General features: G+C 42.1%; 1 protein-coding gene across 1 annotated transcript; it reads right to left on the bottom strand.

The window, feature by feature from the left end:
* Window positions 1–24,410: 24,410 nt before the first annotated feature.
* On the bottom strand, window positions 24,411–49,400 carry PTCHD3 (patched domain containing 3). The gene is given in 6 exon segments (XM_033852536.2): window positions 24,411–27,420; window positions 27,422–27,752; window positions 27,755–28,213; window positions 30,687–30,832; window positions 47,006–47,127; window positions 48,204–49,400. Coding segments are annotated over 6 exon segments (2,823 nt in total). The 5' UTR covers window positions 49,263–49,400; the 3' UTR covers window positions 24,411–26,714.
* Between the last annotated feature and the right edge of the window lie 9,604 nt (window positions 49,401–59,004).

Here is a 59,004-nt window from a genome sequence, read left to right as displayed (position 1 = left end):
ACAGGGGTCTGGAGGTACTCAGTGATCCTGGAGGGAAATGATGCACACCCGAGGGGCCTAGGAATCCTGAAAAGGGTACTTCCTTTAAAATACAGCAGAACAGCGACTAAGGCCTAATGGAAACAGCTGCATGCCTGCTTTCTGCACGGATACTCAGGGCCTTTCCTCGAGACAAGTACTCATGTTGAGTTTCCCATTAGCTCTACAGCATGGCAGGCTGACCACCACCCCAGCCATGGAATCACCCGGTTTAGCTAGAGGAAACCTGTTTTTTTCCAAGTGCTATGCCTACAGTGGCTAGAGGACTGTCAATGGCAGTGAATTTCAGGTAGCTTCAACGAAGCATGAATGGAGATTTCAAAATGGGAAAGCATGGCTAGTTCCATCAGGCCCCATTTCCATGGGCACACGCAGCATACATCCCTGTGTTTTCTAACAAGTCAAAAAAGACACAAGTTACCCACTGGTTCCTTCCCTGAATCAACTTCTCGAAGCAGGATGTTCTGCATCTATTGAACTGCCTCAACCAAGGAACGCCCTAGCTAGTCCTTGGGCCTGTGGCTCTTCAAGAGCCTGCAGTGTTACACGAAGAACTGGGCTTTAGATGCAGTCGGAACGCAAGCCGACTTTCTCCTGGAGGCAGGGTGACTTCAGGCAAGAGCTCCTAGATAGAATGGGAAACCGAGTGTTTTTCTAAGTGCAGCTCAGACTAGGGCAATGAGTCAGACTTCCACGGCATGTTGGACGTGCTAAATCGGTGTTGGTGAACCTGTGGGAGTGCTGGGGAAATCAAGCTCTCCGAAAAAATAGTGCACTGTGTTGCCCTACAAGCAGCATACACAGACTGACTCCGAAGGGCTAAGGGCCTGGCAGTTGCTTAGCAGGCCCAGGGGGACCTGTGGGTACTCACTGTTCCTGCCGGGAATAGGGTGCCCACGCGAGGCTCCTAGGTGTCCTGAAAAACGTACTGCCGTTAAGATAATGCAGAGCAGCGACTACGGCGTCTTGGGAACTGCTGCACGCCTCCGCTTCTGCACGGCAATTCAGGGCCTTACCTTGAGGCAAGGTGCTCACGCTGAGTGCCCCGTTAGTGACACAGCATGGTAGGATGATGAATTTCTCCTAGAGCAGAGTGACTACAGGAAAAGTCTTCGAAGAATTCTAAGCGGAATGTTTTCTCATGGTAGCCTAGACGATGGCCATGACGAAGAGTTCCATGGCACGTTGGACTGGCTACTAATGTGGTCCTGCTACTGTTTGAGAGCTCTGGAAATGCAGCTCTCCTTAAGTAATGTGCAGTGTGTTGCCCATCACTCGTCATACACAGAGGACCTCCAAGGAACCTATGGGCCTTGATGTTGCTCAGCAGGCCCACAGACGTCTGGAGGTACTCACTGATCTTGGAAGGAAAATGAAGCACACCCGAGGGGCCTAGGAATCCTGAAAAGGGTACTTCTTTAAAATAAATCAGAACAGCCACTAAGACCTCATGGAAACAGCTGCATGCCTCCCTCTCTGCACGTATACTCAGGGCCTCAGGTCGAGGCAAGTGCTCACGCTGAGTGTCCCATTAGCGACACAGCATGGTAGGATGCTGACTTTCTCCTTGAGTAGAGTGACTTCAGGTACGAGGTCCTCGAAGAATTCTAAGCATAGTGTTTTCTCATGGCAGCTCAGACTAGGGCCATGACGAAAACTTCCATGGCATGTTGGTCTGGCTACTAATGTGGTCCTGATGCTGTTCGAGTGCTCTGGAAATGTAACACTAACCCTCACCCTCATTCACACCCTCACCCTCACCCTAAACCCTAATCCCTAAAACCTAAACCCTAAACCCTAACCCCACCCCAACCCTAAAACCCTAACCCTAACCCTAACCCTAGTCCTAACAAGGCCATGAACCTGTCCCTAACTCAGTCCCTGACACAATAGCTAACAAAGGCTCTGATTCTAGTCCTAACTAAGGCTCTGACACTGGTGCTAACTTAAGCCTTCACACTACTCTGAACTCAGGCCCTGACACTGTCCCTAACTCAGGCCCTGACACTGTCCCTAAGTAAGGCACTTAAACTATTCATAACTCAGGCCCTGATCATGTCTTCAACTAAGACCCTATTGCTGATCCAACAAAGGCCCTGATGCAGCTGCGACATCATGCCCTGACAGTGTCTCCAGCTAAGGGCCTGACGCTAGGCCTCACTCAGGCCCTGTGACTCTCCCCAAGTCAGCCTCTGATGCTGTCCCTAATTGAATCCTTGATACTGGTTCTAAGTAAGGCCCTGGTACTCTCAGTAACTAAGGTCTTGAAACTATCCCTAGATGTTAACCTGACCCTGTTCCTAGCTAAAGTCCTGCCTCTTATGCTACCTAAAGCCCTTATGCTGTGCCTAACTCAGGCCCTGAATTTAGTCCCAAGGCCATGACACTCCCTAACTAAGGCCTTGATGCTCGTCCTAAATCTGGCCCTGACGCCATTCCTAACTCAGGCCCTGACACTGTACCTAACAGAAGGCCCTGACACTACACCCGCCTCAGGCCCTGACACTACTCCTAACATAGGACCTCACACGATTCCTAGGAGGTTCTGGTGCTGGTCCTAACTAAGGCCCTGCTCTGTCAATATCTAAAGTCCTGAGACTATCCTGAGCATATATCCTGACCCATGTCTTACTAACATCCTGAAACTGTCCGTAAGGAAGCCCTGATGCTGTCCCTAAGTGAGGCCCTGAGGCTGTCCCCAACAGAGGCCCTGAGCATGTCTTTAACCAAGACCCTGATGCTGATCCTACAGAGGCCCTCATACTACTCCTAAGTCATGCCCTGACTGTCCCTAACTACTAGTCCCTAACACTACTCCTAGATCAAGGGCCTTAGTTAGTGACAGTGTCAGGGCCTGAGTTAGGAGTAGTGTCAAAGTCTTAGTTAGGGCCTGTTTCAGGGCCTTAGCTAGCAGCAGCATTAGAGCCTTTGTTAAGTACCGTGTCAGGGCCTTGGTTAGGAATAGTGTTAGGGTCTTAGTTAGGGACAGTATCAGCTGCTGAATTAGGACAAGCATCTAGGCCTTAGTTAGGACAGTGTCACGGGCTTGCGACTAAATTTAGGGCCTGAATTAGGCACAGCATCAGGGCTATAGTTGGCATAAGAGGCTCGACATTAGTTAAAGACAGGGTTCGGTTAAAGTCTAGGTATATGTCAGGAAATGACCTAGGGATAGTGTTAAGACCTTAGCTACTGAGAGTATCAGGGCCTCGTTTAGACACAGTGTCAGGTCTTCAGGTATGGACAGCGTCAGAGCGGGACTTAGGAAGGGCGACAGGGCCTGAGTGAGGCCTACTGTCAGGCCCTTAGCTAGGGACACTGTCAGGGCATGACTTAGGGGCGGCATCAGGGCCTTTGTAGGATCAGCATTAGGGTCTTAGTTAAAGACATGATCAGGGCCTCAGTTAGGGATAGCTTCAGGGCCTCTGTTAGGAACAGCCTCAGGGCTTTATTTAGGGACAGCGTCAGGGCTGACTTAGGGATAGTGTCAGGACCATGGTTAGAGATGGGTCAGTATATTAGCTCAGGATAGTGTCAGGCCATTAGATATTGCCGGCAGCAGGGCCTGCACTAGTGGCAGCTTCTGGGCCTTAGTTACAGACAGTGTCATGGCCTTAGTTAGGGACAGCATTAGGGCTTCAGGTAGGATAAGGGGCCGGGCATTAACTACAGACTGAGTCAGGTTACGGGCTAGCGATAAAGTCAGGAAAGGAGCGAGGGATAGTTTGAAGGCCTTAGTTATTGAGAGCACCTGGGCCTTCTTTAGGACCAGTGTCATGGCCTGCGGTAGGGACAGTGTCAGGGCATGACTTAGGAGTAGTATAAGGGCTTCTGTAGGATCAGCATCAGGGTCTTGGTTAAAGACATTATCAGGGCCTCTGTTAGGGACAGCCTCAGGGCCTCACTTAGGGACAGCGTCAAGCCTCACTTAGGGACAGTTTCAGGACCTAAGTAAGAGATGGGTCAGGATATAAGCTTCGGATGGTGTCAGGACTTTAGATATTGATGGCAGCAGGGCCTTTGTTAGGGACAGTGTCAGGGCCTCAGTTAGGAGTAGTGTTAGGCCTTATTTAGGGGCACTGACTAAGTGTCCTTACTAAATATCCTAAGTCCTAACTGTCCCTACTAAGGACAGTTGGCACTACTCCTAACTCAGGCCCTGACACAGTCCCTATCTAAGGCCCTGATGCTACACCAAACTCGGGCTCTGACACTGTCCCTAACTCAGGCCCTGACACTGTCCCTAACTAAGGCCCTGGCACTACACCTAACTCAGGCCCTGACACGATACCTAAAAAAAGCTCTGAAACAAGTCCTAACTAGGCTGTCCCTAACAGAGGCCCTGATAATATCTTTAATGGAAACCCTAATGCTGATCCTACAAAGGCCTTTATTCTGCTCCTACATCATGCCCTGGCACTGTCCCTATCTCAGGCCCTAAAGATAGGCCTTACTTAGGCCCTGTTGCTATACCTTAGTTAGGCTCTGACGCTGTCCCAGTATCAAGCCCTGACACTGGTCCTGATTAAAGCCTGACGCTGGTCCTAACTAAGACCCTGATGGTCTCAATAACTAAGGTCTTCACACTATCTCTAGCTCATTTCCTGACACTACCCGTGGCCTGGAAGCTGACTCTGTCCCGAGTTAATTTCCTGCCTTTTATCCTCACTGATGCCCTAATGCTCTCCCTAAGAAAGCCCTAAGAAAGCCCTGTTGCTTTCCCTAAGTGAAGACCTGAGGCTGTCCCTAACTCAGGCCCTGAAGCTATGCCTAACTGAGGCCTTGACACTGTGACTACCTCAGGCCCTGATCATGACTTTAACTAAGGCCCTATTGCTGACCCAACAAAGGCCCTGATGCGGCTCCTACATCATGCCCTGACAGTGTCCCCAGCTAAGGGCCTGACGCTAGGCCTCACTCGGGCCCTGTTGCTCTCCCTAAGTCAGGCACTGATGCTCTCCCTACCTGAAGCCTTGATACTGCTTCTAAATAAGGCCCTGATAGTCTCAGTGACTAATGTCTTGACACTATCCCTTGGTCATTTCCTGACACGATCCCTAAACTTTACCCTAACCCTGTCCCTAGCAAATGTCCTGCCTCTTATGCTAACTGAAGCTCTTACACTGTGCCTAACACAGACCCTGAATTTAGGCCCCAGTCCATGACACTGTCCCTAACTAAGGCCTAGATACTCATCCTAAATCCGGCCCAGAACTGTCCCTCACTAATACCCTAACACTATTCCTAACTCAGACCCTGACACGGTACCTAACAGAGGCTCTGATGCTAGTCCTAACGCAGGTCTGACACTGTGTCTAACTAAGGCCCTGCTGCCGTCAATATCTAAAGTCCTGATATTATCCTGAGCTAATATCCTCACCCATGTCTTACCAAGGTCCTGAAACTGTCCCAAAGTAAGCCCTGACGCTGTCCCTAAGTGAGGCCCTGAGGCTGTCCCTAAAAGAGGCCTTGAGCATGTCTTTAACCAAGACCCTGATGCTGATCCTACAGAGGCCCTCATACTACTCCTAAGTCATGCCCTGAAACTGTCCCTCACTCAGTCCCTAAAGATAGGCCTGACTTAGGCCCTGTTGCCGAACCTCTGTTAGGTTCTGACGCTGTCCCGGTATCAAGCCCTGACGTTGGTCCTGATTAAAGCCCTGATGGTCTCAATAACTAAGGTCTTCACACTATCCCTAGCTCATTTCCTGACACTGCCCCTGGCCTGGAAGCTGACTCTGTCCCGAGTTAATTTCCTGCCTCTTATCCTCACTGATACCCTAATGCTCTCCCTAACTAAGGCCCTGACACTGGCTCTAACTAAGGCCGTGACACTGGCTCTAACTAAGGCCCGGAATCTGTCCCTAATATAGGGCCTGCTTCTGGCAAACACTAAAATCCGGACACTATCCTGAGCTAATATCCTGACCCATTTCAAACCAAGGTCCTGACACAAGGTCATTTCCCTAAGTGAAGACCTGAGGCTGTCCCTAACTCAGGCCCTGAAGCTATGCCTAACTGAGGGCTTGACGCTGTCACTACCTCAGGCCCTGATCACGTCTTTAACTAAGACCCTATTGCTGATCCAACAAAGGCCCTGATGCGGCTCCTACATCAGGCCCTGACACTGTCCCCAGCTAAGGGCCTGACGCTAGGCCTCACTCAGGCCCTGGGGCTCTACCTCACTCAGGCTCTGATGCTGTCTCTACCTGAAGCCCTGACACTGCTCCCAAATAAGGCCCTGATACTGTCAGTTACTAAGGTCTTGACACTATCATTAAGTCATTTCCTGACACGACCCCTAAACTTTACCTTAACCCTATCCCTAGCAAATGTCCTAAAAACGCCCCGAAAAAGGCTTTAGCAAAGCCCCTGAGGCTGATCCTACTGAGCCCCTTATGTTACTCCTAAGTCGTGCCCTGACACTGTCCCTAGCTAAGGCCCTGATGCTAGGACTCATTCAAGCCCTGTCACTCTCCCTAAGTCCGGCTCTGACAGTGTCCCTACCTGAAGCCCTAACACTGATCCTAAATTAGGCCCTGATGCTCTAAGTAACTAAGGTCTTGGCACTATCCCTAGGTCATGTCTTGACACTATCCCTAGACCTTAACCTAACCATGTCTTTAACTAATGTTGAGCCTCTTATGCTAAATAAATCCCTGATGCTGTCCCTAACTAAGGCCCTGAAATTAGTCCCCGAGGGCCGTGACCCTGTCCCTAACTCAGGCCTGGAGGCTCGTCCTAATTCAGGCCCTGACACAACACCTAACTCAGTCCCTGACACTGTACCTAACAAAGGCTCTGATGCTCGTCCTAAGTCAAGCCCTGACACTGTCTCTAAGACCGTGCTGCCGTCAATATCTAATGTCCTGACATTATCCTGAGCTAATATCCTCACGCATGTCTTACCAAGGTCCTGAAACTGTCCCAAAGTAAGCCCTGACGCTGTCCCTAAGTGAGGCCCTGAGGCTGTCCCTAAAAGAGGCCCTGAGCATGTCTTTAACCAAGACCCTGATGCTGATCCTACAGAGGCCCTCATACTACTCCTAGGTCATGCGCTGACACTGTCCCTCACTCAGGCCCTAAAGATAGGCCTGACTTAGGCCCTGTTGCCGAACCTCAGTTAGGCTCTGACGCTGTCCCGGTATCAAGCCCTGACACTGGTCCTGATTACAGCCCTGATGCTCGTCCTGATTAAAGCCCTGACGCTGGTCCTAACTCAGGCCCTGATGCTCTCAGTAACTAAGGTCTTCACACTACCCCTAGCTCATTTCCTGACACTACCCCTGGCCTGGAAGCTGACTCTGTCCCGAGTTAATTTCCTGCCTCTTATCCTCACTGATACCCTAATGCTCTCCCTAACTAAGGCCCTGACTAGTCTTAACTAATGCCCTGACACTGGCTCTAACTAAGGCCCGGAATCTGTCCCTAATATAGGCCCTGCTGCCGGCAAAAACTAAAATCCGGACACTATCCTGAGCTAATATCCTGACCCATTTCTAACCAAGGTCCTGACACTGTCCCTAAGAAAGCCCTGTTGCTTTCCCTAAGCGAAGGCGTTAGGATGTGCCTAACTCAGGCCCTGAAGCTATGCCTAACTGAGGCCTTGATGCTGTGACTACCTCAGGCCCTGATCGTGTCTTTAACTAAGACCCTATTGCTGATCCAACAAAGGCCATGATGCGGCTCCTACATCACGCCCTGACATTGTCCCCAGCTAAGGGCCTGACGCTAGGCTCACTCAGGCTCTGTTGCTCTCCCTCAGTCAGGCTTTGATGCTCTCCCTACCTGAAGCCCTGACACTGGTCCTAAAAAAGGGCCTGATACTGTCAGTTACTAAGGTCTTGACACTATCCCTAAGTCATTTCCTGACACGACCCCTAAACTTTACCTTAACCCTATCCCTAGCAAATGTCCTGAAAAAGCCCTGAAAATGGCTTTTGCAAAGCCCCTGAGGCTGATGCTACTGAGCCCCTTATGTTACTCCTAAGTCATGCCCTGACACTGTCCCTAGTTAAGGCCCTGATGCTAGGCCTCCCTCAAGTCCTGTCGCCCTAGCTATGTCCGGCTCTGACGGTGTCCCTATCTGAAGCCCTAACACTGAGGTTAAATTAGGCCTTGATGCTCTAAGTAACTAAGGTCTTGGCACTATCCCTAGGTCATGCCTTGACACTACCCCTAGACCTTAACATAAACATGTCTTTTAACGAAGGTCGAGCCTCTTATGCTAACTAAATCCCTGATGCTGTCCCTAACTAAGGCCCTGAAATTAGTCCCGAGGCCGTGACCCTGTCCCTAACTCAGGCCTGGAGGCTCGTCCTAACTCAGGCCCTGACACAACACCTAACTCAGTCCCTGACACTGTACCTAACAAAGGCTCTGATGCTCGTCCTAAGTCAGGCCCTGACACTGTCTCTAAGGCCCTGCTACCATCAATATCTATTCTCTCCAAGGCCCTGCTGCCGTCAATCTAAAGTCCTGACATTATCCTGAGCTAATATCCTGACCTATGTCTTACCAAGGTCCTGAAACTGTCCCAAAGTAAGCCCTGATGCTGTCCCTAAAAGAGGCCCTGAGCATGTCTTTAACCAAGACCCTGATGCTGATTCTACAGAGGCCATCATACTACTCCTAGGTCATGCCCTGACACTGTCCCTAACTCAGGCCCCAAAGATAGGCCTCAATTAGGCCCTGTTGCCGAACCTCAGTTAGGCTCTGACACTGTCCCGGTATCAAGCCCTGAAACTGGTCCTGATTAAAGCCCTGATGCTCTCAATAACTAAGGTCTTCACACTATCCCTAGCTCATTTCCTGACACTACCCGTGGCCTGGAAACTAAGTCTGTCCTGAGTTAATTTCCTGCCTCTTATCCTCACTGATACCCTAATGCTCTCCCTAACTAAGGCCCTGACTAGTCTTAACTAAGGCCCTGACACTGGTTCTAACTAAGGCCCGGAATCTGTCCCTAATATAGGCCCTGCTGCCGGCAAAAACTAAAATCCGGACACTATTCTGAGCTAATATCCTGACCCATTTCTAACCAAGGTCCTGACACTGTCCCTAAGAAAGCCCTGTCGCTGTCCATAAGTGAAGGTGAGAGGCAGTGTCTAACTCAGGCCCTGAAGCTATGCCTAACTGAGGCCTTGACACTGTGACTACCTCAGGCCCTGATCATGACTTTAACTAAGGCCCTATTGCTGACCCAACAAAGGCCCTGATGCGGCTCCTACATCATGCCCTGACAGTGTCCCCAGCTAAGGGCCTGACGCTAGGCCTCACTCGGGCCCTGTTGCTCTCCCTAAGACAGGCACTGATGCTCTCCCTACCTGAAGCCTTGATACTGCTTCTAAATAAGGCCCTGATAGTCTCAGTGACTAATGTCTTGACACTATCCCTTGGTCATTTCCTGACACGATCCCTAAACTTTACCCTAACCCTGTCCCTAGCAAATGTCCTGCCTCTTATGCTAACTGAAGCTCTTACACTGTGCCTAACACAGACCCTGAATTTAGGCCCCCGTCCATGACACTGTCCCTAACTAAAGCCTAGATACTCATCCTAAATCCGGCCCAGAACTGTCCCTCACTAATACCCTAACACTATTCCTAACTCGGCCCCTGACACGGTACCTAACAGAGGCTCTGATGCTCGTACTAACGCAGGGCTGATACTGTGTGTAACTAAAGCCCTGCTGCCGTGAATATCTAAAGTCATGACATAATCCTGAGCTAATATCCTGACCGACGTCTTACCAAGGTCCCGAAACTGTCCCAAAGTAAGCTCTGACGCTATCCCTAAGTGAGGCCCTGAGGCTGTCCCTAACAGAGTCCCTGAGAATATCTTTAACCAAGACCCTAATGCTGATCCTACAGAGGCCCTTATGCTACTCCTAAGTCATGCCCTGACACTGTCCCTAACTCAGGCCCCAGAGATAGGCCTCACTTAGGCCCTGTTGCGGTACGTCAGTTAGCCTCTGACGCTGTCCCTACATCAAGCCCTGACGCTGGTCCTGATTAAGACCCTGACACTGGTCCGAACTAAGGCCTTGATACTCTCAATCACTAAGGTCTTCACGCTATCCCTAGCTCATTTCCTCACACTACACCTGGCCTGGAAGCTGACTCTGTTCCGAGCTAATGTCCTGCCTCTTATTCTCACTGAAGCTCTAATGCTCTCTCTACCAAAGGCCCAGACTAGTCCTAACTAAGGCCCTGACACTGTCTCTAACTGAGACCCGGAATCTGAACCTAATATAGGCCCTGCTGCCGGCAATAACTGAAATCCTCACACTATCCTGAGCTAATATTCTGACACATTTCTAACCAAGATCCTGACACTGTCCCTAAGAAAGCCCTGTTGCTTTCCCTAAGTGAAGGCGTTAGGATGTGCCTAACTCAGGCCCTGAAGCTATGCCTAACTGAGGCCTTGATGCTGTGACTAGCTCAGGCCCTGATCGTGTCTTTAACTAAGACCCTATTGCTGATCCAACAAAGGCCCTGATGCGGCTCCTACATCATGCCCTGACAGTGTCCCCAGCTAAGGGCCTGACGCTAGGCCTCACTCAGGCCCTGAGGCTCTCCCTCAGTCAGGCACTGACGATCTCACTACGTCAGGCACTGATGCTGTCCCTACCTGAAGCCATGATACTGGTTCTAAATAAGGCCCGGATACTCTCAGTGACGAAGGTCTTGACACTATCTCTAGGTCATTTCCTGACACGATCCCTAAACTTTACTCTAACCCTGTCCCTAGCAACTGTCCTGCCTCTTATGCTAACTGAAGCCCTTATGCTGTGAATACCTCAGGCCCTGAATTTAGTCCCAAGGCCGTGACACTGTCCCTAACTAAGGCCTTGATGCTCGTCCTAAATCTGGCTCTGACACTGTCCCTAACTCAGTCCCTGACACTATTCTAAACTCAGGCCCTACCACTGTACCTAAAAGAGGCCCAGATGCTTGTCCTAACTAAGGCCTTAACAGTGTCCCTAACTAAGGCCCTCCTGCCGTCAATATCTAATGTCCTGACACTACCCTCAGCTCATTTCCTCACCCATCTCTTACCAAGGTCCTGAAACTGTCCCTAAGTAAGCCCTGACACTGTCCCTAAATGAGGCCATGAGGCTATCCCTAACAAAGGCCCTGAAAATGCCTTTAGCAAAGCCCCTGAGGCTGATCTTACCGAGGCCCTTCTGCGACTCCTAAGTCCTGCCCTGACACTGTCCCTAGTTAAGGCCCTGATGCTAGGACTCATTCAAGCCCTGTCACTCTCCCTAAGTCCGGCTCTGACAGTGTCCCTACCTGAAGCCCTAACACTGATCCTAAATTAGGCCCTGATGCTCTAAGTAACTAAGGTCTTGGCACTATCCCTAGGTCATGTCTTGACACTATCCCTAGACCTTAACCTAACCATGTCTTTAACTAATGTTGAGCCTCTTATGCTAAATAAATCCCTGATGCTGTCCCTAACTAAGGCCCTGAAATTAGTCCCGAGGCCGTGACCCTGTCCCTAACTCAGGCCTGGAGGCTCGTCCTAATTCAGGCCCTGACACAACACCTAACTCAGTCCCTGACACTGTACCTAACAAAGGCTCTGATGCTCGTCCTAAGTCAGGCCCTGACACTGTCTCTAAGACCGTGCTGCCGTCAATATCTAATGTCCTGACATTATCCTGAGCTAATATCCTCACGCATGTCTTACCAAGGTCCTGAAACTGTCCCAAAGTAAGCCCTGACGCTGTCCCTAAGTGAGGCCCTGAGGCTGTCCCTAAAAGAGGCCCTGAGCATGTCTTTAACCAAGACCCTGATGCTGATCCTACAGAGGCCCTCATACTACTCCTAGGTCATGCGCTGACACTGTCCCTCACTCAGGCCCTAAAGATAGGCCTGACTTAGGCCCTGTTGCCGAACCTCAGTTAGGCTCTGACGCTGTCCCGGTATCAAGCCCTGACACTGGTCCTGATTACAGCCCTGATGCTCGTCCTGATTAAAGCCCTGACGCTGGTCCTAACTCAGGCCCTGATGCTCTCAGTAACTAAGGTCTTCACACTACCCCTAGCTCATTTCCTGACACTACCCCTGGCCTGGAAGCTGACTCTGTCCCGAGTTAATTTCCTGCCTCTTACCCTCACTGATACCCTAATGCTCTCCCTAACTAACGCCCTGACTAGTCCTAAGTAAGGCCCTGACACTGTCTCTAACTAAGGCCCGGAATCTGTCCCTAATATAGGCCCTGCTACCGGCAATAACTAAAATCCGGACACTATCCTGAGCTAATATCCTGACCCATTTCTAACCAAGGTCCTGACACTATCCCTAAGAAAGTCCTGTCGCTGTCCCTAAGTGAAGGCATTAGGATGTGCCGAACTCAGGCCCAGAAGCTATGGCTAACTGAGGCCCTTACACTGTGCCTAACAAAGACCCTGATTTTAGGCCCAAGTCCATGACACTGTCCCTAACTAAGGCCTAGATGCTCATCCTAAATGCGGCCCAGAACTGTCCCTAACTGATGACCTAACACTATTCCTAACTCAGGCCCTGACACGGTACCTAACAGAGCTTCTGATGCTAGTCCTAACTAAGGCGTTGACAGTGTCCCTAACTAAGGCCCTGCTGTTGAGTGGAGACCCATTGAATGTGTAGCATGCAGTATTGCTTCAAAGCATCTCTATTTGCTCCCCGAACCTCATCAGTCCTCTCAGCCCCAAGTGTCCAGCCTTATGTCTCACCCAGCTGTGTGTGTAGATAATGTCCTGACACTATCCTGAACTAATTTCCTCACCCATTTCTTACCAAGGTCCTGAAACTGTCCCCAAGTAAGCCATGACGCTGTCTGTGAGGCCCTGACGTTGTCCCTAACAGAGGCCCTGATATTGGCTTTAGCAAAGCCCCTGAGGCTGATCCTACCGAGGCCCTTATGTTACTCCTAAGTCATGCCCTGACACTGTCCCTAGCTAAGGCCCTGACGCTAGGGCTCACTAAAGCCCTGTCGCTTTCCCTAAGTCCAGCTCTGACACTGTCCCTACCTGAAGCCCTAACACTGATCCTAAATTAGGCCCTGATGCTCTAAGTAACTAAGATCTTGGCACTATCCCTAGGTCATGTCTTGACACTATCCCTAGACCTTAACCTAACCATGTCTTTAACTAATGTCGAGCCTCTTATGCTAACTAAATCACTGATGCTGTCCCTAACTAAGGCCCTGAAATTAGTCCCGAGGCCGTGACCCTGTCCCTAACTCAGGCCTGGAGGCTCGTCCTAATTCAGGACCTGACACAACACCTAACTCAGTCCCTGACACTGTACCTAACAAAGGCTCTGATGCTCGTCCTAAGTCAGGCCCTGACACTGTCTCTAAGGCCGTGCTGCCGTCAATATCTAATGTCCTGACATTATCCTGAGCTAATACCCTCACCCATGTCTTACTAAGGTCCTGAAACTGTCCCAAAGTAAGCCCTGATGCTGTCCCTAAGTGAGGCCTTGAGGCTGTCCCTAAAAGAGGACCTGATCATGTCTTTAACTAAGACCCTATTGCTGACCCAACAAAGGCCCTGATGCGGCTCCTACATCATGCCGTGACAGTGTCCCCAGCTAAGGGCCTGACACTAGGCCTCACTCAGGCCCTGTTGCTCTCCCTCAGTCAGGCGCTGATGCTCTCCCTACCTGAATCCTTGATACTGGTTCTAATTAAGGCCCTGATATTCTCAGTGACTAAGGTCTTGACACTATCCCTAGCTCATTTCCTGACACGATCCCTAAACTTTACCCTAACCCTGTCCCTAGCAAATGTCCTGCCTCTTATGCTAACTGAAGCTCTTACACTGTGCCTAACACAGACCCTGAATTTAGTCCCAAGTCCATGACACTGTCCCTAACTAAGGCCTAGATGCTCGTCCTAAATCCGGCTCAGAACTGTCCCTAAGGCCCAGATTAGTCCTAACTAAGACCCTGACACTGTCTCTAACTAAGGCCCGGAATCTGTCCCTAATATAGGCCCCACTACCAGCAATATCTAAAATCTGTACACTATCCTAAGCTAATATCCTGACCCATTTCTAATCAAGGTCCTGACACTGTCCCTAAGAAAGCCCTGTTGCTGTCCCTAAGTGAAGACCTGAGGCTGTCCCTAACTCAGGCCTTGGAGCTATGCCTAACTGAGGTCTTGACGCTGTGACTACCTCAGGCCCTGATCATGTCTTTAACTAAGACCCTATTGCTGATCCAACAAAGGCCCTGATGCGACTCCTACATCATGCCCTGACAGTGTCCCCAGCTAAGGGCCTGACCCTAGGCCTCACTCAGGCCCTGTAGCTCTCCCTAAGTCAGGCACTGATGCTGTCCCTACCTGAATCCTTGATACTGGTTCTAAATAAGGCCGTGATACTATCAGTTACTAAGGTTTTGACACTATCGCTAGGTCATTTCCTGACACGATCCCTCAACTTTCCCCTAACCCTGTCCCTAGCAACTGTCCTGACTCTATGCTAACTGAAGCTCTTATGCTGTGCCTAACTCAGGCCCTGAATTTATTCCCAAGGCCATGACACTGTCCCTAACTAAGGCCTAGATGCTCTTCCTAAATCCGGCCCAGAAGTGTCCCTAACTAATGCCCTAACACTATTCCTAACTCAGGCCCTGACATTCCTAACAGAGGCCCAGATGCTAGTCCTAACACAGGCCTGACACTGTGTCTAACTAAGGCCCTGTTGTCATCAATATCTAAAGTCCTGACATTATCCTGAGCTAATATCTGCATCCATGTCTTACTAAGGTCCTGAAACTGTTGCAAAGTAAGCCCTGATGCTGTCCCTAACTAAGGCCCTGAAATTACTCCCGAGGCCGTGACCCTGTCCCTAACTGAGGCCTGGAGGCTTGTCCTAACTCGGGCCCTGACAATACACCTAACTCAGTCCCTGACACTGTACCTAACAAATGCTCTGATGCTCGTCCTAAGTCAGGCCCTGACACTGGCTCTAAGGCCCTGCGGCCGTCAATATCTAATGTCCTGACATTATCCTGAGCTAATATCCTCACCCATGTCCTACCAAGTTTCTGAAACTGTCCTAACCCTGAAGTCTGACTGAGCCCCTCTCTGTGCTGCCCAGCCTCCCACTATTGCACACAAGTCCTGGCAAAAATGTATTCATGGCATTCACCTGGCAACCTCAGTCCCTCTAGCACAGTAAGCATGACCACAATGAGGTACTTGCCCCGAAAGTGGGACAGGTGTGCCACCTTACCATCAAGGCGCCCAAGAAATCTACACACAAGGACATACCATCACAGTGGTGACACAAGGGGTTTGCTGGGAATAGGAAACAGCACTGCTTGATTTTCAGCACCTGAGGGGCAACATGGACAACTCCAGAGGCACCACAGAGAGTAGGTGACACATGCTCACACACCAAGGAGGCATGCAGCAGAGCGGTGGGATGGGTCTTGCAAGTGGCCCTCCGTGCCCTGGGGAGAGCCATCCCACCAGTCTGCTGCATGCCTCCTAAGATAAAAAAAGCATCTCCTAAGATAAAAAAACCACAGCCACACTGATGCCCTGAAGCAAAGGACAAGAGACTAAGGTCGGGATAGAGTCACCACTCCTGAGTTCCACACACCACGCAGGGGGAAAGAGGTAAGGGCCCCAAGGGCAGGACCAGAGTGGCCCCATTTGCTTTGAACTTCCAGCCCTCATCTTGTTCAACTTAGCCCCAGCCCTGGAGAGCATGACATAACCACCAATCCATGTGCATGGAATCCCCAAAGGGGAGACCCAGGGAGCCCGTCACCAGCAGGGCCTGCTTCAGCCTCACCAGCGACCTCTTCTCAGGTGACAGTGCCCAACAATTTTGGGAATATTACATCTCACGCGTGACAGGACACCTGTGAGATGAGGTTATCACAGCCACATGAGAGTAGAGGACCCACACTGCATGGCCTCAATGCCCTCGGGCTGCCAGGGGCCAGAGATGGAGTATGATGTAGGATTGGGTCAGCTGGACACACACCTAAGAGCCGATGCACACGCCCAGCAGGCAGCTCAAGAAGCAAGGGGAGAGCCAGGTGCAAAGTTGTTGTCAAACCCACAGCACTATGCACGTCCAGAAGCCCAATGTCCCTGGCAACACACACTGAAGAAAACCACACTTCTCTAGCAGCAAAAAGAACGCCAACATTAGGTGAAAAACTTCCCACACCCAGCAATGGGGGCTGGCTGTTCACAAATTACAGGGGTCCCCCAGCAGCTCAGTCCAGCCACCGGTCCCCAGCACTACCCCATCACTGCCAGCCCCTGAGCTCTCACGGCCATCTCAGGGTAGCGTGGCAGCAAAGGGGGGCGGGGGGGAGGAGTGCCAGGAATGAGGGGCAGAGTGGGCGGGGCATGCCCTCTCCAGTTCGCCCAAGTTGGCAGGTACCGGTCCATCAATGTCTCTCGACGGCGACTCGGGGAAAATTCTGCAGACGCACCTCCGACGACTGGGCCCTAAGAGGGACAACACCCACACCCGTGCCACCCTACCCAGGTTACCTCTCATGGCCCGGGGCGGTCCCCACCTCCTGCGTGCGACTCCGAAAACTCTTATCAGAAAGAATCCAACCACTGGGACTCAAGCGTGCCCGCCACTGCGTCCATTCCACACTCCACGGGCCTCAGCACGTACCGGTCGGCCTTCTCCTCAGGAGCAGGAAGTGTAGAGGGAGTGGGGAAATTAATAAGGTCGGCAAAGAACACCCGCGCCACAGGGGTCTGCGTGGGTGCACGACGCCCTCCCTTTCCTCCCCGCAGCGCCGGGCCATCGCGGGGTGGCTGATGCAGCCCAAGGGGCGCTGGTGGGTACCGGTACGCCGGGCCAGGCGGCTGCACGTCCGGGCGGAAGCGCGGCGCGACCACCCCCAGTGAGCCTGCGCGCCCAGAACGCGGCGAGCGAATGTCGCGCCCACGCCCCTGCGTGACCCGGAGAGGTGCCGCCAGCTTCGCCGGGCGCCCGGGACTCCGCTTCACGCTCGGAGGCCGCGTCCCATCCATCGCCAAGGGCGCCAGAGCTCCAGACGGAAGAGGCGATATAAAAGAGGCCGCCAGAGGGCGGCCGACAACCGGCGCGAGCGTAAGCGGGACAGACCCCGAGCGCCCGGGAGCGAGGACGCAGCGCTGGCCGCCCCAAAGCCAGAGCTTGTCCGGGGGCGGGTGGAGGGCGTCCGCCCCGGCCCTGAGGCATCCTCGTGGCACTTAGCTCCCGGTTTCGCATGGCATAGCACAGCACGACCGACCCCGGCAGCAGACAGGGGGAGCGGGGGTGGGGAGAGGAGGCTGGGAAGATACTGGCGGGCATCTGCCGCCTTGGAGACACACTAGCCACGCGATTTCCACGTGGTTAAAATTCCATGGAGACGCCGGCGGGGCCTGGTGGCCAGCAAGGGCTGCCCAGAGTGCAAGAGCGAGATCCTGGCTCCTGCGAAGGAGGGAAGCCGTGGACTGGCAAACGGAAACCAAGCAAGTGCTCAAAGAACAACAATGCATGCGTCGGTTTTCATTCCATACTTTCGAACGGAGGAGGTCTTTCGAATGTACAGGGAAAGCCCAGAAGCTGGAAAGGAAAGGCTGATACGCTCAAACCCATACAAGTGGAAATAAAAATCTATCTCTCCATAGACCGTGACAAAGTCCAAAGACAACAAATTGGTGTATGGGGGACACTGTGGAAAATGCACTTGCGGTCACGATGACATGGATTTCAGTGTGACTTACCACAATAACAGGGGGGAAAGAAGTGTGTGTGTCGATAGCTACCCACTATACACCAAGTTCCAGTACATCTATACAATGCAACACTGTGTGTTGTGTGTGTTTGAAATATGTTAAATGATGATGATAAACTGTAGTCCAATAAAAAAAATAAATAAAACAACCACCCAAAACTCAAAGATGTAGAACTTCCAATGTCAGGCATTAAAAAATAAATTTTAAGAAATGGGAAAAAAAGTATGTGTATATATATATATATATATATATATATATATACACACACACACACATATATATATATATATATATATATATATATGATAAGGGGTTCCTATCCTATTCCTAACCCTAACCCTAACCCTAACCCTAACCCCTAACCCTAACCACAACACTGTGAGATTAGAAATCAACTACAGGAAGAATAAAACAAAACACTGTAAAAAACACAAACACATGTAGGCTAAACATTATGCTGCTAATAACCAAGAGATCACTGCAGAAATCAAAGAGGAAATTTAAAAAATACATAGAAATAAATGACAATGAAACCACAGTGACCCAAAACTTATGGGATGCAGCAAAAGCAGTTCTAAGAGGGAAGTTTATAGCAATTCAGTCTCACCTCAAGAAACAAGAAAAATCTCAAAGAATCTAAGTGTACACCTAAAGCAACTAGACAAAGAAGAACAAAAAGTCCCCAAAGTTAGTAGAAGGAAAGAAATCATAAAGATCAGAGCAGAAATAAATGAAATAGAAATGAAGAAAACAATAGCAGAGATCAATAAAACTAAACGTTGGTTCTTTGAGAAGATAAACAAAATTGATAAACCTTTAGCCAGACTCATCAAGAAAAAAAGGGAGAGGATTCAAATCAATAAAATTAGAAATGAAGGGCTTCCCTGGTGGCGCAGTGGTTGAGAGTCCGCCTGCCGATGCAGGGGACTCAGGTTCATGCCCCAGTCCAGGAGGATCCCACATGCTGCGGAGTGGCTGGGCCTGTGAGCCATGGCCACTGGGCCTGCACGTCTGGAGCCTGTGCTCCACAGCGGGAGAGGCCGCAGCGGTGAGAGGCCTGTGTACCGCAAAAAAAAAAAAAAAGAAAAAAAAGAAAATTACAATCCAATATCACTGATGAACATAGAAAAATCCTCAACAAAATACTAGCAAACAGAATCCAGCAACACATTAAAATGATCATACACAGTGATCAAGTAGGACTTCTCCCAGGGATGCAAGGATTCTTTAATATACATAAATCAATCAATGTGATACACCTGGGGTCCTCAACCCAGGGCCATGGACCAGTACCGCACAGCACGAGGTGAGAGGCTGGCAAGTGAGCGAAGCTCCATCTGTATTTACAGCCGCTCCCCATCACTTGCGTCACCGCCTGAGCTCCACCTCCTGTCAGGTCAGTGGCATTAGATTCTGTGTCCCCTGCACTGGCAAGCAGACTCTTAACCACTGTGCCATCAGGAAAGTCCCTTTTTTTATATTTAAATATTGAGCCATCTGGAAATTTATTTTAGTGAAATGTAAACAGGTTAAGAAACAATGACATCGAGTGCTTTCTTCAATCAAAAATTGTGCTACCTTCCCATAATACAGAATTTAACTGAAACATGGCTGCCCAATCAAGGACTACATTTTCTAATTCCTTTGATTTATACGTGTGGCCCTGTAACCAGTAGAATATGGTCAAAATATGCATGGAAGTGATGTGTTTCATCTATAGGCCAAGACCTTTAAGAAGTTCTCTGTCCCATCTGCCATCTAGACACAGGCAACAAAAGAGGCCATTTGGACTGTGACACCGTAAGTTGGCAGGAACCTGGGTCCCTGAATCACCATGGTCAGGATAGGTACTCACTCACCAGGAACATGTACAGTGACTGTTACATGAGTGAGAAACACACTTTCATTGTGGTAAACCACTAAAATGTTGGGACTTACTTATTAAAGTGGCCAGTTTTGCTTCACCACTAAAGAATCCAGTGAGGAGATAGCTGTCCCTAAGCACTTGTGTCTGAGCACACTTCATTTTATTCAGCAAGCACTCTGCCCACTGCCCATGTATTTCCTGAGCCCTAGGGGATCAAGAACTTCTAGAGTTAAGTCTCCTCAAAAAAGAAGCACACAGAAGAGGAGAAACGCTAAAAGGAACCAAGGAAGACAAAAGCGATTGACCCCCCTCATGAAGTACATGATGGGGTGATTGGGAGAGGGCAACCTAGATGAGTTTATCCGAGTCAAGGAGGTGAAAATGGGCAAGCTTTAGCTAAACAATGAACGGTCTGATAATTCAGTAACTCATTGACTTCATATTTCTGCCTATGCTAGACCTTCCACATCAAGATGAGAGGACTATGTTAGAAAACAAATATCTGAGCCCCAAATCAAGGGAAATTACAATAGTCCTTTGGTATCCAAGGAAGATTGGTTCCAGTACCCCCTGCAGATACCAAACTCCGTGGATGTTCAAGTCTTTTATATGACCTAGCCAGTACAGTCGACCCTCCACATCCTCGGTTCTGCATCGTTCGAGTCAACCGACTGAGGATCGAAAATCGGTTGGTGGAATAGAAGATCTCACCCACGGATATGAATTGTAATCAAGGGAAAGCACTCAGTCCTAGCAAACAGGGCTGGTTTACAGGTTTTTCAAGAAGGAAAGGGATCAATGCAAGGGTCAGGATAAGAAGTATAAACCTAAGGGAATTTTCCTGAAAAGAGACAGGGAAATGTAGCCACTGAAATGTTGGGGCTTATTTATTAAAGTGGCCAGTATGGCTTCACCAATAAAGAATCCAATGAGGAGATAGCTGTCCCTAAGCACTTGAGTCTGAGCACACTTCATTTTATTCATTGAACACTCTGCTCACTGCCAATGAAAGGGAAATGTTAGTTACATAGTATTTGTAAACGATCTGGAAGGGAGGCAGTTTATCAGTGGATGACTTTCACAGTTAACTACATGTTAAAGTGAAAATTCTATTCAGGGCACTTGTGTCATCCACATCACTAGCCTAGACCATGGAAGAATCTGAAAGTAAAAAGCAGAGGTATATCAAACCAATCCAGGCTTATTTCAATTCATCTCTTAATAATAATACTTCATTTAAAACAAGACGTCCAGGACAAACTTAAAATAGGTGGTATACCAGAACAGCAGTAGAAACCAGTTTTAGCTACTAGACACAGAATTAACAATTGCATATGGATTTATCAATGACCTGAGCAAAATAGGCTTCATTTGTAAATGTGAATGGGTAACCAAAGATTCCTCCAGAGGGATACATGAAGAAGGAGGCGATGAGCTAATAAAATACCTAAAGTTAGTGAACAATTATTTGCCATTTAAGTTGAGGTTGAATTAAAAATATTCAAGCATTACAGTACACACTTGTCCCTCTTAGCTGCCCAATATTACACAGATTTTACAAATGTTTGATTCTTTGAGGAGCTACTTTGAAAAGCAATCTAGTGCCCTACAAAGTTATTCAACTAGTTTGTGAACTAGTCTTCTATTATTTTTTGTTGCAATTTGCTCAAAATCACTTGTGAATCTTTAATCAAAGTGTTCAGTGAGTGGAACTTAAAGTTTTGAAGCCTTTAGCAAATTGGAATTCTCGAAAACATGGTGTATAAATAGGAAGGCATTGAATCTGTCACTACAAAAGTGAGGAAGGAAAAGACCAAATCAAATAAGGGAGTTCAAACTGTGTACCTGACGGACATTTTATAATTATGCTTTGTAATCTCATAACTTGTGAGAAAAAGTTTTGGCTGAGCTTCCATTTGGGGGATAAATTTACATTCTGGAATGAATAGAAAAATTGAAAAGCTCTATTATTTTGTGATATCTCTATTTTGTTTGGCAAAATATTCAAGATAATTAGAAATAGAGACAACATAGTTGATGAGTTTTGTGTTAAAAAATATTTGTCTAAGAATGACAGTCTCAATGAAATAAAAATGGACAGTACGATGAAAATATTTGGACCAAAATATTTAAATATTTCCATACATAAAAGCATAATTAAGTACATTTACTGAGCAGAATTTTCCTGAGCTTACCAAGAATCTCACCGTAAGTAGAAAGAGTATTTTTCCAACAAAATATGGGCTACAGAGAAGAGTTTATCAAAGGTATCAATAAATTTCAATTTATTAATAATAAAATGCAACCTTGGAGACAATTACAATTTTAAGAACCAACTAAAAATCATGAGAACATATTTGTAATTAAAGTCGCTGAAGGAGAGGGGAAAGACAATGTGGCAGGAAAATATTTGAAGAAATAAATGCTAAAATATTTCCAAATATGACAGAAACTATCAAGCCACAGGTCCTCAGTGCTTAAAGATACCTAAGAAGATTGAATAGAAAAAACACCATATACAATCTCATCATAGTCAAATGACTGAAAACCAATAATAAAAAAAGCTTAAATGAAGCTAGAAGAAAAAAAGGCACATTCCATAAAGAAGATCAATATAACAGTGAAGGGGAGAAAATATTTGCAAATGAAGCAACTAACAAAGGATTAATCTCCAAAACATACAAACAGCTCATGAAGCTCAATATCAGAAAAAAACAACCCAATCCAAAAATGGATGAAAGACCTAGATAGACATTTCTCCAAAGAATACACACAGAGTGCCAACAAACACATGAAAGGATGCTCAGCATCACTAATCATTAGAGAAATGCAAATCAGAACTACGGTGAGGTATCACCTCACACTGGTCAGAATGGCCATAATTAAAAAAAATGTACAAAAATGCTGGAGAGGGTGTGGAGAAAAGGGAACCCTCTTGCACTGTTTGTGGGAATGTAAATTGATACAGCCACTATGGAGAACAGTATGGAGGTTCCTTAAAAAACTAAAAATAGAACTACCATATGACCCAGCAATCCCGTTGCTGGGCATTTACCCAGAGAAAACCGTAATTCAAAAAGACGCATGTACCGCAATGTTCATTGCAGCACTATTTACAATAGCCAAGACATGGAAGCAACCTAAGTGTCTATCAACAGAGGAATGGAAAAAGAAATTGTGGTACATATATACAGTGGACTATTACTCAGCCATAAAAAGGAATGAAGTTGGGTCATTTGTAGAGACATGGATGGACCTAGAGATTGTCATACAAAGTGAAGTTAAGTCAGAAAGAGAACAACAAATACTGTATGTTAACAGACATATGTGGAATCTAGAAAAATGGTGTCGATGATCTTATTTGCAAAACAGAAATAGAGACACGGACATAGAGAACAAACATATGGACACCAAACAGGGAAGGGGGTGGGATGAATTGGAGATTGGGATTGACATATATACACCACTGATACTATGTATAAAATACATAACTAATGAGAAGCTATTGTATAGCTCAGGGAACTCTACTCAGTTCTCTGTGGTGACCTAAATGGGAAGGAAATCCAAAAAAGAGGGGATACATGTATACATATAGCTGATTCACTTTGCTGTACAGTAGAAACTAACACAACATTGTAAAGCAACTATACTCCAATAAAAATTAATTAAAAAAAATAACAGTGAAGGATGAATTCTAATCAAAGCATTGCATCAAGAAGACAATGCAATGACATTTTTAAAGGGCTGAAAGAAAAACATCTTCTCAACCTAGAATTCTATATCCAGTTAAACCAGGGGTCCCCAATGCCCGGGCCACAGACCAGTACAGGTCCGTGGCCTGTTAGGAACTGGGCCACACAGCAGGAGGTCAGCAGCGGGTGAGCGAGTGAAGCTTCATCTGTGTTTACAGCCACTCCCCATTGCTCCCATTACCGCCCGAGCTCCACCTTCTGTCAGATCAACAGTGGCATTAGATGCTCATAGAAGCGCGAGCCCTACTGTGAACTGCACATGCAAGGGATCTAGGTTGCGTGCTCCTTATGAGAATCTAATGCCTGATGACCTGACGTGGAGCTGAGGTGGTGATGCTAGCGCTGGGGAGCGGCTGCAGATACAGGTCATCATTAGCAGAGAGGTTTGACTGCACAGAGACCATCATAAATCAATTGCTTGCAGACTCGTATCAAAACCCTATCGGTGAGTGGCAAGTGAAAACAAGCTCAGGGCTCCCATTGATTCTGCATTATGGTGAGTTGTATAATTATTTCATGATATATCACAATGTAATAATAATAGAAATAAAGTGCACAATAAATGTAATTTGCCTGAATCATCCCAAAACCATCCCCCACCCTCCCTGGCCCATGGAAAATTTGTCTCCCATGAAATTGGTCCCTGGTGCCAAAAAGGTTGGGGACCGCTTAGTTAAACTATTCTTAAATGATGAAGAGAAAATAAAGGTATTGTTTGATTCATGGTCAAAGAAGAAATCACAAGGAAAACACGAGCTTATTTCGAAATGAACGATAATGAACACCCCTCATATAGAAATTTGTGGATAGTTAAAAGACTAGTTAGAAGGAAATTTATCACATTAAAAGCTTTCTTAGAAAAGAATAAATGTTAAAATCAGTGACTTATCCTACCACCTTAAAAAGCTAGAAAATGAAGAGAAAGTTAAACTCAAAGAATGAATAAAGAGTGTGGCAATCAAGTCGCAAATAGAGAAATAAAAGAAATCAATAAAGCCAAAAGCTGGTTCTTGGAAAAATTTAATAAAATTGATAATCCCTTGATCAAGAAATATAAGGTACATAATACAAATTACCAATATCAAGAACTGTACATGGGACATCACTAGACATTAAAATGGTAAGAAAATAATCAATTAGCCAATTAGCAAAATGGGCAAATTCCTTATAAAACCAAACATACCAAAATTGACCCTAGAAGAAAAAGAACATCTGAATGTCCTTCTATTTGTTAAAGAAAGTGAATCTGAAATAAAAATCCTTCCCAGAAAAGCTCCATGCCCAGAAGACTTCACTGGTGAATTCTACTGAACATTTAAGTAAGAAATGAAAGAATTATATCAACCATACATCATATATTTCAGAAAAGAGAAGAGGAGGAATATATATTTACTGGCTTGTTTCCTGAGGGCAGCATAACCCTGATATAAAGACCTGAGAAAGGCATCACAAAAAAGGGAATTGTAGACCAATATGCCTCATGAACACAGGAACATATACCATTGACAAAATATTAACAAAACAAAGACAGCAATATATGAAAATAATAACATGCCACGACTAAGTGTGAGTCATCCTAGGAAGGCAAGGTTGGTATAATATTAGAAAATCACTCAATATAAATTGTCACATTCACAGATTAAGATAGAAAAATAGACATGATAATCTCAGTCAATGGACAGAAATTATTTGACAAAATTTAATACCCATTCATGTTAAAACATCCCAGAAAACTATATGTAGAAAAGAGCTTCCACAATCTGACAGAAGATGGCTATGAAAAACTTCCAGGTAATAATCATACTGCCTGAGATATTAACCACGTTCCTTACAAAGTTGAGAACAAGGCAATGATGTCTGCTTTCAGTACATTTTCCCACATTTTACTGGACATTTTAAGCCAGTGCAATAAGATAAGTACAAGATAAAGTTTATGTAGGGAGAAACACAATTGTCTTTATGTGACCTTTACATAATTGCATAGATAAAAACTATTAGAGAAACTAAAAAACTCTACATGAACTAAAAAATGAACCTAAAAAGATTACACAATATAAGGTAGGTATACCAAAACCAATTTTATTTTTATGTACTAGTAAAAAAAATGGAAAGGGGATTTAAAATATTTACAATGATATAATAAATTAATGTTCTTAGAAGTAAATCCATGTAAATCTATAAGACATGCCTGAGAGAAATTAAAGAAGATATAAAAAATGGAGAGATAAACCATGCTCACAGATTGGAAGATTCCATACTGCTAAGATATCTATTTTCCCCAAATTGATCTGTAGATTCACCATAACCCAATCACGATCCCAATCAAAAATCCCAGATTTTTTTTTTGATGAATTGACAAATGATTCTAAAATTAGTATCTAAATGCAAAGAAACTAGAATAGCCAAAACAATTTGGAAAAGAGGAAAAATGTTGGATACCTTACCTAATTTCAATAATTAATAGAAAGCTTCAGTAATCAATGCAGTGTGGTATGACAGAAAAACAGATCAATGCACAAAAACAGAGCCACACATAAACTGTCAATTGATTCTCTGACAGAGGTGCCAAATTAATCCCTATGGTGAAAGGACAGTCTTTTCACTAATGCTGCTGGGACAACTGGATAACTATAATGGGAAGACAATGAACCTCTATCCATACTTCCCAACAAACATGGGTCTATGAATTATAGACCTAAATGTAAAAATAAAACTACTAGCTTTGAGAAGAAAACATAGATGAATTTTTTGTAATCTTGGATTAGGCAAAAATTTCTTAGAGAGGACACAGAAAACACTAACCATTAAAAAAATGATAAATTGGATTCCAAAACTTAAAAACTTCAGTTCAGCAAAATACAGCACTAAGAACATGCATAGAAAAACCCCAGACTAGGAGAATAAATAATAATCAGTTGCACTTTTACATAATAATGCATATGGGAAGTACAATGAAAATAATATTCCATTTATAGCATAATACATAAAATATCTGAATTCCAGGCATAAACTACTAATGATGAAATAAAAGGAAAAAATAACTGGAAAGTTATACTTATGCTTGATTGTATAGACCATAATAAAGATGACAACACTTCCTAATTTAGCAAAGATATTTTAATGTAAGACTAATTAATTTTTCTCAGGATATTTTAAATAACATTTTAAAATGGGATCTCCACACCAAGGAAACATCCCTTTGTTTTTAGTTTATTGACTATTCTTAATAGCACATTTTTATCAGATTGGATTGGGGCAATCAGGAATTCTATAATTGGTCTTTGATTGGTTAGTGACTAGTCAAACTTTCAAAAAAAGGTTAAGAATACCGGAATAAAAATTAGGCCATGAGCAACTCCAAATACCATAACAAGAAACATAATCTTAAAAAATGTCCTGAAGATGTATGCTTTAGCTGCAGATAAGACACACACTCCTATTATTGTTGAAATTGCACTTTGCAACACAGGGTAGCCTAGCAGATACAACGCCTCGATGGTTTTTTGGTTTACTGAGGGCTTTGAACTGGAAACAAATACATAGGAAATGTGGGCAGAAAAATCAAAAGAAAACCCTATACAAATGACGAGATTAATCATGGATATGGAATCAAGATTGATGTTCCAGAATGCCATGAAACCCGTTACTCCCAAAATCACAGAAGCGATAGCAAAAGTTACCCACAAAGAACACAGCAGGTGAGGGATTAACAGTAAGGAAACAATGAACATAGGTGTTGAGGCAACAATTACATTTCAAACAGTGTTTTCTACTATTGCAGAATACTGATCAAAATATATGAACGCCTGGTTATACACCATTAGGGGAATTTCACACTTTTCGGCCATGTCTCGGAACTGGAGTAACATCAGCTTCTTATTGGTTGAAGAAGAAACACCCATGGTCTGAATGAAGGCCAGGGAACAGATGATTTCCTGTGATGATGTAATGTTAATATCATACATAAAAAGTGGAGAATCTATTACAAAATTGGGAATATTTTTTACAAAAGTTATCATTTACATCGTGATGGTGGTTTTCCATATATTTCACATATTCTCGTAATCTAAACTCTGTAAGATTTTAATCTACATAGTCACTGTTTTCAAAATCTACAAGACATTTTTCCAATTTTTGCCTAGCATCTCCTTCCCAACAGTCAAGAGCTTCAGTAACAATAAGCATAACCCTGGGACCATAAGTTGAAAAATGTTCTTCTTCTACATTAAAATACGGTGTGATGTAGGAGTCATCACTTGCCAAATTTCAGAGGTCTAAACCTTTCTGCACTTGGAAACACCCATATATACTACTTATGATGTACAAAATGTATATAAGCACTACGAAAACTTGGACTCAGTGCTTGTGAGAAAAGGACCAAAATAGTCTCTAAAGAACAAATTCATTGGGCGGATATCAGCTTTATGTTTGTCTCGGAGAGAATTACATGGGAGGCCGCAGGGCTTTTTTAACGAGGAACATTTTTGGTCAGGAGTTTCTGGTTTCTTCAACCAGCATAGACAAACTACTTCTCTATTACCATCCAGGGCCATAAATGCTCCAAAACAGGTGATGTTATAAAAATAACAAAAGAGAAGGGTTGTTCCTGTATAGATGCAGAAGTATTGTACGGACCTGAAAGAGGTCATAATTCCTGTATAGAAGGCCAGGATGTTGGTGATGGTGCTGATTGTAATGGACACTGCCACTTTTGAATAGACATTGGACATCCGTTCTTTTATGCTATCCATGAGGTTGGTCTTCTGCCAGGCAGAAATCATGATAAACATGTCATCGACCCCAACGCCTGTTAAAAAAAGAAACAGAATCTTCATACATATGAACATCCATTAAACATTAAACAGATCAGTTCACACCATTTCTTTGTCCATCTCTTAAGGTCTTATTTATCTTGCTCAATCTGTGTTTTGATACTTCTTTCTGTGATGCTTTCTCTGGTTGCCTCTGAATCCACAACAGAACTTATCGCTCCTTGCTCTGTAGTAGCTCTGTGCTTTGCACGTACTCCTATTTGCACAGAGCACAGTATACTCCACTCCTAGTCATCATTTAGGGTGTTTCAATGATGAGTCAGGAAACCTGGCTGCTGGGTGTTAGGTGAAGTGGGATTAGCAATGTATCCTTGACTCCATTAGAATACCTGAGAGATCATTTTCTCCCATAAACCATTTTATTCTAGTGCACTAATGTTGAGCCAACATACTGTTGCTTAAAATATGAGCTGGATTTATCTGTTCTACAGTTAGCATCTAGCTATCAATGTGCTGATTGTAGAGGCACCCCATAGTTTATAGACACACACACACACACACACACACACACACAAATGCAGTTTTCCTGCTACTCTGTTTTTGATACCCAGAAGGCTATCATTCAAACTTCACTTGCCCAGGTTAAGGCATTATCACAATAAAATGCAGGCTCTCTTGAGATCAGAAATATGCACCAAAGTAAATATTAAGAATCCTTTACATATTAAATGCCTACTAAGGTAATCAGTCTTTTCCACAATGACGTTTCCTGACTGGTTTGGAATAAAGAGGACAGGAGAACATCTGAGGACTTTGAAACCATCAATGAAGGCTAGGAGAGGAGGACCACAGAGAAGAAATGGGATTACAAAGGACAGCATGAGCATGTTGCAGACAAATTTCGTCTGCCTCAAGCTTTCTACTGCTTTCATTCATGTACACCTCTGTTCCTGTGTACATTGATACAAAATCAGTACTTGGAACTAACATGCGGTACGAGGGCCTACACTGACACAGGTTTACGTAGTGTGTCATAAACTGCATCCCGACACTCCCCCTGCTGCCAGCTTTGTGGATTTCAGTTGTATGCAGCTGAACAAAAGGGAAGAATCAGAGGTACTAAGGACGATGAATAAACTCATTGATATTTATTAGGTATTTAAAAACCAGTTTTTTCTTTATAGAACCTTGTTCAAAAATTGTCCTCGTATATTTCTTGAGTTACTGAAATCACAACCCCCCCCCCACACACACTCATACACACACACACCCCTACACTCATACTTCACTGTATACACAGACAGTATGAAGATGCTTTATATTAAATCGGTTGCATAGATTTTAACTATAGTTATGTATGACTGTGGGAACACTGAGAGCTTTCTTATATTTTAAGTGTGAGTGTGTACTAGGAAGGTTTCCTCCACTGTCTCCCCTAAGAAATCAAATATTATTTCTTCCAAGTTGCCTACTTTCCAAAATATAAACATATTTATCTTCTCATGCTTATTGTAAAATAAATCCTGAAAGTACAGGAAAATGCAAAGAAAAAATTTAAACAACTGTAATTCCACCCTTCGGGGATAATCCTTGCTAATATTTTAAGTATAGCCATCCAGAATTTGCTCTATACAAATATACACATATATTTGTATATCTATTTTAAACATCTTGTTTCATAGCTAGCATTTTTCATTTAACACTTTATATCTACCTCTTTTTAAAGAGTGAATAGGATTCCAAAACTTTAATATGCTATGTTTGAGTGGACCGATCCCATGTCGATATGGGATTAGGTTGTTCTTGTTTTTTCCTATTCTAAATCACACTGAAATGAAATACACGTTCTACTTTGTGAGCACTTGTCCAATAATTAGGACAAACTCCTAGAAGTGGAGTTGGCAGGTCAAAGGTATTCCCTTTTAAATTTTTAACTCTTTTGATCTGTTGCAAAGTTGTATTTTAAAACTGCACCAATTTACAAACTTCCCCCAGCAGAACATGAGTGTTCATTTGCATACAACATTCCCCAAACCTTTAATCTTGCTAATATTCATTAATAAGAAAAGAAAACAAAGGTGTCTCACTTTTGTTTTAACTTGTATCCCTTGATTTACTGAAAGGTCAAATATTTTTTCTTATATTTTCAGTGACTAGTATTTTGGATTTTGTGTGTTTGGGTGTGTGTGTGTGTGTGTGTGTGTGTGTGTGTGTGTGTGTGTGTGTGTGTGTGTGTGTGTGTGTGTGTGTGTGTGTGTGTGTGTGTGTGTGTGTGTGTGTGTGTGTGTGTGTGTGTACTGCCTGTTCATGTCCCTGGTCTGTGTTTTTCCATTTGGGGTACTAGATTTTTCTAACTCTAAAGACTCAGAATTCCATCTGATTTTCTTCTTTCCTGATGCCCCATTTTGGACTTGTAGAGCCACCTAAATATACTTATTCTGCTTAATGTAACACAATCCCCTTCCATTATCCACCCCACACCCCCACACACACAATGTGCAGCCTCACCTAGAATAAGAAATGGTGAATTTGCAACTATGATCACAAATGGCACCCCAATGTACAACATCAGGCCAAAGCCACTCACCACTGCCAAGGCAGCAGAAATCACTCCAAAGGCTGCAACCCACATTTTGTTTCGTATACAGTCACACCTGTAAATTTGGAGGGAAAAATCATGGAACTTGTAGTGGTAGCTTCCATACTGAAATTCCAGCAATTCATAACATTCTTGAATTGGACACCTATACAGAGCCCTCTTGGGCAATAATTCTCATACCTGTCTGCTGGAGAAGTTTAATTTCCAGGCACTAGCCCAGACCAGCTGAAAAAAAAAAAGGGAGTTTGGAGACAGAAAATTTGGGAATCTGTACTTTTATCAAACTATACTGGTTGATTCTTACACATCTAGCCAAGCACAAATCCACTGACTGGCATTTCAGGACCACAAAGATATACTAAAACACTGCAGATGGTTAATTCCACTCTGATCTTCAAAGGAGTGTGAATGGAACGCAACAGCAAATGGAAGTACCTATATCCAGTTGTCTTCTCACCCACCTGTGACTCCAGTTAGCCCTAAACATGATCCTAAATAGCTCCTGTATTTCAAAGCTGGTTCAATACGTATCTGGCTAACAAAAAGTATGAAAGCCTCCTTCTAGAAGCAAAAAGAACTACAGCCTGTGGAACAAAAACCACATTCACAGAAAGATAGACAAGATGAAAAGGCAGAGGGCTATGTACCAGATGAAGGAACAAGATAAAACCCCAGAAAAACAACTAAATGAAGTGGGGGTAGGCAACCTTCCAGAAAAAGAATTCAGAATAATGATAGTGAAGATGATCCAGGACCTTGGAAAAACAACGGAGGCAAACATCAAGAAGATGCAAGAGGGCTTCCCTGGTGGCGCAGTGGTTGAGAATCTACCTGCCAATGCAGGGGACACGGGTTCGAGCCCTGCTCTGGGAAGATCCCACATGCCGCGGAGCAACTAGGTCCGTGAGCCACGATTACTGAGCCTGCGCGTCTGGAGCCTGTGCTCTGCAACAAGAGAGGCCGCGATAGTCAGAGGCCCGCACACCGCGATGAAGAGTGGCCCCCGCTTGCCGCAACTAGAGAAAGCCCTCGCACAGAAACGAAGACCCAACACATCCATAAATAAATAAATAAATAAAATTAAAAAAAAATAAATAAAAAAAAAAAAAAAAAAAAAGAAGATGCAAGAAATGTTTAACAAAGACCTAGAATAATTAAACAACAAACAAACAGAGATGAACAATACAATAACTGAAATGAAAACTACACCAGAAGGAATCAATAGCAGAATAACTGAGGCAGAAGAACGGATAAGTGACCTGGAAGACAGAATGGTGGAATTCACTGCCACAGAACAGAATAAAGAAAAAAGAATGAAAAGAAATGAAGACAGCTTAAGAGACCTTTGGGAAAACATTAAACGCAACAACATTCGCATTATAAGGGTCCCAGAAGGAGAAGAGAGAGAGAAACGACTCAAGAAAATATTTGAAGGGATTATACTCGAAAACGTCCCTAACATGGGAAATGAAATACCACCCAAGTCCAGGAAGTGCAGCAAGTCCCATACAGGATAAACCCAAGGAGAAACACTGTGAGACACATACTAATCAAATTGGCAAAAATTAAAGACAAAGAAAAATTATTGAAAGCAGCAAGGGAAAAATGACAAATAATATACAAGGGAACCCCCATAAGGTTAACAGCTGATTTCCCAGCAGAAACTCTACAACCAGAAGGGAGTGGCATGATATACTTAAAGTGATGAAAGGGAAGAATCTACAGCCAAGATGACTCTACCCAGCAAGGATCTCATTCAGATTCGATGGAAAATTAAAACCTTTACACACAAGCAAAAGTTAAAAGAATTCAGCACCACCAAACCAGCTTTATAACAAATGCTAAAGGAACTTCTCTAGGCAGGAAACACAAGAGAAGGAAAAGACCTACAATAACAAACCCAAAACAATTAAGAAAATGTTAATAGGAATATACGTATCGATAATTACCTTAAACGTCAATGGATTAAATGCTCCAACCAAAAGACACAGACTGGCTGAATGGATACAAAAACAAGACCCATATACATGCTGTCGACAAGAGACCCACTTCAGACCTAGGGACACATACAGACTGAAAGTGAGGGGATGGAAAAAGATAGTCCATGCAAATGGAAATCAAAAAAAGCTGGAGTAGCAATATGCATATCAGATAAAATCGACTTTAAAATAAAGACTGTTACAGGAGACAAGGAAGGACACTACATAATGATCAAGGGATCAATCCAAGAAGAAGATATAACAATTATAAATATATATGCACCCAACATAGGAGCACCTCAATGCATAAGGCACCTGTTAACAGCTCTAAAAGAAGATATCGACACTAACACAATAATAGTGGGGGACTTTAACACCTCACTTACACCAATGGACAGATCATCCAAGATGAAAATTAATAAGGAAACACAAGCTTTAAATGACACAACAGACCAGATAGATTTAATTGATATTTATAGGACATTCCATCCAAAAACATCAGATTACACTTTCTTCTCAAGTGTGCACGGAACACTCTCCAGGATAGATCACATCTTGGGTCACAAATCAAGTCTCAGTAAATTTAAGAAAATTGAAATCATATCAAGCATCTTTTCTGACCACAATGCTATGAGATTAGAAATGAATTACAGGGGAAAAATGTAAAAAACACAAATGCATGGAGGCTAAACACTATGTTACTAAATAACCAAGAGATCACTGAAGAAATCAAAAAATACCTAGACACAAATGACAATGAAAACATGACAATTCAAAAGCTATGGGATACAGCAAAAGCAGTTCTAAGAGGGAAGTTTATACCTATACAAGCCTACCTCAAGAAATAAGAAAAATCTCAAATAATCTAACCTTACACATAAAGGAACTAGAGAAAGAAGAACAAACAAAACCCAAAGTTAGCAGAAGGAAAGAAATCATAAAGATCAGAGCAGAAATAAATGAAATAGAAACAAAGAAAACAATAGCAAGGATCAATAAAACTAAAAGCTGGTTCTTTGAGAAGGTAAATAAAATTGATAAACCATTAGCCAGACTCATCAAGAAAAAGAGGGAGAGGACTCAAATCAATAAAATTAGAAATGAAAAAGGAGAAGTTACAACAGACACTGCAGAAATACAAAGCATCCTAAGAGACTACTACAAGCAACTCTATGTCAATAAAATGGACAACCTGGAAGAAATGGACAAATTCTTAGAAAGGTATAACCTTCCAAGACTGAACCAGGAACAAATAGAAAATATGAACAGACCAATCACAAGTAATGAAATTGAAACTGTGATTAAAAACCTTCCAACAGGGGCTTCCCTGGTGGCGCAGTGGTTGAGAGTCCGCCTGCCGATGCAGGGGACATGGGTTCGTGCCCCGGTCTAGGAAGATCCCACATGCCACGGAGCAGCTGGGCCCGTGAGCCATGGCCGCTGAGCCTGCGCGTCCGGAGCCTGTGCTCCACAATGGGAGAGGCCACAACAGTGAGAGGTCCGTGTACTGCAAAAAAAAAAAAAAAAAAAAAATCTTCCAACAAACAAAAGTACAGGACCAGATGGCTTTACAGGTGAATTGTATCAAACATTTAGAGGAGAGCTAACACCCATCCTTCTCAAACTCTTCCAAAAAATTGCAGAGGAAGGAACACTCCCAAACTCATTCTATGAGGCCACCATCACCCTGATACCAAAACCAGACAAAGATACTACAAAAAAAGAAAATTACAGGCCAATATCACTCATGAATATAGATGCAAAAATCCTCAACAAAATACTCGCAAACAGAATCCAACAACACATTAAAAGGAGCATACACCATGATCAAGTGGGATTTATCCCAGGGATGCAAGGATTCTTCAATATATGCAAATCAATCAATGTGATACACCATATTAACAAATTGAAGAAGAAAAACCATATGATCATCTCAATAGATGCAGAAAAAGCTTTTGACAAAATCCAACACCCATTTATGATAAAAACTCTCCAGAAAGTTGGCATAGAGGGAACCTACCTCAACATAATAAAGGCCACAGCAAACATCATTCTCAATGGTGAAAAACTGAAAGCATTTCCTCTAAGATCAGGAGCAAGACAAGGATGTCCACTCTCACCACTATTATTCAACATAGTTTTGGAAGTCCTAGCCACAGCAATCAAAGAAGAAAAAGAAATAAAAGGAATACAAATTGGAAAAGAAGAAGTAAAACTCTCACTGTTTGCAGATGACATAATACTATACATAGAGAATCCTAAAGATGCCACCAGAAAATTACTAGAGCTAAGCAATGAATTTGGTAAAGTTGCAGGATACAAAATTAATGCACAGAAATCTATTGCATTCCTATACACTAATGATGAAAAATCTGAAAGAGAAATTAAGGAAACACTCCCATTTACCAATGCAACAAAAAGAATAAAATACCTAGGAATAAACCTACCTAGGGAGACAAAAGACTGGTATGCAGAAAACTATAAGACACTGGTAAAGAAATTAAAGATAAAACAAACAGATGGAGAGATATGCCATGTTCTTGGATTGGAAGAATCAATATACTGAAAATGACTCTACTACCCAAAGCGATCTACAGATTCAATGCAATCCCTATCAAATTACCAATGGCAATTTTTACAGAACTAGCACAAAAAATCTTAAAATTTGTATGGAGACACAAAAGACCCCAAATAGCCAAAGCAATCTTGAGGGAAAAAAACGAGGCTGGAGGTATCAGGCTCTCAGACTTCAGACTATACTACAAAGCTACAGTAATCAAGACAATACGGTACTGGCACAAAAACAGAAAGATAGATCAATGGAACAGGATAGAAAGCCCAGAGATAAACCCACACACATACAATCACCTTATCTTTGATAACGGAGGCAGGAATGTACAGTGGAGAAAGGACAGCCTCTTCAATAAGTGGTGCTGGGAAAACTGGACAGGTACATTTAAAAGTATGAGATTAGATCACTCCCTAACACCACACACAAAAATAAGCTCAAAATGGATTAAAGACCTGGATGTAAGGCCAGACACTATCAAACTCTTAGAGGAAAACAAAGGCAGAACACTCTATGACATAAATCAAAGCAAGATCCTTTTTGACCCACCTCCTAGAGAAATGGAAATAAAAATAAAAATAAACAAATGGGACCTAATGAAACTTAAAAGCTTTTGCACAGCAAAGGAAACCATAAACAAGACGAAAAGACAACCCTCAGAATGGGAGAAAATATTCACAAACGAATCAACGGACAAAGGATTAATCTCCAAAATATATAAACAGCTCATGCAGCTCGATACTAAAGAAACAAACCACCCAATCCAAAAATGGGCAGAAGACCTAAATAGACATTTCTCCCAAGAAGACATACAGATGGCCAAGAGGCACATGAAAAGCTGCTCAACATCACTAATTATTAGAGAAATACAACTCAAAACTACAATGAGGTATCACCTCACACCAGTTAGAATGGGCGTCATCAGAAAATCTACAAACAACATATGTTGGAGAGGGTGTGGAGAAAAGGGAACCCTCTTGCACTGTTGGTGGGAATGTAAACTGATACAGCCACTACGGAGAACAGTATGGAGGTTCCTTAAAAAACTAAAAATAGAATTACCATATGATCCAGCAATCCCACTACTGGGCATATACCCAGAGAAAACTACAATTCAAAATGACACATGCACCGCAATGTTCATTGCAGCACTATTTACAATAGCCAGGTCACGGAAGCAACCTAAATGCCTATCAACAGATGAATGGATAAAGAAGATGTGGTACATATATACATTGGCATATTACTCAGCCATAAAAAGAATGAAATCAAGTCATTTGTAGAGATGTGGATGGACCTAGAGATTGGCATACAGAGTGAAGTAAGTCAGAAAGAGAAAAATAAACACCGTATATTAATGCATATATGTGGAACCTAGAAAAATGGTACAGATGATCCAGTTTGCAGGGCAGAAATAGAGACACAAATGTAGAGAACAAACGTATGGACACCAAGGGGAGAAAGCAGTGGGGTGGTGGTGGTGGTGGTGTGATGAATTGGGAGATTGGGACTGACATGTATACACTGATGTGTGTAAAACTGATGACTAATAAGAACCTGCTGTTTAAAAAAAATAAAAATTAAAAAAAAAAGTAAAGCCTCCTTCTAAAAGATTTTCATACTCTCCTCTGATGGAGAAGTGGGCTCTAGAGAAGTGGCTACTAATTGCAAAAAATATGTGATATGTACTCCATTTTGAGTAACACAAGCTATGCCTGTTTCTTGGTTGGACCAACAGAAATGGGAATACATACACAGCAATTAAGGAATGGGTTTAACACTTTTCCTCCCAATACTCATGACTTTACATTTTAAAATACTGACAACAGCCTCTGGTTTTCTACTTTACTCATTTGCTAACTGCTCCAAAACAAATGACTGATACCTGCCTCTAGATATTTTTAGCAGGAGAGAGAAACTAAGTCTGGTTTGAAAACTGGGAGAGTCAACTAAGCCAATGGAGCTACTGATTCCAAAACAGCAAGAATATAACTAAAGACCTTATTCAGGCAGGACCACATTAAAATAGCTAAACTTTCTTATTACTACCAAAAAAAAAAAAAAAAAAAGAACCTACACTGTGCCTGTGTCTCACTTTTTCTCAAGCTGCTGATGCTGTCAGTGAGGGTCAGGCCCAAAGATCACACACACACACACTCACACTCACTCACACAGTCCCACTCCAGAGCGAAAGTAAATGTCTTCGTTACGACAAACACTTCTTAAAGTAACAATACTGGTTTATAGGCGTTTAAGATAAGAAAGCAACACAGATGAACTGTGAAATCAGAAAGATTAATGAGGATGAAAGCTACAGGTGACATGTTTATCCCCATTCCCTCTTTCAGGTTTCTGGGTTTTGTTGGTGTACATTTTTCAGAGGATGGGGGAGTGAGGTATTTTATTGGCCAGAGTGACTTGACTTTGACTAGTTGCTGTGTTGACTTTTTCTAAATGACCTTTATTTTAATGTTCAATAGGCAATGGAGGGAAGATGTGAATGTAGAGCACTGTTTGGTGAACACACTTGCAGATTTTCTAGTCCCCAAGAAGGACCTTGGTTAAGCAGTTTATCAGAATGACTTAGGAGAGTCTTAGAACTTTAGATTCCTACAGTCCTGGAACACAGCTCTGCAGATTCTGATCTATAGGTTTGTAGAGAAGCTGCAGAATCCAAGTGTCTAAAAATGTCTTCATATGATTCCAATGCTCAGGCAGTTAGGCATCACTGGCAGCAAAATGGCCAATTTTCTGAATTTTCTATTCATTTAAGGGGAGGCTAAATTAGAAATCATCCCACTTAGAATACAATCTATGTATACGCTTGGTGAGGGATCCACATCTTCCTTGAAAGATAATGATGTCTATCAAGACTAAAGAATAGTTTACAGTGTATTTGAATCCGAAAGATTCTCCGGATTTTTTTCTGAAATTGATCTCACATTTGGTGTAAGTTTTGTCGTTTCCAAAATGTCAGACAATTTTGAAATAGTCTGGAAGCTCAACATACCAGTACTTACTATAGAATGAAGTTCAATTTGGAGTATACCTTTTGAGAAAGTCTTACTACTGTTTAAATGACTTCACTGCAAGACAGTAAATATGGAACCACAAAATGTGTTTGAATAATGGTTCTGTATGAGGTAAATGCATGTAGGCAAGGAATAACTTTCATATATAAGTGTGTGAGACAGGCAGGATGGGGATATCTTAGGGACTGTCTAGGAGGCCGCACCCAGAACAGAGATAAGATTCTCAGTGATAACAGAGAACTGGGAGTGAGAGATGTCAAGGAACTTACAAAAGCTCTCACAGGAAAATCAGTTGTATATTCAAACCCAGAAAAAGCATCTATTAGACCATCACTCAGCATGTATGGCTTGAGAATCTTCCTCTTCCCTTTCCTCTTCTCCTTGGGCATGTTCCAACCCAGGAACTAGTACAGCAAGATAAGAAGTGATAGAAGAGGGCAGGGAAGCCCTTTTTTCCCCATAAAAGGCTTTCCCATGCAGTGTGCTCCAGCTAAGAGAGGGGGAAACCTCAGCTTCAAATCAAGTTACCACTTTTTGTTTATTACATGGACATGGACATTTTAATTCTGATTGGAGGACTCTGTCTTACCTAAGAATGACAATGAAAGTCACAGGGCCTGCCTCAGTTTTTATGGGGCAGAGGAAGAACTTGCTCTACCTACAAAACTTAAAGGGAACAGAGGGAGATGAAAATAAAGTTGCTTTATGTTTACACCTCATGTGTCCTGTGTGTCCAATATGTTGGTTATAAAAAGTCTTCAAAGACAAATGTAGGTCATTTTCTAATTGCCTTCAGTATAAGATTTTCTGCATTACTGTTCACAATTATTTGCTACAGATAAGCAAGAATTGACATAACTTTGTATATTCAGAACCAACTATCCAGTAGAAGACTTCTGTCAAACTAGTTCTTGGTACCTTATAGATTCCGTACTAATTTAAAAAATTATTTATCCTACTAACTTTAACACGGCTGAATTTTGCTTTCTTTCCTCCCCCCTCCCTCCCTTCCTCCCTTCCTTCTTTCCCTTCTTCCTCCTTTTTTCTTCCTTCCTTCTTTTTTCATTTCTTTATTTTCTAAGGGATGTGATCTTCCTCTCCAGAATAACAAAGTAATAAATTAGCTTACTGACTCTACAGATGCACCCGGTGTGGTTACGTCCCTTTACCTATTGGAGCCTCACATCTTTCTCCACCTTAAACTAGAGAGTTAAATTATATCATTTTCCCCCAAACTTATGTACTTATGAGAATAAGTTGGAGAAATTTTTGAAATATAGATTTTCAGACTTAGCCTCCAGATACTTGATTCAATAGGGCAGGGCCTCAGAATATGTGGTTTCAGGGCTCTCTCTGTGACTCTGATGTGAGAATCATTAGAATAATATTATTTGTGAGGTTCTTTCTACATCTAAATTCTACTTTGTTTTTGGCTTATATTTTTCATATTTTAGCTTTCCGGCCATAAGAGCTCAAACTAACCCTAATGCCTAGATAACAAGTGCTTAACAAAGTAAACTCCACACCAGAACAATGGAGATGCCCATGTCAATTAAATTAGAGCTTACTTTTTTGTATAGTTAAAAGTACTAGTTCAAATTTATAATAGAAATAAAGACTTGTTTCTTAGCTCTATCAGCATATCTGCCTCCAAATGACACAACTAATCATAACTGGCAAACATGTAAGGTAATAAACATATACGAAACAAACAAAACCAGCCAAAAGTTCTTGTTACTATTCCATTTGATTGCATACTATTGCTAATGGGCAAAATTTGTTTTAAGTCATTAGGTTTAAAAAATAAGAGTTTACTGCTAGACATCAGAAAAATGTAGAGTAAGAATTTTCCACTTCTTGCCTCCCAACCGATACATAGAAAAACAAGCAGAAGTTGTCAGAACCAACCCTGTGATCTCTGGAAAACAGTCAAAAGTTTACAGAGGGCTGAAAAAAAAAAAAGGCAGGGGGCCTTTAAAACAGTAGGAAAGTTTGTAGTGAGTTTATATGCCCTACTTCACCTCCCTCTCTGGTGGGATAGAAGTTTTAAAGTGGCAGTGACAATAAAGTGGCAGATGTGTTAAACTGGCCATAGTCTTAAAGTGACAAGAGTCTTAAAGCAACAGCAGTCTTAAAGCATCAACAGCCCATGTTACCAGTGTGGGACTATGTCCTTATTTCTGGAAGGAGCAGAGCAGACCTTATTCACGTAATATTTTATATATCAGTTCTAAACTGCCTAGGGACTACCTGAAGGACTGATGCAAGGCACTCCTCTGTTTTGTCTAACACAAAACTCAGGTTGAGAAAGGTGGAAACACCACAAACTGAATAAACAAACTTCACATGCATAGGGCAAAAGATTACAGCCCAAACATACAAAAGACTGCCTAAGGCAGAAGCTGGGGAGCATTTCTCTGGGAGTTTAGAATATTCACAAGTGCCTGTGTATACTGGGGAATTTAGAAAGTCACCCAGGGCAAGATATAATGCTCAAAAAGGACTTAAGACACTAAGCTTTTCACCTATGGCTAATCCCCAGTCATGGCATAACCCTGGGTAAGTGTTGAAGGAGAGTCCAGGCACACAACCATTTTGAAAAGACTGCGAGAGCTCCTGGAATGCAAGGAAATTTCTGTCAAAACACTAGCTGAACACAAGCTAAGGAACGGGACTTCAGTGACAACATAAACAAGGAATACAATCTTTGCAATAATAGTTTGGGAAAGTCACTAAGAAGATCAACTACTACAGTATTAAACAAACAAGCAAACAAACATCAGGAAACCCTGGGGAGGTAGGAAATCTGATTTCCAGTTACCACATTATAATAGTCAAATGCCAAGTTTTCAACAACAACAACAACAACAAAATCCCAAGGCAAACAAATAAATAGGAAAGTATTGATCAGGCAAAGGAACAAAATAAATTGACAGGAAAGACAGAGACAGGACCTAGTAGATAAAGACTATAAAATGCTGTCCTAAATAAGCTTAGAGAACTAAAGGTGAGCACTGACAAGGATATAAGGAAAATAATGTATGAACAAAGTGATCATTTAAATAAAGAGATAGAAAAAAAACTTAAAAGGAACTAAAATTCTAGAGCTGAAAAGTACAACTGAAATAAAAAACAAAACACTAGAGATGTTCAATAACAGATTTAGCAGGCATAATAAAGAACCAGTGAACTTGAAGATAGGTCAATTGAAATTACTGAGTCTGAGAGGCTGAAAGAAATAAGAAGTGAAAAGTACCTCACTGACCTGTTAGATTCCAGCAAGCAAACCCACATACATATAATGGGTGTCCCTGAAAAAGAAGAGAGGGGAAAAAAGGCAGAAAGACTATTTAAAGAAAAATGACTGAAAACGTCCCAAATTTGATAGAAGACATGAAGCTACAAATCCAAGAAACTTAACAAATTCCAAGTAGGATAAACTCAAAATGATCCACACCAAGAGACACTATAATCAAACTATTGAAAGATGAAGACAAAGACAGTCTTGGAAGCAGCAAGAAAGAAGCAACTGATCACGTACAAAGGATACTTAATAAGTATCAAGGTTGATTTCTCATCAGAAACCATGGAGGCCAAGGGACAATGGATGATATTGAAAGTGTTAACAGAAAAACCGATCAACTTCAAGGCAGTGTCCAGAAAACTCTCCTTCAAATATGAAGGAGAAATTAAGACATTTACAAATAAAGAAGAGCTGAGGGAATTTGTTATCACTAGGCCTGTCTTATAAGAAATGCTGAAGGAACTCCTTCAGATTGAAATGAAGGAAAAAGAAAAAGTAACCGAAGTCATGAAGAAATACAGATCTCCAGTAAAGGTAAATACATGGGCAAATACAAAAACAAGTATTATTGTATTTTTGGTTTGTAACTCTACCTTTTACTTCCTACAGAATTTAAAAGACAATGACATAAAAATAACTATAAATCTATGTTATAGTGCATACAATTTATGACAACAACATAAGGGAGGGAGGACAGAGATGTATAGAAGCAGCATAGTTAAAAGTTAAGTAGGTATTAATTTAATATAGATCATTTTAAATTTAAGACGTTATATGAATCTCCATGGTAACCACAAAGAAAGTCTCTAAAAACCATCACAAAAGGAAATGAAAAAAGAATCAAAACAGCTCACTAGAAAAATAGAAACTAAACATAAAAGAAGGCATAAATCAGGAATTCACTGGTCCAGTGGTTAAGACTTGGAGCTTTCACTGCCTGGGCCTGGGTTCAATCCCTGGTCGGAGAATTAAGATCCCACAAGCTGGGCTTCCCTGGTGGTGCAGTGGTTGAGAGTCCGCCTGCCTATGCAGAGGACACGAGTTCGTGCCCCCGTCCGGGAAGATCCCACATGCCGTGGAGCAGCAAAAAAAAATAAAATTTAAAAAAAAAAAAGGATGAGTATTAAAGAAAACATCCCACAAGCTGTGCAGCATGGCCAAAAAAAAAAAAAAAAGGCATAAGTGGATGAAATGAAGAACAATAAGCTATAATATATACAGAATACAAACAGCAAAACAGCAGGAGCAAGTCCTTCCTTGTCAGCGATTATTTTAAATCTAAATAAATTAAACTTTCCAATCAAAAGGCAGATATTGTCAGAATGGATAAAACAGCATGATTCAACTATATGCTGTGTACAAGAGACTCACTTTATATCCAAAGACATGAATAGATTGAAAGTTAGAGGATTTAAAAAGATACTCCATATGAATAGTAACCAAAAGAGATCAGGGGTGGCTATACTGATATCAGACAAAAATGGACTTTATTTCAAAAACTGTTAAAAGAGACAGAGGGACACTATATATTGATAAAAAGGTCAATGAATCAGGAAGATATAACAGCTATAAACATAAATTAACCACAAAACAGAGACCCAAAATATATGAAGCAAATATTAACAGAATTGTAGAGAGAAATATATAGCTCTACAGTAATAGTTGGCAAATTCAATACATCACTTTCAATAATGGATAAAACATCTAGGCAGATAATTTATAAGGAAAATGAAAACAAACATACAAAATACCATAACTTATGAGAGGTAGTGACACCAGTGCCCAGAGGTAAATTTATAGCTACATTAAAAAAGAGAAAAGATCTCAAACCACTTTGTGGATTTAGACATCTTGTGGAACCAGAAAAAGAAGAGAGAACCTAACACAAAGCTAACAGAAGGAAGAAAATAATAAAAACTAGAACAGTGATAAATTGAGAATAGAAATTGAGAATAGAAAAACAATAGACAAAACCGACAAAACCAACAAAACCAAAAGTGGTTATTGAAAAAGATCAACAAAATTGACAAACATTTATCTAGAGTGACAAAGGAGAAAATAAAAAAGATACAAATAACTAAATCAGATATGAAAGTGAGGACATTACTACTGAACTTACAGAAATGTAAAGGATTATAAGAGACTACTATTAACAATTTATGCCAACAAACTGGATAACCTAGATAAAACGCACAAATTCCTAGAAATACACAAAGACCTAAACTGACTCAAGATGAAATAGAACATTTCAACAGACATGTAACAAGTAAAAGGATTGAATCAGTAATCAAAAACCTCCCAACAAAAAAAGTCCAGGACCAGATGGCTTCACTAGTGAATTTTACCAAACATGTAAAGAAGAATTAATACCAATCCTTTTCAAACCCTTCCAAAAAGTTGAAAGGAAGGGAACACTTCCTAACTCATATGATGAGGCCATCATTACATTGATATCAATTCCACACAAAGGTATCACAAGAAAGCTACAGATAATACCTCTTATAAATATAGATACAAAAATCCTCAACAAAATTCTAGCAAACACAATTCAATAGCATATTGAAAGGATTATACATCATGACCATATGGGATTTACCCCAGGAATGCAAGAGTGGTTCAACATGGGAAAATCAATCAATGTAATACGCCACACTAATGGAACAAAGGATAAAAACCACATGATCATCTCAAAAGATGCAGAAAAGGCATTTGACAAATTCCAATATCTTCTCATGATAAAAACACTCGAAAACAAGGAATGGAAGGAAAGTTCCTCAAAGTTATAAAGTCAATAATGAAAACTGCATAGCTAACATCATACTCAATGGTGAAAAATGGAAAGCTTTCCACCTAAGATCAGGAACAAGATAACGATGCCCACTTTCACCAATGATATTCAATATTGTACTGGAAGTGCTAGCCAGAGCAATTAGACAAGAAATCGAAATAAAAGGAATTCAAGTTGGAAAGGAAGAATTGTAACTATCTCTTTGCACAGATTATATGATTATATATATGAAAAATCCAAAGACTCCACAAGAAAACTACTAACGTTAGTAAACAAATTCAGTAAATCTGCAGGTTATAAGATAAACACACAGGATTCAGCGGTTTCTATCCATGCACAATGAACAATCTCAAAATGAACTTAAAGAAGTAATTCCATTTAGTGTTTTAAATAATGAAATACTTAGGAACGCATTTAACCAAAGAAGTGAAAGACGTGTATGCTGAAGACTACAAAACATTGATGAAAACTAAAGAAGACCTAAATTAATGGAAAGACATTCTTAGTTCATGGGGAGGAAGACTTAATATTGTCAAAATGACAAGCTCACCTAAGCAATCTACAGATTCAACACATTCTCTATCACAATTCCAATGGCGTTTTCTTCCAGAAATGGAAAGGTCAACACTCAAATTCACAAGGAGCCCTGGATATCCAAAATAACCTTAAGATGAAAAAAAAATGGACAGCTGAGATTTCCAGATTTCAAAACTTATAAAAAAGCTACAATAATTAAAACAGAGTGGTACTAGTATATGGATTGACATATAGACCAATGGACTAGAACTGAGCGTCTGGAAATAAACCCATACATCTACAGCCCATTGTTTTTTGACAAGGATGCCAAGTCCATTCAACTGGGAAAGAAGAGTCTCTTCAACAAATGGTACTTGGACAACTGAATTTCCACATGTACAAGAATTAAGTTGGACCCCTACTCCACATCACATACAACTATGAATTAAAAATTGCAATCACCTAAATTTCAGAGCTAAAACCATAAAACTCTTGAAGGAAACACAGGGTAAATGTGCATGACCTTGGACTTGTCAATGGATTCTTAGATATAACACCAAGACACAAGTAGCAAAAAGAAAAATAAATACGTTGAATTTCATCAAAATTAAAACTTTTGTGCATTAAAGGACATTATCAACAAAGTAAAGAGATAATCTACAGAGTGGGAGAAAATATTTGCAAATCATATATCTTGATAAGGATTTAATATCTAAAATATATAAAGTACTCATCAAAAATAGGACTCAACACAACAAAAGGACAAACAATTTCATTAAAAATAGGCAAATGTGGGAATTTCCTGGCAGTCCAGTGGTTAGGACTCCACGCTCTCACTGCCAAGGGCCTGAGTTCAATCCCTGGTCAGGAAACTAAGATCCTGCAAGCTGTGTGGCACAGACAAAAAAAAAAGAAAAAAGGGCAAAGGACCTGAATAGACATTTCTCCAAAGAAGATATACAAATGACCAGTAAACACATAAAAAAGATACTTAACATCATTAGTTACTAGGGAAATGCAAATCAAAACCACAATGAGATGTCACTTTATACCTACAAGGATGGCTATAATCAGTAAAACAGAAAATAAGTGTTGGTGAGGATGTGGAGAAATTGGAAAACCTACACATTGCTGGTGGGATATAAAATGGTGTAGCTTCTGTGAAAAATAGTTTGGTGGCTCTTCAAAAAGCTAACCAGAGAATTATCATACAACCCACTAATTCTACTCCTAGGTATATGCTGAAAAGAATTGAAAACAAGTTCAAACAGAGATTTGTACACCAACGTTCATTGCAGCATTATTCACTATAGTCAGAAGACGGAAATATTCCAAGGGCCCATAAACAGATAAGTAGATAAAATGTGGTATATACATAAAATGGCATATTATTCAGCCATAAAAAGGAATTCATGCTACAACATGGATAAACCTTGAAAACATTATGCTAAGTGAAATAAGCCAGTCACAAAAGGACAAATACTGTATGATTCCACTTATATGAAATCTCTACAATAGGCAAAATCATGGAAACAGAAAGTAGATTAAAAAGTAACCAAGACTTGGGGGAGACAATGGGGAGTTATTGCTTAATGGTTACAGTTTCTGTTTGGGGTGATGGAACATATTTATAAAGAGATAGTTGTGATGGTTGCACAACAGTGTGAATGTAATTAATGCCATAAATTGTACACTTAAAAATGGTCTTTAGGGACTTCCCTGGTGGTCCAGTGGTCAAGACTCCATGCTCCCAGTGCACGGGGCCCAGGTTGGATCCCTGGTCAGGAAACTAGATCCCGCATGCCACAACTAAGAGCCTGCATGCCACAACTAAGAGCCCACATGCTGCAAATAAAGATCCCATGTGCCGCAACTAAGACCTGGCATAGCCAAATAATTAAATAAATAACTGTTTTTTAATGGTTTTTAAAATGGTACATTTTATGTTACATATATTGTGTATACATTATATACATATATATTACCACAATAAAATATTTTTTAAAGTTAGTGTTTAAAAAACTAATAAAATTCTTTTACCTGTAGCATGATGTGATTGCAAATAATATGATTAGAAGGTATGCCAAGTGAAACAAGGGGATCACTGTCATAGAAGTTGGCTCAAATTCCAGTTGTCTAGAAAGTGATGTAAAGTAGACCATCTGCCACAAAAAGATACTCAGATAAGTAACTTTTAATTCCGATATTGTGTGTGTTACAAATGATATTGAAACACTATAGCTTATTGACTGAAACATTAAAATTCAGTAAAGAATCAAACTATGTGGATTATGATTTTAGAATAAAGAAGGTAATAAAGATTTGCTTCTTCCCACAAATCTCTGGCATGCTTTCCAAAGTTTATTTCAAAAATCTAAAGTTTAAAACTCCTGAATATATGAAATCTGAATCTTATATAAAAAAATCATTGATAACTATAGACATTTTGGCTTTTCTAAATTTTTATTAGGTTGTTATCTTTTACTATTTTAACTGCACAAATATCATTTCATTAAGGACTGGGTATTCAAAGGCTTTTTCCAGAAGGTGTCTCACTTTCACCAGTTTTGTTCAGAGTATTAGGTTTGCCAGCCCAGCAATTACTGAACAGCTAACATGTGCCTGGCACTATGCTATAATTTACTTTTAAAATGCTCAGCATTCTTTTTCAACAAAACCATGGAACTTTTGCTTATAGATTTTTTTTTTTATTCCACTGAACTCTAAACAAATTTTAGGGGGCTCCCAGAAACAGCAAAGACTTTAACTAAAAGTAAAAATTTCAAAGTAATTTGACCAGAAAACCAAACTAAACCTTAAGATCAATGTCTGTACTGAACAGAACAACCTTGAGGATGTACAATTTGTGTTTTTCAGCAAAATGTTACCAAGGATTTAAGATTTCTGGCTTTTTTTTTTTTTTTTTACGTCTTAGCTCTCTTTTTTATTTTATTTTTAAAAAATTTTGTTGTATAGTTGATTTACAATTATGTGTTAGTTTCAGGTGTACAGCAAAGTGAATCAGTTATACATAGGCATATATCCACTCTTTTAGATTCTTTTGTGGCATTCTTCAGTGCGCTATGTTAAGAAAGTTGGATTAAGGACCAAATACAGCAGAACACACCCAGCTTCAAGTCAAGGGCTCCATCAAGTAATTAGGGAGTGCTGTTGGAAAAGTCTTCTTATCCCTCCCACCTTCTCCTGGCCTCCCTGTAAAGCCCCAGCCGCTAGGTACCTGGATCTTCTTCAAGGCCAGACTCTTTTCAAGGTTGCCAACTTGGTTCAGGAAGTGGATCAGCCACGCCTTGCTGCGTTCGCTGTCCTCTCCTTCGCCAGTCTTCAGGTAGTACTGCAGCCGCATGGCTTTGGCCTCCAGGAGTAACTGGCTCAGTCCCATGCTCTTGCCTAACACAGTTCCTCCAAGGATGTTGGCCAGGTACACGACCTGGCCGGCTAGGCTGTAGATGGGGAAGGTGATGTTTTTCAGGTTGAGGACACTGTTCGTTTTCCAGGCGAACAAGAGTGGGTGGAAGGGTACACAGTAGCCCTGGTTCTTCGAGTACACCTCATTGTAGAGGATCTGGGTTCCGTTTGCCTGTGTCACAGTCAAAGCCTGAACCACGTCGTCCACTTCACTAATTTCTGATAAGATTTCTTGTTCCAGCAGCGAGTTGGTGTTGGAGACCACTAGAATGGAAGCATAATTGACCCCGGTGCTCTTCCTGGCGATGGAGAAGAGATTGGAGTCGTTGGCGGTGAAATGTCCCTGCACGAAGCGTCGCTCAGCCTTGGCGGGGCTCCCTATCGGGGTGTACTGCTCCTCGACGTCTTCTTCTTCCTTGGGCAGGTGAATCAGGCCAGCGCCGAGGACGGCCGTCAAAACCATGGGCAGCAGAAAGAAGATGCAGGGGTGCGAGCCCACCTCCCATCCCAGCCGCCGGAAGGCCCGGGAGAGCAGCACCTCCAGGCAGTCGGTGTGGCAGCGGGGCCTCTCGGACACTCCGTTCTCAGACTCCGACGCCGGCAGAGGCTGCGACTCCGGCGGGGCCCCTGCGCGCTGCCCCGCAGCCCAGCCCAGCTCGAGCTCCTGTCCCGGACCCGACGCCGAGACCGGCTCCGGCTCGGGCTCTGCAGCCGGGAGAGGCTCGGAGCCGGGCCCTGCTGGCGGCTGCGGCCAGCTCTCCGAGTCCGGCCCCGGCCCCGCCTCCGGCCCCTGCGCTACGGGCCCCGGTTCCTGCCCCGCCTCCCGCCCGGGCGCCGCCTCTGGCGCAACCTTAGCTGCATTAAGGCTCATTTCCGGGAAGGAAAGGCGACGTTCTCAAACAGGACAGCAGATTGGAAGGGCGCTGCTGGACGGAGCGCCCATCTCCACCCACCCGACGGTTTCCTGGAGAAATTCTGAAGGAGTCTGTTCGAGCCCAGGCTGCTCGCGCCCGGAGGCTGGAGCTTTGCTGGCGGCCACATGGTAGCCTAACCAGCCCCAAATGTGTCCCTGCGCCCAGCCTCTCACGATTCAGTGAATACAAGAAACACGTGTTCCAGGCGAATGGAATCGTGCCTGTCCTACAGGACTCACAATTTATTGGCAGAATTTGGCTGGTTCACGGTCGCCCCCCCCCCCCCCGCGCGCGCGCGCGCGCGCACACACACACACACACACACACACACACACACAAATGGCACAGATATGTCATGTGTTCTAAGTGGCAGCTTTTACCTTTGGGCGGATCATCCAGAAGCATGGTTCTCAGGGTAAGGCTTTGGTGAACCTGGTACACCTAATTTAGTTGTTTTTATTCTTTAACTACAGACATAACATTCTCCTTGTAAAAAGTTAGAAGTAAATGCATAGAATGAAAAGTGAAAAAGAAGAAAATAACCCAGAAGCCAGCCCTAAAACTCCCTTCTGCCCCATTCCTCCTCTTAACGGAAGTGTTAAAAAGTGGGTGTTTATCCTTTCAAACCGTTTTCTTCGCATTTGCAGGCATATCAAAATATATGCAGGTATATCTTTTCCATGAGTATTATTGCAGTGTGTATGCAGATTACGTTGTTCACCAAATATGTCAAAGGATCTTAACATGACTGCATGTAGAGTTATCTTACTCTTTTGAATTGCTTTATAATTTTCCAGTGTATGGGTGAAACATAAATTAATGAGCCATAACCCTATTGATAGATCTGTGGGTCTTTTAGAGTGTTTTGCTGATATAAACAGTGCTAAGTGAATGAATGTCTTTTACTTAGAGCACAAGAACTATATTTGTGAGATGTTTTTGTAGAAAGGGATTTACTGGGCCAAAGGATATCCCCCTTTTTTTTTTTTTTTTTGGCAGTACGCAGGCCTCTCACTGTTGTGGCCTCTCCCGTTGCGGAGCACAGGCTCCGGACACACAGGCTCAGCGGCCATGGCTCACAGGCCTAGCCGCTCCGCGGCATGTGGGATCTTCCCGGACCGGGGCACGAACCCGTGACCCCTGCATCGGCAGGTGGACCCTCAACCACTGCGCCACCAGGGAAGCCCAAGGATATCCCATTTTAAATTTCAGCGTTAATGATGAAATCCATAGAAGCTGTATCAGTTTACACCCTCATAAGCAGTGCATGAAGTTTTGTTTTGTCATTAAAGTCATGAAGTTTTGTCATGTTTTGTTTTGTTTTGTCATTAAAGTCATGTTTTGTTTTGTCATTAAAGTCATGAAGTTTTGTTTTGTCATTAAAGTCATGAAGTTTTGTCATGAAGTTTTGTCATTAAAATGTTTGAGTTGTGCCACTGGTATCTTATTTTGATTTTACTTTTTTAATTTGTTGCTTAGACTCCCCATATTTCCTCTCTGGGTGAACTATCATCTTATATCTTTTCCTGGTTTCCCTTTTGGACTGTTAGAATTTTCTTCTTGATTATAGAAACCATTCATATACTAATGAAATGACCGTTTTGAGCCATGAGTCTCCCCACCCCCCTACTCTCCCATCCCCATTTTGCTGGTTGCCATGCCTTCTGTTTGTAGTTGAATTAACTAATGTTTTTAAAATGAGTTCTGGATTTTGTTTCATAATAGACAGCTGTTTCCCTTTCAGTGATTATAATCTACTTTAAATTTTTAAAATTCACTCCTTTTTTTTATTACTGAAGTATAGTTGATTTACAATGTTGTGTTAGTTTCTGGTGTACAGCAAAGTGATTCAGTTATACATATAAATACATATTCTTTTTCATATTCTTTTCCATTTTGGTTTATTACAGGATGTTGAATACAGTCAATATCCAGTAGGATCTTGTTGTTTATCTATTTTATATATAGTAGTTTGTCTCTGCTAATCCCAAACTCCTAATTTACCCCTGCCCCACCCCCTTTACCCTTTGGTAACCATAAGTTTGTTTTCTATGTTTCTGTTTCAAAAATAAGTTCATTTGTGTCATATTTTAGATTCCATATATAAGTGATATCATATGGTATTTATCTTTCTCTTTCTGACTTACTTCACTTAGTATAATAATCTCTAGGTCCATTCATGTTGCTGCAAATGGCATTATTTCATTCTTTTTCATGGCTGAGTAGTATTCCGTTGTGTATATGTACTACATCTTTTTTTATTCATTCATCTGTCAACGGACATTTAGGTTGCTTCTATGCCTTGGCTATTGTAAATAGTGCTGCTGTGAACATTAGGGTGCATATATCTGTTTGAATTAGAGTTTTCTCGGGATATATGCCCAGGAGTGGGATTGCTGGATCATATGGTAGTTCTATTTTTAGTTTTTTAAGGAACTGCCATGCTGTTTTCCATAGTGGCTGCACCAATTTACATTCCTACCAACAGTTTAGGAGGGTTGCCTTTTCTCCACACCTTCTCCAGCATTTGTTATTTGTAGACTCTTTAATAATGGCCATTCTGACCGGTGTGAGGTGGTACCTCATTGTAGTTTTGATTTGCATTTCTCTAATAATTTTTAGCAATGTTGAGCAGCTTTTCATGTGCCTATTGGCCATCTGTGTGTCTTCTTTGGAGAACTGTCTATTTAAGTCTTCTACCCATTTTTTGATTGGATTGTTTGTTTTTTTTGTTATTGAGTTGTATGAGCTGTTTTTATATTTTGGAAATTAAGCCTTTGTCAGTCACATCATTTGCAAATATTTTCTCCCATTCTGTAGGTTGTCTTTTTGCTTTATTTATGGTTTCCTTTGCTGTTCAAAAGCTTGTAAGTTTGATTAGGTCCCACTTGTTTATTTTTGTTTTTATTTCTATTGCCTTGGGAGATTGACCTAAGAAAACATTGGCATGATTTATGTCAGAGAATGTTTTGCCTATGTTCTACCAGTTTTATGGTGTCATGTTAACAAGTCTTTAAGCTATTTTGAGTTTATTTTTTTTGTATGGTGAGAGGGTGTGTTTTTTTGTTTGTTTGTTTTTTGCAGTACGCGGCCTCTCACTGTTGTGGCCTCTCCCGTTGCGGAGCACAGGCTCCGGACGTGCAGGCTCAGCGGCCATGGCTCACGGGCCCAGCCGCTCCATGGCATGTGGGATCTTCCCAGACCAGGGCACGAACCCGTGTCCCCTGCATCGGCAGGCGGACTCTCAACCACTGCGCCACCAGGGAAGCCCAGAGGGTGTGTTTTAACTTCCCTGATTTACAGTGGCTGTCCAGCTTTCCCAATACCACTTGCTGAAGAGGAGAAAATGTGCATTTAAATATTGATCCATCTGGAAATTTATTTTAATGTAATGTAAAGAAGTGACATTGAGTGCTTGCTTCAACCAACATCGTGCTACCTTTCCGTAATATGGAATTTAATTGAAACATGACTGCCCTATCAAGGACTACATTTTCTAATTCCTTTGACTTACACATGTGACAATGAGATCAGTAGTCGACTACAAAATATGCATGGAAGTGATGTGTTTCACCTATAGGCCAAGACCTTTAAGAAGTTCTCTGTCCCATCTGCCATCTAGACACAGGCAACAAAAGAGGCCATGTGGACTGTGACACCGTAAGTTGGCAGGAACCTGGGTCCCTGAATCACCATGGTCAGGATAGGTACTCACTCACCAGGAACATGTACAGTGACTGTTACATGAGTGAGAAACACACTTTCATTGTGGTAAACCACTAAAATGTTGGGCCTTATTTATTAAAGTGGCCAGTATGGCTTCTCCACTAAAGAATCCAGTGAGGAGATAGCTGTCCCTAAGCACTTGTGTCTGAGCACACTTCATTTTATTCAGCAAGCACTCTGCCCACTGCCCATGTATTTCCTGAGCCCTAGGGGACCAAGAACTTCTAGAGTTAAGTCTTCTCAAAAAAGAAGCACAGGACTTCCCTGGTGGAGCAGTGGTTAAGAATCTGCCTGCCAATGCAGGGGACACGGATTCGAGCCCTGGTCCGGGAAGATCCCACATGCCGCGGAGCAACTAAGCCCATGCACCACAACTACTGAGCCTGTGCTCTACAGCCCACAAGGCACAACTACTGAACCCACGTGCCACAGCTACTGAAGCCCCTGCACCTACAGCCCATGCTCCGCAGCAAGAGAAGCCACTGCAGTGAGAAGCCACGCACCGCAACGAAGAGTAGCCCCCGCTCATCGAAACTAGAGAATGCCCGTGCACAGCGACAAAGACCCAACACAGCCAAAAATAAATAAATAAATTAATTAATTAGAAAAGAAAATGTATTTTTTAAAAAAGAAAGAAGCACAGAGAAGAGGAGAAACGCTAAAAGGAACCAAGGAAGACAAAAGCGATTGACCCCCCTCATGAAGTACATGATGGGGTGATTGGGAGAGGGCAACCTAGATGAGTTTATCCGAGTCAAGGAGGTGAAAATGGGCAAGCTTTAGCTAAACAATGAACGGTCTGATAATTCAGTAACTCATTGACTTCATATTTCTGCCTATGCTAGACCTTCCACATCAAGATGAGAGGACTATGTTAGAAAACAAATATCTGAGCCCCAAATCGAGGGAAATTACAATAGTCCTTTGGTATCCAAGGAAGATTGGTTCCAGTACCCCCTGCAGATACCAAACTCCGTGGATGTTCAAGTCTTTTATATGACCTAGCCAGTACAGTCGACCCTCCACATCCTCGGTTCTGCATGGTTCGAGTCAACCGACTGAGGATCGAAAATCGGTTGGTGGAATAGAGGATCTCACCCACGGATACGGATTGTAATCAAGGGAGAGCACTCAGTCCTAGCAAACAGGGCTGGTTTACAGGTTTTTCAAGAAGGCAAGGGATCAATGTAAGGGTCAGGTTAAGAAATATAAACCTAAGGGAACCTTACTGAAAGAAGCAGGTGAGATGTAGCCAGAAAGAGTCCCAGTCTGTGTCATGTGTCGTGGGTCTCCACCACAGAAGGCGCTGTGGCAAAGGGAAGGCCATCTGCATTCCATTGAAGTGAAGTAAGTTACTTAGGGCATGGAAAATATCCAAAAGTTGAAAAAAAGTTAGATTTTGGGGGGAGAGAACATGGCAGGGGCATTGATCCTCACTAGGCCCCAGAGGGTACAGACTTCAGAAGGACAAATAATAGGTTCTCTTCAGGAATCTGCTGAGGATGATTCTAAATCTGAAACAGATGTTGGGACCTTAGGGGAAAGTGCCCCTGAGACACAAGTTCTAGGATCTACATAAATTCTGCTTAAATAGAACTAGACAGAATCCACACTCAATCCAAGAATGCATGGTCTATGTGGGCAACAGAAATTAAGAGGTTTTGGATCTTTTTCAAGGCATTATGGCATCCTAAAGTAAGACTTTGAGGCTAATGTGCCAGGGTTCAAATCCCAGCTCTAGCTCTTACTACCTGTGTGATTTGGGGCAAGTTACTTAACCTCTCTCTGCAACACTTTTTCCATCTATCAAATGGAGAAAATAATACCTAGCTCATGTAGTTCTTATGAGGATTAAATTATTTAATATACGCAAAATTATTTAAAATATGAAATTCAATACGAGCCATTATTATTTGAAATACTTTGACCACTGAGTGGTTTCTTGGTTTTTGTTTGTAGTTTGATACCTTATCAAGGTAAGGACATTTTGCTACAATGTTATTTTGTTCTTTTTTGTTAAATGAATGAGTTAAAGTTTTGTCAAATCACATTTGTTATTTCATTGGCAAGATCATATGGCTTCTCTTCTTCAATGTATGTACAGGAAAACAGTGTTATTATATTTTTCTAATTTTGAAAAATGCTAGAAAACCCTAAATTTCAGAATATAATGTGGGTTCAATTTATTGATAGTTTATAGAGCATTTCTGCATTCATGTTTATAGTTTAGATGGGCCTATAATTTTCTTTTATTGTCCGATTTGGGTAACAATGTTATGTTAGCCCCTTAAAAAGTTGGATAGCTTTCTCTCTTTTTCTATTCCCTGCAAGAGTTTCTGTAAGATAGAAATAACTTGTGTCTTGGAGGTTGCTAAATCTCTTCTGTGAAATATCTGGGTCTAGTTCCTTTAAGAGGTGGACATTTTTATTTTTCTAAAAATGTGTTAATGTCACTTGTTTAAAATTAATTGTCGTAACATTGTCATGTGTTTTTGAAGGTTAAAAAAATCTGTTCTTTATCTGTACTTACCGGCCTTCCTCCATTCCTAATGTTAATTTGCATGTACTCTCTTTTTTCCTTAAGCAGACTTTTTCTATTTGCTACTCTCTTAAGAGAAACAGGTTTTGATTTCCAATTTAACTCATTTTAAAATTCTTTGATCTTTCTGTTTCTGTAATTCTACCTTTGCTTTTATTTACTTCCTCCAATTTTCGTTGTTCTTCTTCTGATTTCTTAGGCTCACTGCTTCTTGTTTCATAATAAACACAATTTAAAACTACACATTTTCACTTAAGTATTGGATTAACTATTTTACAGGTTTTGATGAGTAGTGTTCTAAAGATAAATTTTCAAAAATGTACTAACTTCCTTGGAAGTTATCCTATTTTGTGTCATCTGTTTACCATGCTTTTATCCCCATTTGCCTTGTCTATTGTTTTCCTTTGCTCCTTTTGTTGGATTAGTATGTTTTTCTTAACTTCTGTGGTATTCTTTAAAAGGTACTCTTACATTTTTAACATGTGTGTTAGCTTCACATTTCTTTAACATATTCTAAGGTTAATTATTAACTCTGTTCTCTTCCAAAAGCAACAAAGTATTTATAATTTTTTTATTTCATGCTGAAACACTTCACCATCAACTTCCATAGTATTGTTATCCAGAATTTTCATTCTGATTTTTAAACACATCCATGAAAATTATTGTGGTTTTTTTCAAACTCAGTACTTAATTTAGTTTAGCAATATGTTATCCAAATGGATTTGCTCACCATTGCATTTCCCTCCTACCTCTTTGATACATATTCTTCAGTAGTTTCTTCACAAATGTCAGTGAGGAGTAAACTATTATATTTTCATATTTGTTTTTTTTTTCTAACAACTTCATTAAGATATAATTCACATGCCATACAAATTAGCCATTTGAAAGTGTACATTTTAATGACTTTTAATACAGTCACAGAGGTGTGCTTCCTTCCCCATAATATGTCAATGCTACTCTCTCACTTCATCCTACATTCCCCTTCCCCCCCCACCCCGCCGTGCCCTCAAGTTCATTCTCTATGTCTGTGTCTTTTATTCCTGCCCTGACACTAGGTTCATCAGTACCGCTTTTTAAAATCCCATATATATGCATTAGGATACGGTATTTGTTTTTCTCTTTTTGTCTTACTTCACTCTGTATGACAGATTCTAGGTCCATCCACCTCACTACAAATAACTCAATTTCGTTCCATTTTATGGCTAATATTCCATTGTATATCATATTTGAATACATATTGAATTATCTTCCTTCTTGAATGATAATTTATTATGTATTGAATTCTAGGTTCAGCGTTCTTTACTTTGGGTACATAAAAGATATTTTTCCGCTTTTATTTTTGCTGATGAGAGCTCTGCTACCAACCCGATTGCCATTTATTTGTAGGTAATCTGTCATTTTTTTAAAAATAGACTTTATTTTTCAGAGTAGTTTTAGGTTCACAGAAAAATTGGACAGAAAGTACAGTGATTTCCCAAATACTCCCTGGTCCCACACATGCATTCTCTCCCCAGTATCAACATCACCCACCAGAACTATAAAGAGTAAAAAGTTAATCTCCTCTTTGCCCTACACCACTCCCCTTTTCATCTCCCCACATACACTCTCTTCCATTGTTATCATTTTAGTGTGCATCCCTCCTGAATGCTCCATTTGTCTGTCTACACACACATAGTGCAACAGTGCATCTGGATCATAATACAGATGTATATATACATTCATATACATGTGATTGTTGTAATGGTCAGTTTTGTGTGTCACCTTGGCCAGGCTGTAGTCCCCAGTTATTCAGTCAAACGCTTATCTAGGTGTTATTGTGAAGGCATTTTGTAGATGTGATTAAAGTCCACAACCAGTTGACTTTAAGGAAAAGGGATTATCCTAGATAATCTGATGGGCCTGAATCAGTTATTTGAAAGATCTTTAGAGCAGAGCTAAGTCTTCCCTGAAGAAGAAATTCTGCCTGAGCACAGCAGCTTCAGTTTGTGCCTGACAGTTCTAGACTGTTGTGGACAAAGAATGTCGCCTGCCCTGTCAGAAAACAAAGGATGTTGCTGCCACCAGGCCCGCAGCCACTGCAGCTGCCCCCAGCTGTGCACCCTGAGGGGATTCAGGATGGAGAAGAGCAGGGTACTGACCCCAGATCACTGAGGTGCACGTCAAAGGGATGATTTCAGTGAGCCCAGGCTCCTGCATCCTCCCATACACAGAAAAGCACTAAATTCCTTAACTTGAGATGTCTGGTTTTCTTTAATGAACAGTCACCTTTTATGTTCTGACCGTCAGGATTGAGTGAAGGAAAGATTTCTCGGAGACCCTAAGACATGTGTTCATGATGAAACAATTCACGTTACACCAATCTAGTGTTCCTTCTTTTAACACAGTTGTATCATATGTGCATTGTAAACCTTAGTGCAACCATTTTTAGTTTTTCTCTAACTTTGTTTTTGAGTAAATCACAATACTAATTTATTACTTTATCATGAGAAATATAACAAACAGGCCAGGTTTTCTTTTATGGATTAAGATTCTTCCAATGTAAGTTATGTGGGAAATCACAATTTTACAATTTAAAAGATTTTAGTGCAATGGTTCTTCATGTTTTGGGATGCGAATATCCAATATGTGACCTCTCCTCAGGCACAGTGTACATGTGTGCATGTATTCAAGGTTTTTCGTGTTTCCAAAACTTATCCCCTGGACTTAACCTTGACTCAGCAGTTTGGTGAATGGAGAGCAGTGCAGGTTCTTTGATACCTATTCTGCCAGTACTGCAAGTGGGAGAGCCGTGTGATTTCAGGCCTATTTTTTCTTTAAATTTTCACTGTGTGGAATTTGCATGTGCAGTACTAATTGGGATAAACCACATTCTGTAAACATTAATATAAGACTAAAAATCTCAGACCAGAAAGTCTGCTTAGTTACATCCCTGATAACATAGCGTAGGACAAGAAGGCGGGAAGTTATGTTTGTGTCATTTGTACCAATAAATCTGGCCATTTACACTTGGTTATTTGGAGGGAGCATTAGGGACCGGTCAGGGCACCAGCTCCATAGTCAGACACACCTGTGTTCACCCCCAGCGGGGCAACTTCTTAGTTGTGTAACCTTGGGCGAGTCAAATGGGCATAATTAGAGCACCTGCCTCCAAGGAGTTTAGGACGTGCTGGCTTTATAATTGCTCAATCGTTGTTCAACAAACAACAAATTACTAAGCCAATATTTATAATATTTAGAACAGTTGTTTTGGTTATGGGAAGGCTTTCTGACCTCCATTTTTGTGCCAGGTTGGTGAAATAGACTCATCTAGAAAGGGTTTCTTAGACTTCTCTGTCTTGCTCTGACTGAGGTCTCTTCCTCCAGCACAATCCCTCAGAAGGATGGGGTGGGATGGGGACAGACGGGTCCCAACATGAAACCAAGCTATGGTGACT

Source organism: Tursiops truncatus, chromosome 2 (assembly GCF_011762595.2).
Source record: "Tursiops truncatus isolate mTurTru1 chromosome 2, mTurTru1.mat.Y, whole genome shotgun sequence".
NCBI classification, from domain to species: domain Eukaryota; kingdom Metazoa; phylum Chordata; class Mammalia; order Artiodactyla; family Delphinidae; genus Tursiops; species Tursiops truncatus.
The sequence above is the reverse complement of the archived record's forward strand: the minus strand, read 5'-3'. Positions and strand labels throughout refer to the sequence as shown.